Consider the following 72,089-nt stretch of genomic DNA (forward strand, 5'->3'; position numbering starts at 1 on the left):
TAAAGAAGACAGAGTTCTGAAACATGTTCTTCTTTCCACAACATTCTTTTGGCTTGCATGGCTTGCTGGGAAAGGTGCTAACATTCTTCAGCTTGGACTGAATGTGAACTCTTTGCCCAGTGGTTGGAGCAGTGACTGAAGGTACTGTTCCAGCCTGCCAGGCTGTCCTGTCTCACAAAGGGGCCATTTTGGTGGCACACGTCCGCTGCCGGGAGGGGGTGGGGGAACGGGGCTGTAATCACAAACCTGGGCCTAGGAACGTCTGTGTGCGTGAATGATTCTTTCTGTGGGTTGATTTGCACCCAAGAACAAAGTCAGACCTAAGCCTCAGAATACAGCCTCTGTGCTCTCCCTTAAATGGTTTTATTCATCTCTAGGTGTGGGGAATTGAAAGTAGGGGAAGCTAGAATTTGCAGGCAAAAATCTCTGGGGGTACGTGGTAGAGTTTCTATGTCATGACAAAATGTACAAAGGTGAAGTTTGTATCAAGCATGTTGTGCCCTGGATAGACAGCATTTGGGAACCATATGGTTTTACATATATATATATATATATTTGTTTTTCCAGCTATAAACTATCCCCCCATTCCAATGTCACATATCTAAAAGTATTAATGTGTAAATTCACATCAAACATAGCTAACTTGGTAAAAAGGCCAACAGAATTCCCTCTCTTGCCCCAATGTTCAAATCTGTTTGAACTGACATTTTAAAAGTAAATGTGACAAAAATGCCATTTCTTTACAGGGCTCTGAAGTTACTACTCTATAGGGAAAGCTGGTATTGGTGAATGTCACTCTCTTTTGATTCATGATACAGTATCCACATTAGACTCTTGTATTCAATTTTTTGACCTATTCAATCTACATGTAGGTTGAAAAAATATAGTTTCAGAAAGTCAAATCCACTACAAGATGCATTCAATCAGGGTTAAAATATTTGGTTCTGCTTGAGCATGGAAAGAGCAACAAGAAAAGGAAAAGTTGAACACAGTATTCTAAAAAAGTGGTTACAAAATATTAAATATTTGCTATATTTCTGTTATTTTCCTATTGTATTCTTTGTTGTAGCTATTTTCTTTCTTTATCTTGCCAGATTCTATCCATCTAACCAATTATGCATTTCAAGTCCAATCTTCTCTATGAATCTTTTCCTTTCTAAATAACTACAATTTCCATTCATTTCCCCCTTTTTATGAATTTCTTTGAGTCTTATGTTCTGTGCTTTATCATTTAAAACTGATTATCTTCTCTTTATTGCTAATAGTTTCATGTGTGTCATTCATGCATTCATTCAACAAATATTGGGGTATGTCTGTAGTAGATGCTATTATGGGTAAAATGCTATGCAGATAGGGCCAGTATCACCTTTTGAACTATATGATTTGAGAACTCAAATCTAAAGAACATGCCCTTAAAACTAGCCATGTATTTTTCTTTTCATATTTCCTTAGTGTCTTAGATACTTTTTTTTTTTTTTTTGGCACATCTAGCCCTACTTAACCAGTGGGGGTGAGACAGTAGGGTTTATTGATTAGGTCCTGTGACAATGGGGTCTCATGAATTGCTTGTACTAAGAGTTCTTTAATGCCAGGAAAGGCTAGCATCAATAGTAGGCTCAGATGCTCCTATGCCAAAGGGTCCTACAGTGAAAATTGCACCAATCCAATATCTCCAGCTATTAGCTTCTTTCCTTATAAAATTACTTTTTTTCCCCTACGTAAATAAATCTAGAGGATGACCTATCTATTTATCTATCTACACACATGCATAATACGTATCAGTCATATTCAGATCAATTCCTCATTTCATGAGGAATTTCACAATATGTTTATATATTTATAGATATTTATATTATGTTTCATATAAACATGAAATGAGGGATTAATTTTTATATTTCCATATATGTATATATTCCATATACATTGACACACCTATATAGCTGATAGGGCACATATTCATTTAAATATGGTATGTATATATATACATATATATGCATAAACATGCACATGCATATATATTTTATACTTATGTACACACATCATGCATAAACACATGGAATGGGGGACTGAGCTGAATAAAAAGTATGTGTGTGTGCGTGTGTGTGTGTGTGTGTGTGTGTGTGTGTGAATGTGTATGTAATGGAGAAGGATTGACTAATATGGGTCCAGAATTAGTAGTATAGGAAGTTCTGCCTACTGCCAGCTAGTGTGAGAAATTTGTTGGACCATTTCTGAAAGAGGATGATGACATGTAATGGAGGAAGAGTTGGCTTGATTCATAGCTAATCACTGTCTGCTTACTTTGTGGTAAAGAGAAGGCTTCCAATGGGCTGTTGAGCTAGCACTGAGCATGAAAATAAAATATATAAGCAGACCATATTGGTAAACAACATAAGACCTTCTGAAGCCTCTAAGTGATGAGAGAAATCTTTGTGGTCTATTCTCCCTATTCTGACCATGTTTAGTGCTGCTCTGTGTTTCTGTTCCTATTGTGTTTATTCTTTTCTGATCTTAAGTAAAAGAGTGTTGGAAACTGAATAATCTTTTCAATTTGAAAAGCCACTAGAGGTCCAACAGCTGAGAATAGAAGGAGCCAACTCTAGAATTAGAATGCTTGTCCCATCCCAGAAAAGGATCAATCTGACTTCTGATTTCCAAGACCTAGTGTCGTAGTGGCAAAGGAGAATGTCATTTAGTGCTAAATCAAACACAGAAATGAACTTGGTGGGTCAAATGTTTAGTAGTAACTGATTTTTAAGCCCTTTCTCCAAAATATAGAAGGAAGAAAACTTCCCTGGGTTTGAAGGTTTTTGTATTTTGATTCCTATTATGCCCTTCAATGAATATCCATTTATAAAAACTAATTGATTTAAATTTGTTATTGATACTATTAATTAAATATTAATGGATTATATATTGGTGTACTTATTACTGATGATTTATATTAGGGAGAATACACCATATAAAGAGTTGATCTGATAGCATTAGATAAACTCTATTGCCCCTGGAATCCTGAGGAGGGAGTCAGATGTTTGCTGGAGATCAGATTTGCTTAGTGTTTTTGCATGAGATTAAGTCTGGCTATATATACAGAGAAGGGAGGTAGTTATAGGAAGGCAACATATTTTACTAGATAGAAATCTGGGCTCAAAGCCATTTAACTTTCCATTGCTTTTGGAAAGTGGCAATCTGTACCTCTTGTCTTTTGTCATGCCCTCAATACTGCCCCCCCTTTTGTTCTTTCCAATTGAAAAGTAAAAAATTTTAACAACATCTATGTAGAGTCAAGTAAAACAATTTTTATGACATTTGTTCTTTATCACCTCTGTATCAGAAGTATGCTTCATCATTGGTTTGCTGGGATTTATGGTTGGCTATTGTCTTCAGTCTGTAAAAAACAATTATTTTAGACCTGGTTGTTATTATTATATAAAGTGCTCTATTGATTCCATTCATTTCACATTTCACAAATTTATACAAGTCTAATCTTTTTCAGAAACTATTCTTTTCATCCTTTTTGTGGTACAATAGTATTCCATTATATTCATGTTCTGTAATCTGTTTCTTCATTATAGCTTTTTGTTATGAATATTTTTGTACATTTTTTTACATATTGATGTAATTTTTTGGATTATAGGACTAGTAATGGTTTTATAGGGTCAGAGCTTAATAATCTTTGAGGCATAATTTCAAATTACTTTCCTGTATAGGTGGGCCAATTAATTTACAACTCCATTAGCATTAGTATGCCTGTTTTCCTATAGCCTCTTCAACAGTTATCATTATACTTTTTATCATCTTTTTCAATTTGTCAATTTCAAAATGTATAGTAGAGTTCCTTCAATCTATATTAGTTATTTGGAGTACCTTTTTTCTTTTTATTCATTCATTCATTCATTTTGGAGTATCTTTTTCATATTCTTTGATATTTTGAAATTCTTCCTTTGAAAGCTGCCTGTTCAAATCCTTTGACTATCTATCTATTGAGAAATGGCTTTTATTCTTATAAATATGATTTGCTCTTTATATATTTTGGGTAACAGACCTTTGTCAAAGAAACTTTCTGCAAAGATTTTCCTCTCCACCAAGTTAATTTGTTCCCTGTTAATTTTAACTGGATTGTTTTTGTTCTTGCAAAAGATATTTTTTTTTGAATTTATATAATTAACATTTTCCATTGCATCTTTTTAACCCATATCCTCTAATTCACATCTGGGTACAAAATTTTCATTATGATTTCCCCTTCTGGATCTAATAGAGCTGAGCAGTTTCATTTTTATTTTAATTTGTGATTTCTTAAAATATTGCATCTAGACATTTTTGAGGGGGAGATCATGAGTTTCTAGAAATCTGAGAAGTATGAGATGAAATTCTCTCTCCTTGATCTGTTTTCCAGGCAAATTGTTTTTGTTAGTAATTATACCTTATATTTTCTCTCTGTCTCTCTCTGTCTCTCTGTCTCTGTCTCTGTCTCTTTTCCTGTCTCTCTGTCTCTGTCTCTGCCTTTGTCTTTGTCTCTGTTTCTGTCTCTCTGATCTTCTGATTTTATTTAGTATTTCTTATTGTTTCATGGAGTTGTTGTTTTCTTTCTTTCTTTCTTTCTTTCTTTCTTTCTTTCTTTCTTTCATTCTATATTAATTTTATTTTTAAGATAGTCTACCAATATCTGTTTTAAACTGTGAAATCTCCATGCCTTTTTTTCTTCTATCACTTTTGTTATTTTTATACTGCACTATATATAATTTATTTCATTTCATCCAGATAGTCTTGTAATCATTGTGGCCAGGATGCTCTTTTTCACTGTGGTTCTATGTGAACCGGTTGTGGAATTACCTTCTTATTAGTTCAATAGTTTTCTTAGTTTCTATTTTATTAATCTCCCCTTTGAGTTTCAAAATTTCTAATATGGTATTTAATTGGGGAATTTTTAATTTGTTCTTTTTCTAGGTTTTTTAGTTATATGTTTAAATCATTGATCTCCTCTTTTTCTGTTTTATTTATGTAGCTATTTAGAGATTAAATTTCCCCTAAGAACTGCTTTGGCTGCATCCCATAGGTTTTGATATGTTGGTTGTCTCATTATTGTCATTTTCTTGTATGAAATTATGGATTGTTTTTGTGATTTGTTGTTTGGTTCTTTAGAATTAGATTATTTAATTTTCAATTGGTTTTTAGTCTATCTTGCCCCTTTTTTGAATATAATTTTATTCCACTATGGTCTAAAAAGGAAGCATTTGCTATTTCTGTCTTTTTGTATTTGATTATGATGTTATTATGCCCTAATATACAGACTTTTTTTTTGTTTAGGTACCATGTACTGCCAAAAAAAGGTTCAATCTCGTTGGGTAGTTAATTCTTGGTTGGAATCCCAGGTCCTTTGCCTTCCTGAATATGGCATTCCAGGCCCAAGATCCTTTATTGTAGAAGCTGCCAGATTCTGGGTAATCCTGATTGTTGCTCCTTGATATTTGAATTGTTTTTATCTGCCAGTTTGCAGTATTTTTCTTTGAGATTATAGTTTTGGAGTTTCCCAACAATGTTCCTTGGGGTTTTCCTCCTGGGATCTCTTTGCAGAGGTGATCAATAGATTCTTTCAATGCGTATTCTGCCCCCTGCCCCTTCCTGCTCCTCCCTGTTTGTAGAATATTGGGGCAGTTTTCCTTAATGACCTCTTGTATAATGCTATTCAGACTCTTCTTTTTGGTCATGACCTTTAGGTAGCCCAATAATTTGTAAATTGTCTCTTCTGGATCTACTTTCTAGGTCAGCTGTTTTGCCAATGAGGTATTTCACATTTTTTTTTTTTCATTCTTTTTAATCTGAGTGATTCTTGCTGTTTTCACAAAGTCATTAGCTTCCATTTGCCCTGTTCTAGTTTTTAATGTGATTTTCTTCAGTTATCCTTTGTATCTCTTTCCATTTGTTTTATTATACTGTTTAAAGAGTTGTTTTCTTCAATTTTTTTTTCTTTTCCAAACTGTTCAATCTCTCATGAATTCTCTTTTATCATTTTTTCTTCTATCTCTCTTGCCTTTTGAAGTCTTTTACCAGCATTTCCAAGAAGCCTCTTTGAGCTTGAGACCAATTTATGTCACTTTGAGATTTCTTCTGTAGACAGTCTGTGCTATGTCACTTTGAGATTTCTTCTGTAGATAGTCTGTGCTCTTCTGAGTTTGTGTTTTGGTCTTTCTTGTCACCATATGCTCAAGGTTCTTTTCTGTTTCTTGCTCCTTTCCTTTCCTTTTCTTTTGATATTTATTTATTTGTTTGTTTATTTATTTATTTACTTTTAAGGTGGGGCTCTGTTCCTGGAGTAAAGAGGACACTGTTCTAAGTTTTCTATGCAACTCTGAGCCTTGGGTTTGAGCACAAAAGCTCCTTGTGTTTGTAGGGGGTAGCTTTGCCTGCTCTTTTCAGGAAGCAGCCTGGTTTCCCAGAGTTTGCCTTCTGAGCTGGGAGTGGGAATTGTCCCACTGACCTGCTTCTTTACTGAGCCAGAATGAGAGACTTATTTGCTGACTTGCTGGTTTGCTGTGATTAAGACTCTCTCTCACTGGCTTTCCCAGAGTCTATCTGAGCTGGGCTGAATACCCTTTTCTCCCCAGTGGGACTGGCCTTTCTTGAAATTTTTCCAATCTATCTTGAGTTGGAGAGGGATTCCATTCCATCATACTCTGTTCAGAGGCATGGTTTCAGGTGGTTTTCAAAGAAAACTAGGAGAGTTTGGGCAGCTTCCTGATTTTACTCTTCTGTCTTGGCTCCATTCCCTCTGATTGGGGTTACCATCTTCCTTTGTGCTTACCTTCTTGGGTCTTTTCAGTATTCCTTAATTTTGTTCAGCATTTTCTTCTACTTTTATGAGGGAGGTTATTTACTGAATTGGTTTCTGGACTGGGCTTTTGTACTTGGGTTAGATTATTCTCACTCCTGTACTTAAGGATTCTGTAGGCTGATCCCCAATTTCTTTTACAGAAATTCTTGGATTTTCCACTCCACTAGTTGTTACGCTTTGTTTTTTTTTTTTTTTTTGTTTGTTTGTTTGTTTATTTCTCCTTATATGGTCTGAATCCAGAATTCATTCTATTCTTTTCTGTGAACTTGACAGTCATCAAAAAAAGTGTGCTAATAGCAGGCTATTTGTAAGACTGAGAGTTCTTTGCTTCTCTGGTATATCTTTGGCTCTTTCTTCTGCTGGGATCCCTGTTAGGTCTCAAGAAGATCAGAGAGATCTGACTGGACTGCCTGGGATTTTGCTGTGGGAGCCCTACTTTGATTCTAGGGCTTTGGACAAGATTACCTGGGACTTAGAACTGTTCTCCTTCATGGAGAACATGGGGCTCCTTCATGGGGCTAGGTATTCTTGGGTCCATAAGACTGCTTTTTGGGTCATGTAATTTTAATGACAGCTTTATGTAACATTATAACCTGAATAAATAATTAAAGGAATAATGCCTCTAAATGGTAGCAGCTTTGGTCAAGAGGCAATTATCTTTTCCTAGCCAAATGTTTTTTCTCTTCTTTGATTGATCAGACAGGTAAGTGAAGGGTGCAGTCCCTGTTCCAGGGATGAAGTAATGAAGAAAGATGCTTTGGATTGGTTTTGGACATTTTGCCAGTCATAAAACCACATGCCTGTTTTTTTGGGTTCAATTTATTTTCAGTTTCTTGGCTCTATCCCCAAACTTTTCATGCCGCTCACTCTAATGATCTCTTCTACTACAATATCCATCTCAAGCTCAAAATCTCAAATATCTTCTACTTTTGCCAGTCAGATAAGTAATAGCAGAAAGCTATTTCCCTGTTACACATTTCAGTGATTCAGAATAGAGACTTGGAGGGGCCTCCATGTTGAATCTCTGTGACATCAGTTCTGTGTTATAACCATTTTGGGTCCCTTCTTCAAAAATAGTTTCTATGTTATTCTTTTGTAGATCTTGCCCCTCATTCTACTAAAAAAAATTTTTTTATTGTGTTTCACTTTCAAAAATATCCACATCTTCAAGGGGCTACTATATTCCATGATGACTTTTTCCTTTATCCTTTATTGTGCAGTTCATTTTTGACCTTTTCCCTCATCATGGCCATTTTTCACCAATTTGTCTTGAATTATCCTCCTGGGGACCATGGGTCAATGCATTCTCCCTCTTTTAAGTGTCAGTTGCTCCCAGGGATTGTTACCCCCTTTTTTTTTGAGGCAGAATAATTGGTCTCTCTAAGCACAAAATCCTTATAGAGCACATTCATTGCAAGTTCTGATCTCCCTTTATAGAATAATTTTCTTCTCTTATAGGCTGGTTATTAGTTGGACCCTCTCCTATGTTGAAATAAAATTATCCACTTCTCCATCTCCTATCCCTTTTAAGATTTTCTCACTTTGTCCACTTATTATTCTATTGTAGACTTCCTGAGAGTTTACAGGAGTTATTTTCCCTTCATTTTTTCCCCTTTAATTTGTCTAGAGTACATCACATTCACCTCTAATTTCTTCCTCTTTTACTTAATGTGTCCTCCTATTTTGTAATTTATATCACAAAAACATTGATTCACTTTTAGGCATCTATAATTGTTATGAGGTTTAGTCCATGATATTTCATCCTATTTCTCCATTATCAGTTCCCTTTTATCTCTGTTTTTAAGCTTATCTCCTTTTCTCCTTGAAAGAAATTGCCTAATTATCTGTGGCTATTTTGTTATTTTTGTTGTCCTTGGTTTCTGTATTAGTTTAATTTTCTTATATTGCTTTCCTCTCTGAAATTTGAGAAGCAAATAATTCCTTCAGTTCTAGCTTTCTTTCTAGGAATGTTTTAAATATTTTTTATTGAACATATGCCTTTTAAAATTAATAGTTGGGCTTGGATTTGTAAGGTAAGTGACCTTGGGTTTCATATTGAGCTCCTTTGATTTTCAGAATTTATCATTATAATTCCCTTCTAAAGTTTATGATATGTATAGAATGGTTTTGTGTAATTCCAATTTCTTTTCCTTTCTCCTGTATGCTTGTAGGAATTGTTGTGTCATCAGATTTGTTAAATTTAATTACTATAACATGATATTAACTATATAATGAGTTTTGCAGCATAGATTTTTTTTTCTGGATCCCTGGAAGTGATCTGTGGATTCTTTCCATTGACATTTGTTTTCTGTGTTTAGAAGTTCTGGGTAGTTATCTTGTATTCTTAGTTGCGTTATTATGCAGCTTTTAAATAAAAACCTTTGTCACAAAATATCATGTTAAATATTTGTATTCCAGGTCTTCATGTATTAAAATGTTTTGTGTATGGAGATCATGTTTGCTTTTACTGGAATGGTTTTTTTTTTTCTTTTTTCCCCAAGATTGTTCTTCACCTCCATGTATTTGCATTCCAGATTTTTCTCTCATGTCTTTGATAAGACTTGGCACTGTGGCTTCAAATTTTTTTATTCTGTCAAATATTTCTACTATGTTTCCCTTAAATTTTGCTTTCACAGTTTTCTCTTCTCTTTTTAAACCATTCCGGAATATCCTGCTGAGGTCCCATGCTGTCTTTCAAATCCACAGGGTTCTCTGCCTCATCAGGTGTTGTTTCATTTTTCTTTTGTCTTGCAGTATTTATTCATACATGTCTGGACTCTGATTTGGAGGCCATATTCCTTTCTGTTAACAAAAGCTTCCCTGTTGGCTCATTTGTTTATGCTCATGATCTTAAAATGAATTTTCTCCCTACTGAATTTTTTGGTAATTTCAATCCTTTCTTTTATTACATTCTATTGCTCACTTTCTGACTTTCTTCTTTTTGATGACCTTTTCCTTAGGGGTTGGATTTCAAAGCTATCTCAGCTTCCTTTCATGCTGAGCAATTCATGGTTCATCAGCTTTGGTCTCCACTTTAAGTGATTTCTGGAGGGACAAAAATGGCCCCAACTGAATTGTAGATTTTTTTCTCTCAGGCTTAGTGGATTGACACACAACCACACATGTGTCCTGTCCCAGTTCCCTTTGATTCCCAGTTTTCTGGCTGAGCTTAGTTGTGACACAGAGTTCTAGCTTTTGCCCTTTGGATTTCCAGGGCACTGGAAGAAGTGGGGGTGAAGTAGGCTTCTGTTGCAAGATCATGAATTGGCTCCTGTAGGTCCCTAACAGGTGATTCTGAGTGATACGGCTAGAGATGAATGATTTTCAACATACTTTGTTGTTTTTTCATCAGGTTTCCCCCCTATTTGAGTGCTTGGTTCTGCACCACAAAAATAGCTGAAATTGCTTTATCCCTTCTCCATAATTCTATTTTGGAGACCATCTTGATTATTATGTGACCTGGAAGTCTCAGGGATGGTTCAGTAATTTATGCCAACCATTGGTCAAACATTTCAGCTCTATCAATGACTATATTAGAAGGGAGATCTGTTCTGTATCCTGGACTAGACATACAGTAGACAATTAAATAATATCCATTAATTGAACTCTTCACAATATTTAATTTGTAGCAAGTATTCAATAATTGATTGCTTATTGATTGAAATGTTTCTAAAAAAATAAATTGGACCAACTCCTCCTCAGTAATGATGCTAAAATATTGGTTATTTCAAAGTTTATAAAACTTTGTAAGCTTCTTAATGGATTGAACTTTTTCTGTATTCATGTCACTATCACTAATACAGGATCTTGAACATAGTAGGTGCTTCATAAGTATTTGCTGAATTTAATTTAGATACACTGAAAATAATGTGTGCGAGAGAGAGAGAGAAAGAGAGAGAGGAAAAAGAAAACTTTGAACAGTTGAGGTCCTTTCCTAAAGCATTCCTCTAATGGTTCATCATGGTATAATGTTGAATCCAGGTACATGAAAGATATCATAGGAAAATGTACAAATGTGGGTAGGTCCTACCAAGATGGAACAACTTAAAAAAAGAACCCAGTCATGGACTGAGGCCCAAACCTAGCTCAGTTTAGAGAGACTAATCACCACCTTGACCACAGGATGAGGTGATGAATTTTGTGGCCTGAGTAACTAGTAAAAATTGTCTACTTAGTTAGAGAAAGGGTGTGATCTATGTCATTGGAGGGAGTGCCCACATCAAAGTAATCATAAATCCTTGAAAAATTAAAAGAATATTTGTTATTATATTTTTCTATGAATAGTTCTTAGTAAAAAAAAATCTATATTGAACCTCCTCCCATAATTAAATATATTACTAAATATAAAGTGATAAATCACTGCAGCCAGTGATATGTTATCAAAATGAAATAAAGGTTTAAGACAATTATTCAAATAAATTAGTTAATCAACAAAAATGTCTTGAGGGTTGACTATGTCCAAGGATGATTCTAAGTGCTGTGGGAGACACAAAACAATTGAAAATGAGTCTCCTATTCCTAAGGAGTCTATAATTGAGTTGATACTTCATTTTTTCCAAGATGCCTCATTTCATGACTGAGACTATTTGCTGTAGTGATGCAGACCACCAACAATTTACACCAAATGTGTCAAATACAGAGCCACTTCCCCAAACCACATGAAAATTAATAGGGCAATAGTTAGCAAAATAAAAATACAATAGTGCATAATGTTAATATATGGTTTTTAAATCAATATGTGGTCTAGAGATCTTCATGTATGATAGTGATCCCTGTTTATATTTGAATTTGATACCATTGCCCTACATTTTTTTAGCTGATAAGATGTTTGGTGTCATATGCCTACAAGGGCCAATGATTAGGAAAATCATTAGAATTAAGTGGAGGATAAGAAAATGTCAAGTTGAGGTAAAAAGCTCAGGAACTAAATAAGAATCCAAGCCCTGGACTTCCGGTTAAGATGGCGGAGAGGAGGCTCACAGTTGCATAAGCTCCACGCTTTCTCTCACTATCCACTTCATTACAAGCCTCTGAATCAATGCTTGACTGAAAAAAACCCACAAATAGTTACCAAGAGAAGCCATCCTTGAGATCCGCCAAGAAAGGTCTGTCTTTACTGGAGGGCTGGGGCGGTTTTAGATCGGGCACAGGCTGAGGGCAGCGGCAGTGAGAGCACGGGAGCAGAGCTGAGAGGGGGTGGGGAGTGACCGTAGCCGTCTCTGCGGGAAGAGCTTCGCTACAGGTTTGGAACCTGCAGCAAGTCAACAGCCCAACAGAGAAGCTAAAAACACCGGGGCTGAAGAATACAACCGCAAACAGTTGGAGTCTCTCAGGACCTGCCCCCCCCCCCCCCTTTCCCCCCCCTCAGTGACTCAGCACGCTTTGGGATCTCAGAGCGCAGGCGCAGCACAGTCCTGCTAGTGCCTCACTGCTGCCCCCTGCAGTCTGTAGAGGAAGCTCGATAACACACCCAGCCCCCCCCCCCCCCAAAGAAAGACTCCAGTTTTTTCTGTTTTTCTTTGGTAGTTTATCTCTGATTAATAGACAGAATGAGCAAGAAGCTGAAGAGGACTTTAACCCTTGACAGCTTCTATACAGATAGAGAGCAGACTCTAAATCCTGGGGAGACTAAAAACAGGCAGTCCCCAGGTGATTCCCCAAAGGAGGAAATCATCTGTTCCTCAGCACAGATGAACCTCATAGAAGTGATTAAAAAGGCTCTCACAAGGGAGCTAGAAGAAAAATGGGGAAAGCAGAGTGAGGCTTGGCAAAAGGAGAGGGAGGCTTGGGAAAAGGAGAGGGAGGCTTGGCAAAAGAGCCTGGAGAAAGTTAAAGAGAGAGTGGATAAAGAAGTAAAATCCTTGAAAAATAGGATTAGTGAACTGGAAACAGAAAACAGCTCTCTAAAAAACAAAATTGGCGAAATGGAAAAAAATTCCACAGAACAAAAGAACTCAATTGGACAATTAGAGAAAGATTTTAAAAAAGTGAGTGAAGAGAATACTTCACTGAAAATCAGAATTGAACAAGTGGAATTGAATGACTCGAGGAGACAAGAAGAATCAGTCAAGCAAATCCAAAAAAATCAAACAATGGAGAAAAATGTGAAATACCTTCTGGGAAAGACAACAGACCTGGAAAACAGATCCAGGAGAGACAATCTGAGAATCATTGGACTCCCAGAAAAACATGATGAAAAAAAGAGCCTGGACACTGTCTTCCAGGAAATTATCAAAGAGAACTGCCCAGAAGTCATAGGAACAGAGGAAAAAATAAACATTGAAAGGATCCATCGATCACCCACTGAAAGGGATCCTAAAATCAAAACACCAAGGAATATAGTAGCCAAATGCCAGAACCCTCAGGTGAAAGAAAAAATATTGCAAGCGGCTAGAAAAACCCAATTCAAGTATCAAGGAGCCACAATAAGGATCACCCAGGATCTGGCAGCATCCACATTAAAAGATCGAAGGGCCTGGAATATGATATTCCGAAAGGCTAAGGAACTTGGTATGCAACCAAAAATAACTTACCCAGCGAGAATGAGCATCTTTTTCCAGGGAAGAAGATGGACATTCAACGAAGTAAGCGAATTTCATCTATTTCTGATGAAAAAACCAGAACTTAACAAAAAGTTTGATCTACAAATATAGAACTCAAGAGAAATCTAAAAAGGTAAAGATTAATCTTGGGAACTATATTTTGACTATATAGATGTATAAAGAATACATGTATACCTTGTTCTAGAAATTGATGTGGAAAGGACATTGTACCAGAAAAAGGGTAAAGTGGGGGTAGTACATCTCATGAAGAGGCATAGGAAACCTATTATATCTGAGAGAAAGAATGGAGGGGGATGAATATAGTGGGTATCTTACTGCCTTCAGAATTGGCTGTAAGTGAAAAATCTTAAGACATATTCAATCTATGGTGAAACTTCTCCCATCTGATTGAAAAGTGAGAAGGGAAAAGTGGAAAGGGAAGGAATAAGCTAAGCGGAAGGGAATACGGGAACTGGGAGGGAAAGGGGTAAGATAGGGGGAGGAACTCTAAGGCGGGGGGAGGGACACTAAAAAGGGAGGGCTGTGAGAAGCAAGGGGTGCTCACAAGCTTAATACTTGGAAGGGGGGAAAGGGGAAAGAAGGGAGGAAAGCATAAACCGGGTTAACAAGATGGCAAGTAATACAGAATTGGTCATTCTAACCATAAACGTGAACGGGGTAAACTCCCCCATAAAGAGGAAGCGGTTAGCAGAATGGATTAAAAGCCAGAATCCTACAATATGTTGTTTACAGGAAACACACCTGAAGCGGGGAGATACATGCAGGTTAAAGGTAAAAGGTTGGAGCAAAATCTACTATGCTTCAGGTGAAGTCAAAAAAGCAGGGGTAGCCATCCTGATCTCAGATCAAGCTAAAGCAAAAATTGACCTAATTAAAAGAGATAAGGAAGGACACTATATCTTGCTAAAGGGTAGCATGGATAATGAAGCACTATCTATATTAAACATATATGCACCAAGTGGGGTAGCATCTAAATTCTTAAAAGAGAAACTAAGAGAGCTGCAAGAAGAAATAGACAGTAAAACTATAATAGTGGGAGATCTTAACCTTGCACTCTCAGAATTAGATAAATCAAACCAGAAAATAAATAAGAAAGAAGTCAAAGAGGTAAACAGAATACTAGAAAAGCTAGATCTTTTAAGTGTCAGTTGCTCCCAGGGATTGTTACCCCCTTTTTTTTGAGCAGAATAATTGGTCTCTCTAAGCACCAAAATCCTTATAGAGCACATTCATTGCAAGTTCTGATCTCCCTTTATAGAATAATTTTCTTCTCTTAAAGGCTGGTTATTAGTTGGACCCTGTCCTATGTTGAAATAAAATTATCCACTTCTCCATCTCCTATCCCTTTTAAGATTTTCTCACTTTGTCCACTTATTATTCTATTGTAGACTTCCTGAGAGTTTACAGGAGTTATTTTCCCTTCATTTTTTCCCCTTTAATTTGTCTAGAGTACATCACATTCACCTCTAATTTCTTCCTCTTTTACTTAATGTGTCCTCCTATTTTGTAATTTATATCACAAAAACATTGATTCACTTTTAGGCATCTATAATTGTTATGAGGTTTAGTCCATGATATTTCATCCTATTTCTCCATTATCAGTTCCCTTTTATCTCTGTTTTTAAGCTTATCTCCTTTTCTCCTTGAAAGAAATTGCCTAATTATCTGTGGCTATTTTGTTATTTTTGTTGTCCTTGGTTTCTGTATTAGTTTAATTTTCTTATATTGCTTTCCTCTCTGAAATTTGAGAAGCAAATAATTCCTTCAGTTCTAGCTTTCTTTCTAGGAATGTTTTAAATATTTTTTATTGAACATATGCCTTTTAAAATTAATAGTTGGGCTTGGATTTGTAAGGTAAGTGACCTTGGGTTTCATATTGAGCTCCTTTGATTTTCAGAATTTATCATTATAATTCCCTTCTAAAGTTTATGATATGTATAGAATGGTTTTGTGTAATTCCAATTTCTTTTCCTTTCTCCTGTATGCTTGTAGGAATTGTTGTGTCATCAGATTTGTTAAATTTAATTACTATAACATGATATTAACTATATAATGAGTTTTGCAGCATAGATTTTTTTTTCTGGATCCCTGGAAGTGATCTGTGGATTCTTTCCATTGACATTTGTTTTCTGTGTTTAGAAGTTCTGGGTAGTTATCTTGTATTCTTAGTTGCGTTATTATGCAGCTTTTAAATAAAAACCTTTGTCACAAAATATCATGTTAAATATTTGTATTCCAGGTCTTCATGTACTAAAATGTTTTGTGTATGGAGATCATGTTTGCTTTTACTGGAATGGTTTTTTTTTTTTTTTCTTTTTTCCCCAAGATTGTTCTTCACCTCCATGTATTTGCATTCCAGATTTTTCTCTCATGTCTTTGATAAGACTTGGCACTGTGGCTTCAAATTTTTTTATTCTGTCAAATATTTCTACTATGTTTCCCTTAAATTTTGCTTTCACAGTTTTCTCTTCTCTTTTTAAACCATTCCGGAATATCCTGCTGAGGTCCCATGCTGTCTTTCAAATCCACAGGGTTCTCTGCCTCATCAGGTGTTGTTTCATTTTTCTTTTGTCTTGCAGTATTTATTCATACATGTCTGGACTCTGATTTGGAGGCCATATTCCTTTCTGTTAACAAAAGCTTCCCTGTTGGCTCATTTGTTTATGCTCATGATCTTAAAATGAATTTTCTCCCTACTGAATTTTTTGGTAATTTCAATCCTTTCTTTTATTACATCCTATTGCTCACTTTCTGACTTTCTTCCTTTTGATGACCTTTTCCTTAGGGGTTGGATTTCAAAGCTATCTCAGCTTCCTTTCATGCTGAGCAATTCATGGTTCATCAGCTTTGGTCTCCACTTTAAGTGATTTCTGGAGGGACAAAAATGGCCCCAGCTGAATTGTAGATTTTTTTCTCTCAGGCTTAGTGGATTGACACACAACCACACATGTGTCCTGTCCCAGTTCCCTTTGATTCCCAGTTTTCTGGCTGAGCTTAGTTGTGACACAGAGTTCTAGCTTTTGCCCTTTGGATTTCCAGGGCACTGGAAGAAGTGGGGGTGAAGTAGGCTTCTGTTGCAAGATCATGAATTGGCTCCTGTAGGTCCCTAACAGGTGATTCTGAGTGATACGGCTAGAGATGAATGATTTTCAACATACTTTGTTGTTTTTTCATCAGGTTTCCCCCCTATTTGAGTGCTTGGTTCTGCACCACAAAAATAGCTGAAATTGCTTTATCCCTTCTCCATAATTCTATTTTGGAGACCATCTTGATTATTATGTGACCTGGAAGTCTCAGGGATGGTTCAGTAATTCATGCCAACCATTGGTCAAACATTTCAGCTCTATCAATGACTATATTAGAAGGGAGATCTGTTCTGTATCCTGGACTAGACATACAGTAGACAATTAAATAATATCCATTAATTGAACTCTTCACAATATTTAATTTGTAGCAAGTATTCAATAATTGATTGCTTATTGATTGAAATGTTTCTAAAAAAATAAATTGGACCAACTCCTCCTCAGTAATGATGCTAAAATATTGGTTATTTCAAAGCTTATAAAACTTTGTAAGCTTCTTAATGGATTGAACTTTTTCTGTATTCATGTCACTATCACTAATACAGGATCTTGAACATAGTAGGTGCTTCATAAATATTTGCTGAATTTAATTTAGATACACTGAAAATAATGTGTGCGAGAGAGAGAGAGAGAAAGAGAGAGAGAGAGGAAAAAGAAAACTTTGAACAGTTGAAGTCCTTTCCTAAAGCATTCCTCTAATGGCTCATCGTGGTATAATGTTGAATCCAGGTACATGAAAGATATCATAGGAAAATGTACAAATGTGGGTAGGTCCTACCAAGTTGGAACAACTTAAAAAAAGAACCCAGTCATGGACTGAGGCCCAAACCTAGCTCAGTTTAGAGAGACTAATCACCACCTTGACCACAGGATGAGGTGATGAATTTTGTGGCCTGAGTAACTAGTAAAAATTGTCTACTTAGTTAGAGAAAGGGTGTGATCTATGTCATTGGAGGGAGTGCCCACATCAAAGTAATCATAAATCCTTGAAGAATTAAAAGAATATTTGTTATTATATTTTTCTATGAATAGTTCTTAGTAAAAAAAAAATCTATATTGAACCTCCTCCCATAATTAAATAATTAAATATATTACTAAATATAAAGTGATAAATCACTGCAGCCAGTGATATGTTATCAAAATGAAATAAAGGTTTAAGACAATTATTCAAATAAATTAGTTAATCAACAAAAATGTCTTGAGGGTTGACTATGTCCAAGGATGATTCTAAGTGCTGTGGGAGACACAAAACAATTGAAAATGAGTCTCCTATTCCTAAGGAGCCTATAATTGAGTTGATACTTCATTTTTTCCAAGATGCCTCATTTCATGACTGAGACTATTTGCTGTAGTGATGCAGACCACCAACAATTTACACCAAACGTGTCAAATACAGAGCCACTTCCCCAAACCACATGAAAATTAATAGGGCAATAGTTAGCAAAATAAAAATACAATAGTGCATAACGTTAATATATGGTTTTTAAATCAATATGTGGTCTAGAGATCTTCATGTATGATAGTGATCCCTGTTTATATTTGAATTTGATACTATTGCCCTACATTTTTTTAGCTGATAAGATGTTTGGTGTCATATGCCTACAAGGGCCAATGATTAGGAAAATCATTAGAATTAAGTGGAGGATAAGAAAATGTCAAGTTGAGGTAAAAAGCTCGGGAACTAAATAAGAATCCAAGCCCTCACAGAGCACATTCCTGGGTATCACAGTCAAGAAAAGATATTAACAAACTAGTTTTTTAATTATACAAGATTATGCAGGAATGGCTAATTGTGATGGAGAAGGGCCAGGAGTCTATGTCATATAAGAATTTGACTTGTTTATCCTCAAAAAAAAAAAAAAAAAGCTTCAGGAGGGACATGATAGTTTTCTTCAAGTTTTTGAAGGACTATAAAGTAGAAGGGATATTAAATTTGTTCTATTTAGTTTCAAAAGGTCCAGAAACAATAGGTGAGAGATGGAAAAAAAACCATATAATAACTGTTCAGAAAATTATTAACAAAAATCTTCTAAACATTATATAACAAGACAAAACTGGAATGGATCATCTTGAGAGGTGATGGGTTCCCATTCTTTGGAAGTTAGAAGTAGAGATCAGATATCACAATGAGGATTTCTTTTATGGGTTGGACATCTATGATGTTTTTCTCTTTTGATTCCCTAGCTTTCCTATCATATTGCCTGTTATTCCTTGAAGCCTACATTTTCATTGCTCCCATCCCTTCTCATCTTTATGCTTATACATGAGCTGCTGAATGAAAGTAAAGTAAATCACACAACTATTCTGACTGGGTCACTTATAAATTTATGTTACATATCTTCAACTTTGCCCTCACAGCTACTAATCAATCCTATTATACACCCACCTCCACCCCCCAACTCTATCCCACTCTCCACAGTGCCTATTAAGACACCTGCATCTCAAACAACAATTTATTATCTTGCCAACTCACCTTGCCACTCCTCTAAAATTTTCACTTCTGTTGAATTTAATGTCAGCTTTCTAATCACTCAAATTCACAAACTCCGAATCACATTTTATTCTTCCCTCCTCTTCACCTCCATTATCCAAATAATTGTCATATTTGTTGATTTTAATTCTATAATAGCTGTCACATTCTCCTTTTTTTCTTTTCTTTTCTTTTTTCTTTTGCATGACTACCATCACTTCTTCAGACCTTTATTAGTTCTTGTCAGGACTGCTGCAAAGACCTTTTTTTTTTTTTTTCCTTCCGATCTCCCTATTTCAAGGCTTTCCTTTCTTGAAATCATTGTTTACTTACTTCTCAAATATTGTTCCTAAAGAACCTGTCTGGATGTGCTAATTTCTTCATCAAAAAAGTTCTGGGATTCCCTGCTACCCTTAAGATTGACTCCAAATTTATTAGCCTGTTACTTTAGGCTTCTGACAATGTCTTCAGTTTACCTACTCAGATTTATTTCACATTATTTCTCTTCTTCATCTACTCCATATTCCAACCAATCTAGTCCATTAGGTATTCCCCAAACTCAACATCCTCTTCTGTTTATCTCTTCATCCAAATGGTCCCTCATGACTGAAAGTGCCACTGCCTTTTAGAAGCTTTAGTTTCTTCCAAAGCTCAACTTAGGTGTCACATGTTTTTTGAAGCCTTTCCTTATCCCTTTGTTGTTCTCTTTAGTTATGTCATCTGTAAACTTGTGTTTTCCTGGTGAAAAACGTAAGCTTCTTAATGGATTGAACTTTTTCTGTATTCATGTCACTATCACCTAATACAGGGTCTTGAACATAGAAGGTGCTTCATAAATATCTGATGATTTTAATTTAGATACACTGAAAATAATGAGAGAGAGAGAGAGAGAGAGAGAGAGAGAGAGAGAGAGAGAGAAAGAGAGAGAGAGAGAGGAAAGAGAGAGAGAGAGAGAAAGAGAGAGAGAGGAGGAGAGAGAGAGAGAGAGAGAGAGAGAGAGAAAGAGAGAAAGAGAGAGAGAGAGAGAAGAGAGAGAGAGAGAGAAAGAGAGAGAGAGGGAAAGAGAGAGAGAGAGAGAGAGGGAAAGAGAGAGAGAGAGAGAAAGAGAGAGAGAGAGAGAGGAAAGAGAGAGAGAGAGAGAGAGGAGAGAGAGAGAGAGAGAGAGAGAGAGAGAGAGAGGAAAGAGAGAGAGAGAGAGAGAGAGAGAGAGAGAGAGAGAGAGAGAGGAAAGAGAGAGAGAGAGAGAGGAAAGAGAGAGAGAGAGAGGAAAGAGAGAGAGAAGCAGTTATACAAAATGGGAAGGACAGTTGCTGAATTTAATTTAGAAGAGCCTCAGTTTGCATGCTGGTTCAAAACTATATTAGTTTGCTTACTGTGGATAAGTCACTTGACATCTCTGAGCCTCAGTTTCCCCTACTATAAAAGAAAGATAACATTATTCTGTCTCCCAGCTTCTTAGGGCTGTTGTAAGGGAAAAGCTTTGTTACATTGTGGAGCATTATGTAAAGATAAGTGGTTGTTCTTTTTCTTGGGTGCTATTTCTAGGCAGAGTGGGTGGAAACTAGGTTAATTCTCCTTGCAGGAACACTCCTATCAATGTTAATGTTCACAAGCTTATGCTGGAAAACTGCTGACCTAGTATAGATGCTGGTGCCTTGGGCGCTGCCATTGGGCACATGCCCAGCTCAGCAGACTTGTGCCTATGCTCCTGGCACTGTTGAAGCTAGCTGTAGGAAATCTCAAGCTATAAGAAGATCAATCAGTGGCTGCTACTTCTATATGGTGAAAGAGAAGGGATTTTTGGCTGGAAGACAATAAGAAAAGATCAAAGAAGTACCTAATTTTCTCCCCATATTGACATTTATTCAATCATCAACAAATGTTTGAATTAAGTGGAGGAGCCTTAATCCTCAGGCCCATCCAGAGGTATGTAGGGAATGCTGACTCATTTTTGCCCTTGTAACACGAATAGTTAGCATAGTGCTTGGTGCATAGTGGTTGCTCCTTGTTGCACTGAATTGAACTCAGTTGTAGAAGTGTATTTTGGTACTATGCCAGTACTCAATGTACCTTTCCTTGCCTAACTCTCCTGGGATGTTTAGAGCATACGACTCTCAATAGACAAACACATAGCTGTGGAACTTTCAAAAGGAGCATGAGCAAGAAGGAAAAAAAAAAAATAAGGGATGAGCTGTCAATTAAATTGTAGAATTAGTAACTGATACATTGTGGCCTAGAAAAGGAGAGGTGAAAATCTCCTCAAAAAAGATAAGAATCTCAACTACTCACTTTTGCTTTCCGCTGGTGAATTTCTTATACCTTATTTGTTCACAAGTAGGGGCAGCTATATGTAGTTTAGTCTCAGTCCTGGTGCTCCAAGTTTTTAACAAAGAGAACTACGGGGGGACCCTTTGGGTTAAGGGGAAGGAAGACATATCCATGTTTCTTTTTGCATACTTGTTGGGAAATGATGGCAGTGAGTAGGGAGTAAAACTTCAGTCATATTTTAATAAGAATGGAGGCAAATGTTGTGGAGGGGTGGGGAGGTAAATGGGAGAGGATGAGAGGCAGTTTAGGGATGAGGAATGGTGTGAAGAAGAGAGTGGAGGCGGAAGGGGCACAGAAAGTCACTTACCTAACTACAGATTGGAGTTGGGAGCACAGGGAATAGCAGCAAGTAGAGAAGTGCTCTGGGTGGGTCAGAAAGTTGGGGTTTCATTTTTAGACATTTTTGGTGTTAGGGGATAGGCTACATGTGGCACTTTAGGATTAGTTCATTAATGTAATACTTTACTGGTGTTTCATTGGTCTCATTTCACATGTCTCCATCTATTTGAGGTTTACAGATAAAGGGACCTAGGGGCCATTATATTAAGATTTAGCCGGCTTCTCCTAATTTAGTATATAGTTTCAGATTGTAATGTTAGTTGATTTATGGCATAGTTTGCAAGGACATATTCTGCTCTTCTAATTTATTGGACAATCTATAAATGACTTCTAGGTTCCCTTTTGCAACCTTATTTTCCTACTATTGTTACCTTATATTAGTTACTTATAAAATTATTTACTATTTTAGCTATAAGGATAGTGGTACTAGTTAAGGTAACCTGAACAAGTCACATTTTGACAGACGGGAATAACATGAATGAGAGTGCATAGATCACATCCTGCTGAGAGTGCTGGAGTGGTGAAGACGTTGAGATGTCTCCTTCCCTCTATTTAATTGCTGAGGGCAGAGATGAAGAGGGAAGAAAAACTCAAAATAAAAACAAGTATGCAATCAAACAACGGAACAAACAAAAAAACCCTAAGAAGTCTCATTCATAATAATGCCTGTCGTGAAAACCTGAAACCTATATTTTTCCTCATTTAGGATTTCCCTTGAAATTGAAATTCTGGGGTAGAACCAGATTCCTGTTAAGCATATATAGACTTTGAGACTTGATAACAAAATGGTCTTTTAGTAATGGACAAATTGTTTTCTATTTTTTCTTCCACCTTTTTTAGATTGATCTTGGAGGTGGGTCTAGACTGAGGGGCAAAGTTGTGGCAGATTGTGTTCATAATCTTTATGCTGTTAGGAGTTGGGAGATAAGGAACTAGTTGCTTAGGTCTTGGGTGATGTGTGTGCTACTGAGATATTTTCTTAATTTGATAATGCTTGCTATTTTAAGTTGATTGTTTTTCTTTTTAATGGATATGAACTTCCACCAAAGTGCTAATTTGAGCTCCAGCAGACTATATCAATAGAATACAATTTCCTCAATTGTCCTAGGAGCAGACCAAGTCTGTTTACAAAGACCAGCCTATCTAATAACACAGAAATAAATACAGTATCAGTAGGCTGGAATGAAATGATTTTGGGCTATGACAACCCAAGGAACAGAAAAAAAAATCCCTCAGTTCTATAGAGTTCTTAATATTTCTGCAATCTTTACTGCAAAGGAAAATGCATGGAAAATGCAGAGAGGAAAATAAAAATTATTAAATAAAGCCAATAAGCATTTATTTAGTACCTACTATGTGCCCTGCACTATATTAATCATAGTTTTTAGATCACCAATGCAGTTTTATTTGGGATTCTAAATGTGAGATCATAGACTAAGAAGTAAGTCATAAGACTAAGAATTTTGCATATTGTTTGAATAGTCAAATCATATGAATCTTGACATTCTTGCTATAAACAAATCCAGAAAAAAAGAAGGAAGTTAAAACTAAGTGGAAAGATAGGTCATGGTTCTATTAAGCAAGGAAAGTAGTTGAAATGTAGTGAATTTCATATGTCAAAAAGCTTTATCCATGGAATGTTTATCATCAAGTATTACAGTACCAATGGTGAACATCTACCAAAAAGACTAAAATGAAAATAATTTCAGCTTACTCGCCAACATTAACTATTGAGGATAAATAAGTGGGGTTCTCTGAAGAACATGATAATTCCCTCTGTTGTAGAAATGGCTCTAATATTAAAACTCTCTTAGTGTGGATCTCAGTGTCATTGTACCTTTAACAAAAGAGGCTTATTTTGCCCTAATGTAGTAAGAGTATGCAACATGGATACAGTGACATTTAGTTTGTCTGGACAAAGACTCCTTCAACTTCATTTGGAAACTTATCAGGGTACATGGCAACTCAGGCTACCAATAAATCTGATGGGTCCAGACTATGTATGGCTAGGACTTTTTTTCTTCTTGACAATGAACTTGAAACAGGAAAGTTGGGGTCAATCAGGTTGCATGAGGGAAGTTAAATAATGAAGCTGGGGATAACAGGAGTTGTATCAGGAAAACACTGATTTTCATACTCTCCTAAACCAAATAAAAATACTCCATTTTGAACATTAACTTCAATGCAAGATAGGGAAAGGTGATTTAATTCTAAATTATGTTAAAAATTAAAAAAAAGTAAATGGGCATCAGAAATAGTATCAAAACAGACTATTATTATTTCATCCAGAAGTTAAACCAGAGTTAAGTTAATTGCTACAACACAGTGATTAAAAATGTAAAGAAAGTGTCTTATTCAGTAAACATTTGGCTTACTTGTCAAATATAGAGATATGGCTGCTGAAGGCAACACTGTACACTCTTTGCATATAAATTCATCTGTAGAATCTTATGAAGGAATATAATGGAATATTATAGGCATCATTATTTCATAAAGCAGAGAGAAGCATTAGAGGATAAAGCCACTATTAAAAAAAAAAAAGGCTGGACAAGATAACTAACTGAACAAAGTCATCCCAAGGGCATTCAAGGCCAATCACAGAAAGGATTAAAAGCAAAATGAAAATGGAAAACATTTGCAAAAGACTATTATAGTAAAAGGTTTTTTTTTTTTTTTCTGTCAAGCATTTTGAAACTATCTTACTTGGATCCTAACATTATGGTCCCTGAGGTGCATCAAAGAAGTAGAAGTGCATTACAGAGAACAAAGATATGATGGCTCAGAATCACATATATATACATATGTATATATATATATATATATATATATATATATATATATATATATATACATATACATATACATACACACACACATATATATATTTGCACACACATACATATATATACACATATATACATGTCTTGTTGGGGATGATATATTATGAAAGAACTCATTTAGAAAGTTTCTAAAGAATGGGAAGATACAAAAGGTATGAAGAAAATAATTGGACCTTTTCTGACTAATGAAAACTGATAAAGAAAATGTCAATAATTATTAAAACATATGTCTACTCATCTACCTTTAAAAAATCTTTATAAGGCTCATGGATAAACAGATTAGTATTATCTTCAAAGAGTGCATTAGTAGAGAACGCTTAGGTTCTCACTAAAAGATAATGCACCACATCTTCACAAAATGCAAAATGCATAGATAAGGTTCCCTTTGTGCTTTCATTGATTTTTGATTACCAAAAAATCAAATTCATATAACAAAACTCCATTTTACAGATAAAAAAACCCAATATCTTCCATCTATATATCAAGATCATTCAAATTTTCTCCTCCTCAACATCTTCTTCCTCCTTTTCTTTCTTTCTTTCTTTTTTTTTTTTTTTTACTACTTCTACTAATACTGTTATGAACATTACACTTAACCAGATAAATCAACAAGAGAAGTGTTCAAATTTCTAAAATGGAACAAGAGATCAGGAAAACCTTACTAGAAGAGGTAGCTTTTAAGCAATTAAAGGATGGGGGAGATTTCAATAAACAAAGACTGACAGATCACATATAGCATAGAGAATGACATGAAGAAAGAGGTGGGAAAATGAGTTATGTTCTAGAAGAGTGAGGAGTCTAGTTTAGTAGCAGCATAGGATACATAGAAAAAAGGATACAAGCTCAGTTAGATATATATTGGAGGTCCTATAATTTAATTCTATCTAATAAACATTAAGCTTCTACTGTAAGAATTCCTGTGTTAATTTCCAAGCTTTGGATTTCTATTTTGTCAGTAGGAAATAGAGAGGTTTTTCAGTAGTAAAATCATAATAGTGGAACTGTGTAATAAGAAGATTAATCTGGCATTTGTGTGTAGGACCAATTAAGAGTCCATTATCCATTCAATAAATAAAAGAGTTGAACTTTAGTGTTGGCAGTGGGTATAAAAAAGGAAGGGCTGGAGGAGAGAAATGTCTTGTAGGTGAAATGGAAAAGATTTGGTGACTCTGGGAAAGCAAAAAAAAATATAGTAAAAGGTAACACTGTTGTTTTGAGCATGAGTAACTGAATAAAAAAAAAAAAAGATGGTGCCATAAACAGAAGCAAGAAATCAGAGTGATTAAGTTTGGAAAGAAATTAATGAGTTTTGTTTTATGCAAATTTAATCAATAAATGAATCAACAAACTTTTATTAAGGGCTTATTATTATTATACTAAGCACTGGGGACACAAAGGAAGATAAAAGTTCCTTGCTCTTGAGTAACTCACACAAATAGAGAAGACAGTGTGCAAATAACTATTGACTATATGCAGAATCATTAGAAATAATCAATGAGGGAAGGCACTAGAATTAAAAGGGATTAAGAAAGACTTCTCTTACAAAGTGGGATTTTAGATTGGTCTTGAAGGAGTTCAGGGAAGCCAAAAGCAGAGATGAAGATCATTCTATGCAAGAGGAGAGGTAGACAGTGAATATGCTCAACTGGAATAATTTTGTGAGCCATTCCGAATACAGCAATCCTTAGGAAAAAAGTCAGGTTTGGAGATAAAGATTTGGGAAAAGTTGAGGAGAGACATAGACAAAATAAGAAATAGTTGAGAACTGAGAGAGGACTGAGTCTAGAGGAATAACCACAACTGGAAATGGAGTTGTGGAGGATAGAAGAAGGAGAAAATAAAAAAGGAAGAATAACAAAGGAGACAGAGAAGGAATAATCATAGAGGTAGAAGAAATACCATAATGTAGTGTGATGGAAATAAAAAGACTTAAAATTCATGAAAAAGGAGAAGTGGAGGAGGAGGAACAGACACAGGGAAAAAGGCAAGGGGTTCATTTTTGAGTTACTGACTTGTTTTAAAAAGTCAAATGTTGTAGTCAGCTAGCTGGTATATTAGGTGATCCATAGGACTTGATGCCAAGAAAGAATTGAGTTTAAAACCTTCCATTGTCACTAACTCTCTGTGTGATTATGAGAAAGTCATTTTACTTCTTTCAGGCTCAGAGTTCTAATCTATAAAATGGGGACAATAGTTTCTTTCTCACAGGTTTATTGTAAGGTTGAGCTTTGCAACTTTAAAGAGCTATATAAATGATAACTGTATGTAGGACCAATTAAGAATCCATTATCCATTCAATAAACACATATTTTGAAAATATTTTGCCTGCATAGACTTCTTTCTCATTAATTAATAGAGCTAATTGTATATACATGAACTGAATGTCAGAAGGCAGGATTTTGAGGGAATGGGGCACAGGCTAGGAAAAACTAGATGGTTTGAGGTTGATATGGGAAAGATTCTAGAACTGACTTTCGAAGACCAACCCATCTTGGAAGTATGGCTTGGAGAGAAGGTCCTTGGGCATTTAGAAAGTAATCCCTAAACCTTGGTTTGCGAAGAGCAAAAGAGATTGATTGTGCTGTTGGGGACAAACTTTGACAACTTAAAACTTTGCCTATATATTATATAAATGGCTAGAGAAGATTTACCTATTACATGTCTTAGCATATCTTAGCATATCTTCGACCTTTTTACATATTCTTTCCATGAATTTTATCTTTATGTATGTAGTTGTCAAAATGGATTATTCAAAATACCCCATTTGAATAGCAATCAAAAGAGCAATTTTTCTTCCTACTGATCGTGAGACACCTAGATAGACATAGAAGGAAAGAAGGAAAAAAAAGGAAGGGAAAAAAGAAAAGAAAGGAGGAAAGAAGAAAACATTCATTTATTAAGTGCATATTATGGTTTGTGTACTGTGCTAAGTAATTTATGTATATTATCTTATTTGGTTCTCACAACAATCCTATGAAGAATGTGCTATTACCACCTTTATAAGAAAATTAGGCAAATAGATGTTCACTAACTTGTCAAGATCAAATAGCTAGTAAATGTCCAACTAGATTTGACCTCAGGTCTTCTTCACTGCAGGCTCAAATTTCAGCAAACATTATTAAGTACCCATCATATACCAACAGATGATACAACAAACAAAATTAGATATATACAGCCCTCAGGGAGTTTCTGAGTGCACAGATTAAGTGAGTACAAAATAAATACTAAGTAAATTATATAGACTCCTACTTTCCTGGTCCTACTAGTTTCTTTCATAAGACTCATCTATAAAATATATATAAAATATTTTGAAGAAGTTCTTGCATGTTTTATATTCAAAGTTTGATTTCATTTTTATCTAATGCATTAAAAATGTGATTCCAGGAAGATAAACCTATAATACAATGTGGGCAAAATAGATTCTTCATTTATATGAAAAAATGTTTATTTTTTTTTTCCTAGAGCCTTTCTAAAATCCTTGTTCTTTTTGGGGTTGTGATTTTATCCAGTGATGACTCTTGAAACATTGTACTTCATCACTTCTAGCCATTTCCAGGTCTTTCCTAAAACAAAAGCTTTGCTTACCTCAGATGAATTTTGGAATGCTGGTCTTTAATTTTACTATGATATCAGAAAGTCACTTAGCTGAAATGTTCAAAAATGTTACTGATTTTCAAAATTCATTCCAACCTCCAGAAATTCAAATTATCTAAACCTCTGAGCAGTTATCTTACTTGGTTCTTGTGAGTGATAGGTAAATGATAGGATTTATTGCAATGATGTCTTAATGAATCATTTATTTTTGGCTTAGGAATGCCATTTCCAGAAATAACATATAAAGGCTAAGGGCATACTAAATCTGAAAAATGATATGAAGATAGAAAACTTGATTCTTGTAAAAAAAATTTTAAAAGCTCAAACTGAGAAATTAGATGAAGAATTCAAGTAATTGACAGATTTGAAGTTTTAAAACCATTAGAGTAATTTTACTTTTTTGTATTGTGATCAGTATTTACTGTTGAATTTTTAAAATATGAATTTCATTAAATAGAATTGCCTTTGGTAATAATTTGTTGGGATCAAGGAAAGAGCTATAACTCATGCTTCTAGGGATGTTACATAAATTATATTATTGATGATAAAACAGATTTTGCCAGAACAGGAATATTATCCAATACAAATGATATTAATGGTGAGATATTTCATTGTAAAATGAAGTAGGTTAATTTTATTTTGTTTTTACTTTGTGTGTGTGTGTGCAGAGGGCATAGCTATTTCTTTGACTATGCTATCATTACAAAATCTCTCTTTCTCTTACATCTAGATTGATCTATTTATTGGTCAGTCATTCTATCTATCTATCTATCTATCCATCCATCCATCATGTGTCTCCTGATAGAATACAAATTTCTTGAGAGCAGGGGCTGTTTTCATTTTTGTTTGTATACCTAATACCTAGCATGGTACCTATTACACAGCAGGCACTTAATAGATGTTTCTTGTTTGATGTTTGATAGTAATTGCATTTGATTAACAATAGAAGAGTTGGCTTTGAAGTGAGATTCTCCTCATTTCAAATTCACTCTTATAGCTTCCAATAGGAGGATGTATCACCTTTGGGAGGAGATATATAGTTCAACATTGGGCCCTACCAGAAAGGCTCTAGAAGACAAATATTGTGAATCCTACCTTACTTTAACAGTCAAATGAGGCCTTTCTTTTCCTTCCTGGGGTGTCATTTTACTTGGGAAAGTGAGAGCCACTTCTTGGTGTGTTTTTACCTTTATCTTACTTTTGTTTGTTCTGGCAATAAAAATAAATCACCTTGAGATTTTTACAGTGTTCAAGATCTACTGAAACTGGACTAATATTGTACCATGTATCATGAATTTAGCAGTTCCTGCTAAATCTTTCTTTCTGATGCAAAATTTTGTCTGTGTTTTGTGGGGTTCAACTTTGTAGGTCTCTATAAATAAGACCTAAAAAATTCTTGGAACCCTTGCCTTTGACATATTTTGGGATACAACTGACCTCAAACCTGGTGGGATTTAGAGTTCCCTCTCTTCTAGCAGGATGGTTAACAGTACTGAAGATAAGAACAACTTTAGCTTCATGTCCTGTAATGCCAGAAAAACTGAGGCAAGATAGAGATTAGAGAGTATTTGATAATTTATTTGAAAGGGAGAGATTTACTGGAACCAAATGGATCCATGGTTTGGTCCCAGGGCTGAATAAGACTATTGTCTCCAAGAATCCAGCAAACAATCTGAATTCTCAATGACATATATACACATGGGTCAGACTCAGGGGGGTAGACTGAGGCAGGGGTGGAGTGAGGGAACTGAGAGCGGGAACAGGGCTCTGATAGGGTGGGGTGAACCACTGGAGATAGGGATGATATAATGGGGAGAGGCAACCTAGAGATGGGGAAAGGCATTTTGATAAGTTGATTCTGATAGCTTGGGATGGAGAGAGGCATTCTGATATTCTAAAATATAAGATCTTTTATCCTTATCAAATATTCTGATTAAGAGGGAAGGGTGGTTTTGCAGGATTGAGCAGAACAATTATAAACTGAAGCAGAACAATTAGGAAAACCAAGGCAGGACAATTGAGAGAAACTGAGTCAGGGTAATTAGGGAAACTGAGTCAGGATAATAAAAGAGAACTGTGGCATAACAGTCCTATGTCTTTACATATCTGATCTTGTCCCTATAATTTAAAGTTTTATGAATGAAAGGTAATGATAAATAACTATAAAGCTATCTACCATTTAATGTGCAGTTGTTTCAATTATATTTGACTCTTGATAATTCCAGTTGGTGCTTTCATGGCAAAGATACTGGAGTAGTTTCTACTTCCTTCTCCAGTTCATTTTACAGATGAGGAAATTGCATTAAATAATGCTATGTGACTTGTCCAGGGTCTCAAAAAAGTTTGTCAGTCTTCCTGATTCCAGGCCCAGCATTCTATCTATTGTGCCACCTAGCTACCCTTAATCTTGCATCTGGTATTATTGATTTAAAATTTTACAAAACCATTAGTCATGTGAAAGACAGAATAAGGTGCAAGATGGAGAGCTGTGCAAACATCAGGAAGAAGAAAGAAAGAATTGCCATCATTTTGCATGTACTCAATGCACTAATTGGTTCTTTGCCAAGAGAGGGTGATGCACTTGCTGACTGATGCATACATTATGTTTGTTATTCTAGCAAATATTTTCTTAATGAGCCAGATTCTCTCATTGTCTAAATTATGCTCTGAATTCTTTCAGGCCACTGGAGTGCCATGCACTTATTGGTGCAGCAGATGGTACCCTAGTGGCCTAAATGTTGTATTTCTCATGGTGCCTAACTCAACAAAGAATACTATTTAGACATCTAGAGGGTCTCATTCAACATTCAGGTCAATTTTTCATTTCAGGGGATTTGCATAATACTTTATTTCTCCCTGGTGAGTTGTATTAATTGTAATAGAAACATTCTTAGAGTTATTTATCTCTTCACTGAGTACACTAAGGACTTATATAGCTGATGGGAGCAGTCTGACATATCATATTTGATTCCAAAGAAATCAAGTCTCATGGCTCACCTTTCACATTTCTTACCAAGACATTGTGTAGTCTTAATGAGCTATTAACCTTCTCAAAGGAATACTCAATATTAACAACAAAAATATTCATCTTGCCTAAAGGGACCCTTAGTTTGTTTATCTCCATTATTATTTTTCAGATTCGCTGACTGTAGCAGAACAGTTGGATACTGATTTCTTTATAATTTGTTCCTATTTTTTGTTTTTGTAACCTTGATTTAACATTCTTCTGAGGACTAGTTTTAGTTTGTATATCTGTTGCTATGATAATCTTAGTTTTAAGGAAAATCATCATCCTATGTATTTATGGGAGTACCACTGCAATATTGTAAAAGAGGTTGCCTTTACCTTGTTTTGCTTCCATTTCTTTTTTAATAATTTTTTTTGGGGGGAAGATGCTGTTAGGTTATGCTACGAATGATCACAGGCTTTCTGGTCATTTATAATTGCCTGAATTCTAAATATTTTACTTCTCTGAAATCAGGAAAACAAGCCATTAGATCATCATTTGCTGAAAAGCAGGCAATAGCCTAGCATCATTGGGAGTAGGCAGCTGAATACATTACAACCTCAGGGATCTTGCAGCTAACCAGCTTTTCTAATACCATGCACATTACAGTGGAGTAGGGCAGGCTTTACAAGCAGGTCAAAAAAAGGAGGAAAGAACCTACTTGAAAGACAATGAAGGTTAATGAAGTAGCATTTCACTGACTTAAAAAGCAAGGAAAGGTTTGTATAACTGACCAGGATGGACAAATATTCATTTGAAATGGACAGAGATAATGAAAATTATTGTACAATACATCTGTATGCACAGGACTTTCAATAGTTTTCATCACATACATGAGAAAAGTCTCTGATTATGTGATTTCTTTCTTATATTTTGCTGATAGTTTGTGGAACAAAAGATTTGTCTTAATACATTGGTATATAATATGCATTCTCTATCCTTCTCTAGTAAGATGGCTATGACATGTAGTAATAACCAGCATATTCTAATTATATAGTAGTTGCAAGTAGAGTGTAATAGGATAGCTAAGTGGTACAGTGGATGGAGTGCCAAGACTGAAGTTAAGAAGACTTAATTTCCTAAATTCAAATCTAGTCTCAAATATATACTAATTGTGTGATTCTTGGCAAATCATTTAAACCTGTTTGCCTCAGTTTCTTACCTGTATAATGTTCTGAAGAAGGAAATGGTGAATAATTCCAATATCTTTGCCAAGAAAATTCCAAAGGGAAGAATCAGACATGACAGGAAAATGATTCAACAACAACCATAAAAATATTAAATATAATATGCTATGAGCAGGGAGGTGTAGAAAATGGTTTGCACAGTCTCAATAAGGAAAAATCATTACTTCCTGAGGAAAACAGGGAAGACTCAATAGGAAGAGAAATATATGTGCTTTATTTTTCTTTAGCATTTGACATGTGATTTTGCAAGGAGGGAAATGATGAAAACACAGATGAAGGTTTCTTATAATAATTTTTCAAATTCTGGATGGGAGAACAGAGTTGGGAACATGCCTAAAGCATTCCTGGATCTGTCAAATTGTGTAAAAGTTGCTGACATAAGGCATAATTTTTATTGATATCATTTTTTATAATATCTAAACCAGGACTTCTTAAACTTTTCCCACTTGCGACCCCTTTTCTCCTAACAAATTTTTATGTAACCCCAGGCATATATGTATATGACATAGATGTACAAGTCAAATATTTACTGATAATAGATGCTAATTTTGCTACCCATTCAGTTATGCAACTCCATATGGTGCTGTGACCCATAGTTTTTAAGAAGCTTTGATCTATACTTCCTCCTATATTTTCCTCACTCCAAAAGAGCCAAAATAAAAAAAAAATAAAGGAAAAAGATGAGAACAGACAAAAATCAGCAAAAACTATCAATATATAGGGGCAAATCTGATATTAACTCAATGTTTTGCATATGAAATTGGTATACAAATCAAACATTTATGATAATAGATCAGAATTTTGCTACCAGTTCACATTCAACTATGTGACTGCATATGGGGTTGTGATCCATAGTTTTTAAGAATTTTTGACTTATACTTCCGTCTGTATTTTCCCTATTCCTAAAGATCCAAACAAAAGAAAATTAAAAGAAAAAGATAAGAACAGACAAAAATCAGCAAAACTATCAATATATGGGGAAAAATTAATATTAACTTAATATTCTGCAGTCTTAGACAGCTTTGCATGAAGAAATTGGATGAGGCAAAAAGGAAAAGATTTCTCATCTCTCTTCAGAGTCTTACTTGTTCTTTGCAATTTTATAACACCCACTTTCTCTCTTTTTTATTGAAGATTTTTATTTTCAAAACATATGCAAGGATAATTTTTCACCACTGACTCTTGCAAAACATTGTGTTCCAACCTTCTCCCTCCCCTTCCTCCCCTCCCCCCCCATTCCCATACTTGTTCTTCTGGATGACAAATAATCCAATATATGTTAATCATGGTTAAAATATGTGTAAATCCTATATAGGCTTACATATTTATACAATTATCTTGCTGCACAAGAAGAATAAGATCAAAAAGGGAAAAAAGTGAAAGAAAATAAAATTCAAGCAAGCAACAACAAAAGAAGTAAAAATGCTATGTTATGATCAACACTCAGTTCCCACAGTCCTCTCTCTGTGTATAGATGGTTTTCATCATCGTAAGATTATTGGAACTGGCCTGAATCATCTCATTGTAGAGAGGAGCCATATCCATCAGAATTGATCATTTTGTTGTTGCCATGTACAATGAAATCCAGGTTCTGATCATTTCATTTAGCATCGGTTCATGTAAGTCTCTCCAAGCTTCTCTAAAATCATCCTGCTGATTGTTTCTTATAGAACAATAATATTACATAACATTCATGTATCATTACTTATTCATCCATTCTCTAATTGATGGCCATCCACTCAGTTTTCAGTTTTTTGACACTACAAAAAGGGCTGATACAAACAATTGTGCACATGTGGGTCCCTTTCCCTCCTTTAAGATCTCTTTGGGATATAAGCTCAGTAGAAACATTACTGGGTCAAAGGTATGCACAGTTTGATAATCTTTTAAGCATAATTCCAAATTATTCTCCAGAATGGTTGGATCGGTTCACAATTCGAGCAATAATGTATTGGTGTCCCAGTTTTCCCATATTCCCTTCCACATTTGTAATTATCTTTTTATAAAGCATGGAAAGACTTATATGAATTGATATAAAATAAAGTAAGCAGCATCAAGAAAGCATTTTGTAATTATTGCTTTCTTGACTCTGCTTACTTTACATCAATTCATATGTCTTTCCATGCTTTTCATTACTCATCATATATATTGTCTCTTATAGCACAGTATTCTTCTATTAAGTTTATGCACCATAATTTGTTTAGTTATCCGCAATTGATGACTGTCCTATTGTTTTTTGTTCTTTTCTACTATGAAATGTGATTCTATACATATTTTGGGGTGTATGGAGTCTTTCTTTTGTCAATGACTTCTTGGTGTATATCCCTAGCAGTAAGGTTTCTGGATCTATGGGACATTTTACTCAATTATTAATAAATCCAAATTGCTTTTCAGAATGGTTGCATCAAACTACAACTCCATCAACAATGCATTAGTATGTGTCTCTTAACACACATTCCCTTCAACACCAATTATTCCCAGTTTCTAGAAATCTTTGCCAATTTGCTAGATATGAAGTAAAATCATATTATGGATTATTTACATTTCTATTATGGCCAATATTTACTTAATGCCATCTTTGAGACGAAGTCATTGTTGGTAATTGCAGCAGTTAAAAATGTTTGTTTCAATTGTCTTTTGGGTAATTTATAATTTCAACTTTCTCAAGATTGAATTATTCACTTATTTTTAGCCATATAACATCACTGGGGAAATCTTGATGTTGAAAGAGAGGCTTTTAAGGCAGCCAGCAATCTAGGATTATTGAAAATTCAGTATATATTTTTTGAAGTTTATTTTAAACTTAAATAAAAAATGACAAAAGAAAAATAATTGCCTTGTTTATAGCAGAACATAATATAAAGCAATACATTTTAATTTCAAGAATACCTATATAATAAATACTATACACCATATTCAAAGTTGCCCATTTTCTTTGCTTCCTTATAGATTTACTTTTTCCCCGCTTTCTCTCCCCCCTCCTCCAGAAGATTACAATTAAGTGCAAATATAATTGTTGAAATGCACACACATATATGTATACATATACACACACATTTACACACATATGTGTATGCATAGATATTTATAATCACAGACATATATACACATTTATATACATGTCTGTAGAATTGTACTATGCTTATTTCTACTTGTCTTCTTTCTCTGAAGGTGAGAATATCATCCTTCCTAAGTCTGTCTTTCCTTCCATATTTCTCTATATCCACATCATTTACTAGATCACAGCAATATTACAACCTTATACTATCTAGTTATTTTAGATAATTTGAAACAATATTGATAAATATGGCTGACATATAGTTTCATATATTGTGTATAGTTTCAATATTGTGTATTTTTCAAAAAATGATATAAATCAGGAGTCATCAAACTGGCCCATAAGTTAAAAAATATATATTTTTTAACATTTTAAAAACATAAAACATAAAAAAGAGAAAAATAATATTTCTAGCTGGGAAATATACAAAAAGAAAAAAAATCCTACCTGGAATATGGGAGACCCTTGATCCAAATCAGTTTTCTCTTGTCACTAAATTATGAGCTCAGATCATCTATTGTTATTGTTCTTCAGTTATTTTCAGTAATGTCTAACTCTTTATGATCTCTTTTGGGGTTTTCTTAGCAAAGATACTGGAGTGGTTTGTCATTTCCTTCTCTAGCACATTTTACTTATGAAGAACTTAGGCAAACAGGATTAAGTGATTTGCACAGAGTCATGCAGTCAAGAAGTATCTGAGGCTACATTTGAACTCAGGAAGATGAGTCTCCTTGACTTTAGGACCAGTACTCTTTCTGCTGTGCCACAAAGTTGACCTCATATTTTCTATATCAGATATATTCATACACACATGTTTATGCACACTCAGAGTTATACATATAGATGCATGTATCTTGTAGGGGTGGTATGGATGCCCCATATATTTATGCATATCTACATGTATCTATAGATTAATCTAATAAACTGACTATCATAGTCTGGGATCATCATTTTGTTCATTCTTTCCCCTAGAATAAATGATTAGAACAGTGTCTTTTACTTTGCTTTGGAATAAACTAAAAATATTTCATGGAGCTCAAAGCAATTAATACAATGCCATCTGCAAATAGGGGCATTTTGAGAACCCCAATTCTGTAGATATAGCTTATATTTATTGGAATCTGTATAAGACATATTCTATGACTAATACCTTAGTTGAAAATAGTTCTCTAACTTTTTTTTTCAATACTTAGTAGGGGGCAAATTATCTCCATAGTTTCATATAATTAAGAGTATAATTTAGTAATAGTGTAAGAGATAGCTTCTCTGAAGATAGTATTCAAGACTATGTTTTATTATATTGAATCAGATGCTATTTTAAAACACACAAACAATAAACAGTGTGATTATGCTGTTCAGTTTTTAATTAATTGCAGAACCATAAATAGGTAATCTGCTGTAGAAATTAGTCCTAATTGAATGAGGAAAACAGGAATCCTGACACTCTGTTTTTTCTTAATAATAAAATCTTGCTGTTTTTGAAGTCTCATATCTTGAGAAAACCAAACTTTCTATTTAATTTTAAGCAACCATTCCTTGCCTTATTGAGTTATGATGAAATGAAGAATTCTGGTTGGCCTTATCTATTATATCTACATGAAATAAATTCCCCTTGGCCTATCTTCCTTCTAAGCTGTAATATATTGGTTTAAGTATTTTGACCTGTTATCTCTCACTTTCAGTTCTGGATCTGAGTTATCTTCCCATTCACACATTTTCAAAATGTCAAGGCAAAATGGAAGATAATATTCTGTGGTGGTCTCACCAGGCAACTCAGTAACTTATTTAGACACTTTGAAATACTCAGAGAGAAAGGAGAGCAAGAGAAGCTCAATTGAAAGCCAAGAGCAAAACTGCCCTACGGTAAGAAAAAAGAAGGAAAAACTGAGTATTTATTTTCAGAATCTATGGAAAAACAAAGAAAATAAGAAATAATTTGTAAACTTGCAACATTTAATGAATGTAGTGAATTGATATGTTTGTGGTTGTTTAATTGTTTTTCAGTTGTGTCTGACTCTTCAAGATCCCTTTGGAGTTTTCTTAGCAAAGATAATAGAGTCATTTGTCATTTCCTTTTCTAGCTAATTTTACAGAAGCAGGGATTAACTGACTTGTCTAGAATTGTGTATCTAAAGCCAGATTTGAATTTAGGAAGAGGACTCTAGTCATAGTAGTCTATCTATTGGGCCCAGTTAATTAGAGAAGTGAATAAAGAGTTGGGTCTGAAGTTAGAAAGACCTGAGTTAAAATTTGAACTCAGAGGCTGGACAAGTTATTTAACCTTATTTGCATCAGTCTCCTTGCTTGTAAAATGAATTGGAGAAGAAATTGGCAAATCACTCTAGCATCTTTGCCAAAGAAACCATGGGGTTACAAAGAGTCAGACACTACTGAAATGATTCAAAAATAAAATTATTCTCTATTTAATTCATATTAAACCATGTTTTTAAAACTAAATCCTAAAAATCTGAGGGGCAGGAATATCAGAATTATAGATTCTTAAGATTTTGAAGGGACCACAGTGTTACCCAATACAAGGTAAAACTGACTAGGAATTTCCTATACCCATGAATAGCCTGCATTTAACAATCTCTGGTGATAGAGATCTTACTTTCCAGTCCAGTCCATTCCAGTTTGTATAGTTCTAATTGTTAAGAAGGGTTTTGCTTTTAACTGAATCAAAATTTTCCTCCCTACAATTTCTACTTGTTTTATACTGAAGGCCAAGTAGATCCCAAATGCTAACCTTTCAAATATTTGAAGTCAATTTTTAAACTTTCCTTTTTCCAGAATAAGAATATCCTTAATTTCTTCAAATGAGGTTCATATGGCACACGCTCCAAACCTCTCACTATTCTGGTTTTCCCAATTTAAATGTAAAATCTTAAAACTCACATCTTTTATCTTATGTAGTATGCCTTATTGTGCAAAATAAAATCTTTGGCATACAAGAAATACTTAGTAAGTACTTCAACAAATCTTGATTTGACTAGGTAGACACAAAATTATAGCTATTGAAAGAAAGATGTTAAATTTTCCTTAAATGTCTTAGCATTTAGAGTTTAAAGGGACTTTAGAAATCATCTAATTCAACCCCTAGGGTTTCAAATGAAGAAACAGGTCCAGAGAAGTTAATATAATAAGGTAAGAAAGAGAGAATGTTGTTTATTCCACAACTCAGTTTATGCAATGAAAGTATATCATATAATCATATGTAATGAGGTTTTTATATATAAAAATGAATTGATTTTCTGATCACAGAGGCAGTTGTAAAGGAAATCCTTTACTTATACCAGAAGGTTACAAGGGAAGGAGAAAATTGTCCTGAAGGGGGCAATCACTTTCAAGGAGCTCCATCTCTAGCAATTGATAGTAAAGCTGAGGAAAGAAGTAAACAAACCCAGGATGAGGACTCTAACAGAGAAAGAATTTCTAGACTTTGTTATACTAGGATTGGGTCATAAGTTGGCTTTACATGTATGCTTCATTGCCATTTTGCTTTAAGTTTGAATTCCTCTTCCCATGGACACTCTGTATATTTGTGAGAGACTGACTTCAAATATGTAGGAGAAATATTTTGTGCCTACTATTTTTATTATATGATCTTACTAAAAGCCTTTGCTAATTGAGCCTACTGGCTCATTGTTAATGGGAAGCATACCAGTAGGGACTTGTAACCTAGAAAAACTATATTGTGATGTAGAAGCTCTCCTGTTAGAGACTTGAGTAGAAATCATCCTTCTAACACATACTAGTTCAAGACCTGATTTCATATTTCTTTGACACAATGATTATGTAACCCTGGATATATTACTTACCTTCTCCATGGCTTGGGGAAACTCTCTAAGACAACAAATCACCGAGACAGTATCAACTTGTAGAAGGAATTTCCTCATTTGGAAGTTCTCTTTCCAAATGAAATTACGAATTTTGTTTCTATCCTTGGCAACCCTATGAGCTAGGGGCTATTATTATCCTCATTTTACAGATATGGAAAGTGGTTTCTGAAAGAGATTGAGTGAGTTGCTCATGATACAGCATCTGAGGCAGGTAATATCTGAACTCCAAATCTTTTTGCTTCTTAAATCCAGTCATTTATCTACTGTGCCATGTTGCCTAGTAGCAAAATATCACCTATCTCAGGATCTCATAATTTTAAGAAGGTGCTAGGTGGTGCGGTGAATACATTGCTACTTTTGAAATCAGAAATACCTGAATTCCATTCTAACTCAGACATTTATTATAGATGAATGGTCTTGGACAAATTATTTAAATTCTCTTTATTTTAGTTTCCTCAACTGTAAAATGGGATTAATAATAGTACCTATTTTACAAGATTATTACAAAGATCAAATGAGATAATATTTGTAAAGTGTTTAGCCTAGTGTCTTGCACATAATAGATGCTATATAAAAATTCATTTATTATTATTACTAATTTTCTGGCTTCAGATCCAATGTTCTTGCCACTATACTATAGCAACCTTTTTTGCAAAAACCTCTCATACTGTGTTCTGTAATGAATTTTGACTGATAAGTTATTTTACTTTGACTTAGTTGCTCTTTTATTTATTGAGTCTAAAATTTTCTTCAACTTCTTAAAAGTGAATAGACTTGTTTTGTCCAGAGTCATAATTGAAATAAAAGGAAATAGTAAATACCCAATAACAATAGATTTATTAATTCAAATTAAATTCAGATATACCCCTTTCTTTTCTTTATGGCAATGAACCACATGAGGAGAATTTTTTTTTCCTTTTTTTTTTTTTTTTTTTTTGGTCTCATGGTTCCTCTTCTCCAAGCTTTCTCTCCCTTTCTTCCCTCATCACTTTGGTCACCCATATTTCTAGAATGGATAGAAGAATTAAAAACAAAGATTGACAGAAAAATAATATTCATTTTAATCAGGATCTATAAGTCAACTAGAGCACCAGAGAATATTTATATGAAAGGAAAGGAAATGAAAAAATTCACTTTTGCTTGTCATTTACATCTTTGGCCCTGAAAAATGGATGGAAAGTAGAAACTATTACCTAGCCTAGAATTTTGGAATTATTTGTACAATTCATATATTCATGCAAGAATACTTGGGTTGCTAAGAAAAGTTTTAGAACCTTTGCAGGGGTTCCTTGGGCAGTATTTGTAAAGAAACAAAGAAGCCTTTTACTAGCACCACCTACTTTGCTTTACTCACCATTTATGTTCATTATTTTCCAGCCAAGATAGATCACTAAATTCCCCTTCTTCTCGTTCTGCCTTTTTTGACCTTTGGGAGATATACCTCTTCATTTTGAGGCACCATCTCCACTTGTTGAAATCCTTATTTTCCTTTAAGGGCCAGTTAAGCTGTTATTCCTTTTATGGTGCCTTTTCTTGACTTTCACTCATGCTCCACCTAAAAATGATCTATTTCAAAGAAAAAGATAAAGAACCCATATATATGAAAATATGTACGGCAATTCTTTTTTTTTTTTTTTGTTTTGGAAAAGAATTAGAAATTGAGGAGATAGTCATCAATTTGGGACTCTCTGAAGAAGTTATGTTACATGATTGTGGTGAAACACTACTGTACTTTAAGAAATGATGAAGGGAATAGATTAGAAAAACCTTGGAAGATAAAGTAAAATAAGCAGAATAAAGAGAACAATGTACACTGTAAAACCAACATTATGCGGATAATTGACTATGAAAAACTTGGCAACTCTGAGCAATACAATAATTCATTACAATTCCATAGGACCTATGATCCAAAATGTTACCTTATGGTCTCAGAGGGCAGAAGCATAATTTCCTCCATTATTTATTTTCCTTGCTTTTTGTGGAACATGCCTAATGCAGAAATGGTTTGTAGTGTTTCATATATATATATGTTAGCATCATATTTCTTTCTTTCAGCATGCACAAGAGAGGACTGGAAGGAGAAAGAAAAGTTGGAACTGACAATTAAGATTAGATTGAATTAAAAATTAATTTATTTTCCTCAAATTCTCCTAGGCTTTTTGTAGATTTCTCCTTTCCCCTTCTCACATCTGCCTTATATCATAATTGTTTTCTTTCCTGTCCTCTATTTGTTATTAGATTTTAAGCTCCTTGAGGGCTAAGACTGTCTTTGTAGCCTACTGGATTACTATGGTGCTTTCTACATAGGAGGTACTTGATAGAAGGTTTCCAATCCATTTTCATTTATCTTTTCATGTCAATAACAAAGATCTGAACCACACCAGATTGTTAATTTCCCTCTAATTAATAGCTCCTTTCTGCCTATTTAAAAGGTTTAGCTAAAGCTATGATATATAAAAGTAGTATTGTATTTAAACAGGAAACAGGATCAGTAGAATCTTTGGTGAAATAGACTTTAGATAAGTAGAGATCATTACTTCATACTTATTATTACTATGACATCAGGTTTGGTTATCCCTGAAGTCTCTGAACTAATAATCTCTAGCAACTGGGGTACTCCTGTGTCTCTCTCCAACTATCATAGATAATTTCAATTTCATTGTTTTGGTTGTTAAGAGCTCACGGAAATCTGCTGCAAGGAAAACTACTGCAGAATGCGTCTTCCTTGATTGTGCTGGATACTAACAAAGATGCCTTGTGCAAGCATCCTCGCATGCAAACTTAATTAGAGCTGTTTGTCTTCATGGTAGTCTGCACTGCTGACAGTGAATGCAGAGCCTGGAATACAAAATCTAACACTACAGTTTCCTTCCTAAATGACATTCTTTCCTTCTTAAATTATATGACTATGGGTAGCACTCTTCTATTTATGAAATAATGTACTTACCATTTACCAACAGCAATTCAAAACACTTTTCATTCCATTTAGCTATTTTCTACTCTGTTGCATGAGAATACAAAAAGAATAGAAATTGATTAGACAGTGGTTGAAAAGTAGGTGAAAGCATTTCTTGGCATGCTATATGCCTCCTAATAAATTGATTGACTTCTAGTACTGTGTTTCTTATCTTGGAGATGTTCCTTCCTTCTGTGGCCAGTTCCAACTTAAAAACCTATTTACCACATTCCTTTTAGTTCCCAGAAAGGGGAAAATAAATTAAAAAATCAAGAAATACCTCATATTATCTACTTTGAAAAACTGAAAAGGTGTTATTAACTGGTCACAGTGGTTTTGGTTCTAATCACAAGAAGATAGTATCACTAATTCCTGAAGAACTTATAAATATCACAATTAATGGTCTCATCATTATTAATTTTAATCTTTTAATTGTATTTTATTTTCCAAAGAGATATAAAGATATTTTAAATATTAGTTTTTTTGTAAGACTTTGTGTTACAAAATTTTTTCCCTCCCTCCCTTACCTGCCCTCTCTCTAAGACAGCAAACAGTTATATAGGTTAAATATGTACAATTCTTTAAACATGCTTCCATATTTGTCATGTGATGCAAGAACAACTTGACCAAAAGGGAAAAAACATGAAGGAAAAAACCAAACAAAATGTGAAAACACTATGCTTCAATCCATATTCAGTCTCCATACATCTCTCTCTGAATGTGGATGGCATTTTTCATTCCAAGTCTATTGGAATTGCCTTGAATCACTTAATTTTTGAAAAGAGTATAATGTTCTCTTGGTCTTGCTCACTTTACTCAGCATCAGTTCATGTAAGTCTTTCCAGGCTTTTCTGAAATCAGCCTATTCATCATTTCTTATAGAATAATAATATTCCATTTCAATCATATGCCATAACTTATTCAGCCATTCTCCAATTTATTGACATCCACTTAATTTTCAGTTCCTTGACACTACAAAAAAGGGCTGCTACAAATATTTTTTGCAATGTGGGTACATTTCCCCCTCTTTTATGATCTATTTGGGATATAGACCTAGAAGAGTCACTGATAGCCCTTTAGACATATTACAAATTGTTCACCAGAATGGTTAGATCATTCCACAGCTCCATCAACAATGCATTTGTGTTTCAGCATCCCCACATCTCTTCCAACATTTATCATTATCTTTTCCTGTCATTTTAGCCAATCTAAGGGGTGTGAATTGGTATGTCAGAATTGTCTTAATTTGCATTTCTCTCATCAATAGTGATTTGGAGCATTTTTTCATATGAGTAGAACTGGCTTAATTATGAAAATTGTCTATTCATATACTTTGACCATTTACCAACTGATGAATGACTTGTATTCTTATAAATTTAAGTCAGTTCTCTATATATTTTAGAAGTGAGGAATGGCCTCATAATTACAAAGAGGCAACATGATAAAACATCTAGAGGGCAGGAATAAAAGGGTTTAAGTCTTACCCTTGACACATTGTAGCTATGTGCCAATGGTATGCTAGTAATTGTTTAACGGCATCTCCCTCTCCATTCCACCTCTTCCCCAGGATAGGCATGACACGTTTAAATTTAATCTGCATTATTAACATATTCCCCATCACTTTCATAAGTTTAGACAATCAACAAAGCAAACTCTGAAATGTAAGATTTACTTTCCACACTGAAAATTTAATAAATCTAAAGTCAGTTAAAGCTGGCTCTAGCACATGTCTATGTGTGACCATGGACATATCACATACCTTTTCAGGAACCTAGGAAACTCTTTAACATGATTGCAGGAAAGTTGCTGATCCACATTCATAGAAGGAGTTTCTATATTCACTATATTCAGAGATTTCCCACCTGATGAAATCACAGATCCAACTATTGTCATTACTATTTTGACAAATAAACATCCTTATTAATTCTTTTTGTATGATGAAAGTAGATAGTATAGGAACCTGACTGATGGAGGATTTAGTTCTCTTTGTCCATCACTTTGTTATTTGTGGTGAGATCTCTTTCATTCTCAGGAGGCAACATGTCTTACAAATAGTAAATTTTTTGACTCATTAGATAAGTGCATATAGTAAATGAGACAATTAATGAATAAGCAAATGAATTGTTTACTTGCTTTAATATATTCATCTAGTGTTTTTTATCTTTGTGTTTATTGGTTAGGATACTTCCCTGGAGCTGTAAGAAACTGAATCCCAAATAATGATCTTATTACCTTAATCTATGTCTAGGACAAGAGTAAGCTCAATCTGCTTTCAGACAGAAGCTGGCCAGAGCAAAGTGAGCCAAATATCTGTTCTCTGGCCATTTAGCACTCAGTCCCTTATTAGTTCTTAAAAGTTGCTAAGTAGGTCAAAGTAGCCTATACATATTTCATATTTACGTGACATATATGTTATGATATGTATCTGAAACCTTTGATTTGAGCAGAAGGTTGTGAATTTCCTATAAGACTTTAGAAATTAAAAAAAATAGGGCAATGATAAACTAAAGGACAAAATCTCAGATGTGTTATGAGTTATGTGAATACATGTCTCCAATCCTCTAATAAGTGGGGCAAAGTTATATATGTAATCTATTCTTTCATTTCAGATATTAAGTGGAATTTTATAGAGCCTCATACAGATATCTTTTCACAAGGAAATCTCACTTTTATTAGAAGAAAAGGATTATTTCTCTGTCCAATGTATATATTATTGTGTTCTAGAGTCCTTATTTTCAACACATAAGCAGCTCATCTTTTCTTCCTATCTTATAGTTCCCTGATAACATTTTTACTCTGATTCTTCTTCTAAATTTCTCATTGTCAAATGTTATGTTAAATGTTTATATGTTATTTATAAGGTGCTCATGCACTTTCCATGGACCTCTCCTTAGCATTCAGAGTGATATTCATTTGGTGTTATTCAGAATATGTTATAGTTTATGTTTTGCTCTCATAACCATGAATAGATTTTCTAGTGGTACACTTAGAATATGGGGAGAAAGTAAAGAAAATCTCCAGCAAGCTGGGTAGACTTCCTGGGGCAAAAATATGAGAGATCATGAATAGGATTCACACAGAATGGGCAGATTTGGATTGGTTGCTAATTGCACTGTTGGAGGGAATTCCCAAATCATTTAGATCACAGACCCTTTGTGTATTTGCATGAATTTTTGGAGTATCTTTGTCTTGTCATTATTTCCTTTCTTATATAACATGATGACTAATTAGTGCTAGGCAGTCAATTTAGATGACAGTTGGACTTATTTCTTATTGTAACTGTTATTACAATTTCATAGAATTACTTTTTCTTACTTTGTTTTTGTTCATTTCTTTCCCCTAGACATATTGAACTGTTTGTACTATGTATCATAAATCTGACAACCTTAAAAATATAATGCTTCTTTTCGAGGTTGCAAATTTTGTTTTCCATTAAAAGAAGTTTAATGTCCAGAAATGTTTTATAGCTATGAAAGATCTATGGTTTAATCTAAGGGGGCATTCTCAAGTTCCATGCAAAACATAGTCTCTCATAAACACTCTTCTATGGTAAGCTGCATCTTTATCAATCAGGGAATTGACTAAAAGGTGTGGAGAGTATAAGATCTCACTGTATGTATTTCTACTTATGGATCAAAATGCCACATCCAAGAATATCTTCTAAACATAACTTTCATATACATATCAAATTTAAGCACTATTCCTTAAAAATATGACAACTCTTTACTGGGTCTGTATCCCAAAGAGATTATAAAAAAGGGAAAAGTGTGCAAAAATGTTTGTAACAACCCCTTTTATAGTGGTAAGAACCTGGAAACTGAGTAGATACCCATCAGTTAGAGAATGGTTGAATAAGTTATGGTATATGGATTTATGAAATATTATTGTTCTGTAAGAAACATTCAGCAGGATGATTTCAGAGAGGCCTGGAGAGACTTACATGAACTAATGCTAAGTGAAGTGAATAGAACCAGGAGAACATTGTACACAGCAAAAGCAAGATTATACGATGATCAATTTTGACAGAATGGCTCTTTTAAATAGCAAGGTGATTTAGTCCAGTTCCAGTGCTTTTGTGATGAAGAGAATTATCTGCACCCAGAAAGAGGACTGTGGGGACTGAATGTGGATCACAACATAACATTTTTGCCTTTTTTTATTGTTGTTTTGCATTTTGTTTTTGTTCTCATTTCTTTTTTCTTTTTTGATCTGATTTTTCTTGTGCAACATAATTGTGGAGATATGTATAGAAGAACTGCACATGTTTAACATATTGTATTATTTGATGTCTAGGGTAGGAGGTAGGTGGAAGGGAAGGAAAAAAAATTGGAACACAAGGTTTTGCAAAGGTGAATGTTGAAAATTATCTATGCACATGTTTTGAAAATAAAAAAGCTTTAATCAAAAATATGACAACTGTGATAATATCAATGATATCATTATTATTAATATCAGACAAGTAATAAAAATGACATGCTCATCAAAGGTGAGCCATGGAAGACAGCCAATGATGACTGAAGATTCTTCATTGAGGCTCAGGTCCTCTTGATATTCTTGTTTTCTGAATTCCTTACACACACACTGTCTATGAAGCCTGGGAAAATTACAGAGAATCCCATATGAGCTAAATAACAAATCCAAATCATCCACACAGGGGAAGGAAGAAAAAGGAATAAAAAATCCCTATTGTTTAGGCACACAGGTAGCTGGACAATCTACAAAAACTATCCAACATATATATGTATATGTGTGTAAATGCTAGATCGTGAATTACCTGCTTTTGAATACTCATTCAGAAGTCCTTGTCTTTACTTTTTTGGAAGAGATTAAAGAATCTGGATTTCAATTATTGTGTTTATCACATTAGAGTAAGATTGATTGTTTTGGGTAAAAACTGGGCATTGCAGACCAAGCCATATATCTGTTTAATACCCATTAGGTACTTAGTCCTTGAGTACTTCTCTACAGGTAACAACTAGTATATAGATTTAACTAAAGCTATATCAAGAGAAGTCTGTAAATATTTTGTAGCAACATTGCATATATAGTATGTCTGAATCCTATGACTTTAACAGAATGTTATAAACATATATTTTATAGTATATCCATATGTATATAAACACATATAGAACCATAAACACAATATATGTTATACATATATAGTCATTCATATATGTATTATATATACACATGTATGTGTATTATGTGTGTGTATGTATGTATATATATATGTATAGATATATGGATATATAAGTACATGCAATGGGCAAAGACTGAAAATGACTAATGGGTGGGACTTAGAGTTAAGAAAGTATGGATTAGATTGGTTATGGGAAATGTCAGAGCCACTTTAATTATCTCAAACTTCTCCATGAAATGAAGGCACATCCTTTTAATAATTATTTTAATCTTTTTTTCTTTTAAATTAATTTTTTTTACAAAATAAGGAAAAAATAGAAAAAAGACAGAAAATAAAACAAAACAAAACAAAACAGTGTCATGTACCCAGCAGAACATTCAAAGATTCAAAATATATAACAATAAATTTCAATTTCATGAAAACATTTAATAATAGGAAAAATTTGATTCATGAGTATCCATATTTTCTTTGATTCCTTGTAGATTATTCTTCTGTTATTTGCTGAGCACTTTATACTTAATTTTTCCCCCTTTCATCCTCTCTATCTTCCCCAAACAAATTACACTTAAACACAGATATATTTTTATATACATACATACATATGTGTGTATATACACCCCTAATAATACACCCATACCCACAAACTCAGACACATATACATCTCTCTCTCTTTATGTAAATATATATATATATATATATACACACACACACACATACATACATACATATATACCTACATACATACACATCCACACGTATGCTGACATATATACATATAAGTAAACATTCATTGAAAACAAGAATAATATGGTTGATATATAATACGAATTTTTCTTTTGATAGCATCTTTAAGTCTAACTTTTTCTAAGATCAATGATTACTAGCCCTACTTTTTTTCCTACTGAATTCTACTCTTGATCCTTGTAGTGTTTCTGCATTTCTTTCATTTCTTATCTTTGATAACTCCTCTACTTTAATTTTGCTCTTTAACTAATATTTGTTACTTGATCTCCCCTTATCTTTATTTTCTCTCCCTTCCCTCTTTCCTTCCCTCTTTATCCCATTCATATATATATATATATATATATATATATATACACACACACACACACATATATATATACATATATGTATGTATATACACATATATATACACACACACATATATATGTATACACACACACACACACACACACACACATATATTATCCCACTCCTGGTAATCTAAACACCCTTCTGAACTCATATTGTATTCTATATTACTCTTACCCCCTTTATCCATTTCCCAATGATCTAAATACCTTGTCCCACTACTATTACTCTACACATAGTTCTGTATCCCACCTTATCCTTTATCCCTTGCCCATTAATCTACATATTTTGTCCCACTGACATAAATATGTACATACTTTTATATCCCACCTTTTCCTATTCTCTTTCCCCTTCCCTCCACCCTTATTTCTTGATAGATTTTGGAGGGTGCTTGTAATGACCACGTATTTAAAATCAGCTGGAGTCAGGAATTCAGGTTAAGGGAAAAATCTTCAGTCTTTAATGAAGTGAAGAGGTGAATAAGGATTGCGATAGCAATATGGGCAAGAAAGATTGTGATAGCAATATGGGCAGCTGCGACAGGAAGCCAGCTAGCACAGGGGGATCTGAGCTGAAGGGCCGTCTCAATGGCAACGCAAGCAGTCTCTCCTTCCCCTTCCTTTTCCACTCCCCTGCCTCCACCCACCAAAATCATCATTTCTTATACAATACATCACGACTTGCACAAAGAGTGGGCGGGGGCCATTCTTTCTCCAAGCTTATATATTAATAGATTATGGTCCAATTACTATTTAGCCTCATGTACTTGGGACCTCAGTGCATCAACTTGAGCCTCAGCCCATTACAGGTGCTATACCTTACACACACACACACACATACACACACACACACACACACACACACACACACACATCCACACACATATATATGTATATATATATATATGTGTGTGTGTGTGTGTATGTGTATATATATATATATATATATATATATACATACACTATATATATGTATCTATGTATCTCTCTCTCTCTCTCTATATATATATATATATATATATATGTCTCCTCCTCCCCCCTCTAATGCTTCCGTATCTATTCTTCCTCTGCACCTCATTTGTATAACATAATTACTATTTTTACCTTTTCCAAGACAATTTTGCTTTTTAGTGTCAGATTATTTTCAATTCTGCCCTAATCTTTCTTTTGAGCTACCGATTGTTGATGTCATTCTTAAACATATGGTATACATTTCCATGTAAAAAAACAAACAAGCAATTTGTCCTTGTTAATTTCCTTGAAATTGGTCCATATATGTTAAATTTTCTGTTAAGTTCAAGTTTAAAAGTTCAGGTTCAGATTGAAAGAAAGTACTGAAAATCTATTTTAGTTTCATGTCCTTTTTTCCATTCGATATTATGTATTATTTTGTGGGGTATGATATTTTTGGTCACAGGTTTATTTCTTTTGATAGTTGGTATATATGATTCCAGGACTTGCAATCTTTTATTGTGGCTGCTGATAAGTCATGTGCAATTCTAATTGTAGCTCCAGCATATTTGAATGTTGTTTTTTTGTTCTTGTTCCTCACAAAATTTTCTCTTTGATCTGGGATTTTTGAAATTTGACAATAATATTCCTGTGTTTTCCATAAAGGATCTTTTAAAGGTGGTGATCAGTGGATATTTCCTATTTCTACTTTCCCCTCATGTTCTATCACTCCAGGACAATTTTCTTGGATTATTTCTTACATTCTCTCTTTTTGATCATAGCTTTCAGGTAATCCAATTATTCTTATATTTTCTTTTCTTGATCTGTTCTAGAGAGCTGTTATTTTTCTTATGAGATGTTTCACATCCTGTTCTATTCCTTCATTCTTTATATTTTGTTTTTTCTTCATCTCTTAAAGCTTCACTGGCTTCCTCTTGTCCAATTTTTACTTTCAAAGAATTGTTTTTTTTTTTTTTTTCTTTAAGACTCTATATCTTTTTTTTCTAATTGGTTAACTTTTTTCATAATCTTTTTGTTTTTCTTGGATGGTTTTTATTTTTTTTTTTTAAGTTTTTTTTTCAAACTTTCTCATTTGATTTTTAAGGTCTTTTTTGAGTTCTATAAATTCTTTCTGGGCAGGGAGCCATTTAATGTTATTTTTTGATGAAAAGAAGTTATTTTTTTTTTTTACTTTGTTTTTTTCTGAAGATGAATCCCAGTCTTCCCTATTTAAGTTTATGTGGTTTTCTTTCTTTCTTCTTTGTTGATTCAGTTAAAAAAAGAGAGAGAGAACTACTAGTATAAACACCTCTAATCATGAGGTGGCCAAATGGTGCCTCTAGCTTCACTTCAGCTCTCCCCTCTCTCCTGGAACCCAAAACTAAATGCTTAATCCTTCTACAAATGCTCACAGCCAGCAGTGTTCCTGTCCTACCAATTCTGCAGTCACTAGGTATGCGGGCTCCTTCTTGGTCAGGAATGTGTCTCTGCAACACAGCGAGGCCTGATGTTCCTGATTAGCTGAGGTTCCCTTACTCTTCTCAGACTCAGACCTCTGATTCCTCATGTTGTCCTGAAGGTGAAAATTCCTGTGGTTCTAGCTGAGACTCTAGCAAAACCCAGCTAGCCCCAGAGCTCACCATTTGCTTTTTTGATGAAGCTAGTCTGGAGATGTTTGAATTTTATGGTAGTTAATCCCCAGCCTGGAGCCTTTTATCTGGCCTTCTAGGGTTGTCCAAGGAGGACCCCTTTCTTTCCCAAGTTTTCTTTGGGTTTCACAAGTCTTTATTCTCCCAGAGGAGCAAATTTGTTTGTGGGAGAAATCTGGAGAACTTGAAATTTACTGACCTACTCTGCTATCTTCCCAGAATCTTCACCTTTTAATACTTTAAACCATTAGATCACGCTAGCAAACAAAGCAGGTCAGATTGTTCATTATTCCTCAGTCTATGAAATTATGTGAGAATTCTCAAGAAATACACTCTGTATCCCTTCACTTAGGCAGATCTTCTCTACTAACTTCCTCATTTTGGGAGGGATTTTTTTTTTTTTTCATTCTTGCAGGAATTTTACAGAAACTCTAGTCTCTCAGATCAAAAACATTTGTTTATTTCTAATTTATCAACCACTTTAGGTTTGTTGTGTGTGATCTTCTTTTTCAAACAAGAAAAAAGTAAAAGTAAAATTTCCAGAAATGTATTGGAGTCTCATGTTTTGTGAAAGTTTAACATTGGTAACTCATTTTATATATTATATACAACCTCCTTGATCTCCCCTCCCCCATGTCTAAAACAAATATCTTGAAGATAGCAGATTAGAAGTCATACAACTGAATTCTTTCAACATTTCTTTCCAAAGTAACTTTAAAAGAACACCTCAAAAAAAAAAAAAAGAAAGAAAGAAAGAAAGAAAATGACAGGGAAAGGCAGAGCAAAGATTGGATCTCACTCATCAGAATCAGTTCAAAGAGATAAGAATAGTGCCCTCCACTCCCCACACTCAGTTGTACATAAAATAATAATAATAATAACTTAACCAGTAGGAAATAGAGAAGAGGGAGGAGAAAGGGATAAAACAAAGCATGGGAGAAGATGATAAAAGGGAGGATAGACAAAGACCTCAAGACAAAAGAAGTGATCAGAAGCAAAATAGACATTTGAAGAGGATCAGAATATAAAGAAAGAGAAAGCTGAAGAAAATGGGATAGAGGGGGAAAAAACATTAATTCTAATGGTGAATGTAAATGTGAATGAGATTAGTTTACCAATAAAACAAAAGTAGATAATAGAACAAATTAGGGAACAGAATTTAACAAAATATATGTAAACACTCTTGAACAGAAAGACACACAGAGAATTAAAAGGAAGGGCTGAAAAAGAACCAAATATACTTCAACTAAACTAAAAAAAAGTCAGAAATCTATCATGGTCTCAGGCAAGGAAAATCAAAATTAGAGTTAATTGAAAGTGATAATCGACTAAACTACTTTTTGCTAAAAAGTACCACAGATAATGAAATACTGTCAAATTTTTTACAGCAATTATCTATGATAAAGTTCTAATTCGTCAAATATATACTGAACATAGAACTAAACCAAATTTATGAAAATAAAAGCCATTCTTTAATTGACAAATGGTCAAAGGATATAAACAAAAGTTTTCAGAACAAATCAAAACTATCTATAGTCATATAAAAAAACCAAGTGCTCTCAATCATGATTGATTAGAGAAAAGGCAAATTAAAATAGCTTTGAGATAACATTGGCAGCTCAGTGTCACAATGCATAAAATGTCAGGTCTGAAGTCAAGAAGACTCATTTTCTTGAGTTCAGATCTGTTCTCAGATAGTATTGGTTGTGTAGCCCTGGGCAAATCACTCAGTTTCCTTATCCATAAAATGACCTGGGAAAGGAAATGGCAAACCAATATATTTTTGCCAAGAAAACACCAGATGGGGTCATGAAGAGAGAGACATAATTGAAAAACAATTGAAAAGAGGTACCATCTCATACCTATTAGAAATGACAAGTGCTGGAGGGGATGTAGAAATAAGAGTTACACTTAAAAACTTTTCCAATCATTCTGAAGAACAATTTGTAATTAAAGCCAAAGAACTATAAAATTGTGTCTACCCTTTGACACTAGGTCTGTATCCCAAAAAGATCAAAGAAAAAGGAAAAGGACCTGTATGTATAAACATATTTATAGTAGCTCTTTTTGTGAAACAATTGGAATTAGAAATCAATGGGATGCACATTAATTGAGGTGTGAAACAAGTTGTGGCATATGAATATAATGGAGAACTAGTATAATATAAGAAAAAATGATTGATTGATGCAAAAAAGTGAGAAGAACTGGGAAATTATAGTGCACAGGAATAATATGGGTATAATTATGATCAACTGTAAAAATCTTGGCTACCTGATCAATATAACAAATCCAAGAAAATTCCAAGGGACTCAGGATGAAAAAAATGCTCTTCACTTCCAAAGATAGAACTGATGAACTCTAAATGCAAAATATAATTTTTCTCATTTTAATTATGGCTTTTTAAAATATGGCTAAATATGTATTTATAATTTTACTTATATAAATGATGTAATATTGCTTGCTTTCTCAGTGGATGGGGGAGGGGATAGCAAGGAGGAAGGGAATTTGGAAGTCAACTTTGAAAAGAAAAGAATCTTAAAAGTAAATAAACAACAAAGTAAAAAAAAAAAACAAAAAACAAAAAACAAAGGATTTCCTTCTGTCTCATGCAGGAACATTTAAAGAAAAATAGAGTCATTTAAGTTTATGTTCAACAGTTTTATCACATTTAATAGAATAGTGGCAAAACTGATCATTTGGAATAAAGACTAAAACTTCCTAAGACCCAGAGGAAGTAGAGAATTTTTTTTGTTTATTTATTAAAGCTTTTTATTTCCCAAACATATGCATAGATGATTGTTAACATTCACCTTTGCAAAGCCTTGTGTTCCAAATTATTTTTCTCTCTCCCTTCTCCCCCACCCACTCCCCTAGATGGCAAGTAATCCAATATATGTTAAATGTGCAATTCTTCTATACATTTTCATGCTGCACAAGAAAAATCAGATCAAAAAGGGGAAAATAAGAAAGAAAACAATAAGAAAGCAAATTACAACCCCCAAAATAAAAATACTCAGTCCCCATAGTTCTCTCTCCGGTTGTAGATGGCTCTCTTCATCATAAGACCACTGGAACTGGTCTGAATCATCTCCCTGTTGAAAAGTGCCATGCTCATTAGAAGCAATCATTGCATAATCTTACTGCTGCTGTGTACAATGTTCTCCTGTTCTTCTCACTTCATTTGCATCAATTCATATAAGTCTCTTTAGGTCTCTCTGAAATCATCCTGCTGATCATTTCTCATAGAATAATAATATTCCATAGCATTCATATATCATAACTTATTTAGCCAGCCACTCTCCAATTGACAGACATCCACTCAGTTTCCAGTTCCTTGCCACTATAAAAAGGACTACTACAAACATTTTTTGCACATGTGGGTCATTTTTCCTTTTTTATGATCTCTTTGGGATACAGGTCCAGTAGTGATACTGCTTAATCAAAGGGTATGAAGTTTGATAGTCCTTTGGCTATAGTTCCATATTGTTCTCCAGAATGGTTGGATCAGTTCATACTTCCACTAACAATGTATTAGTGTCCCAGTTTTCCCACATCCCTTCCAACATTCATCATTATTTTTTCCTGTCATTTTAGCCAATCTGAGTGGTATGTAGTGGTACTCCAAGATTGTCTTAATTTGCATTTCTCTTAATAGTGATTTAGAATTTTTTTTCACATGACTAGAAATGGTTTTAATTTCTTCATCTAAAAGTTGTTTGTTCACATCCTCTAACCATTTATTAATTAAAAAATGACTTGTATTTTTTTTAATAACTTTTTATTGATAGAACGCATGCCAGGGTAATTTTTTACAGCATTATCCCTTGCATTCACTTCTGTTCCAATTTTTCCCCTCCCTCCCTCCACCCCTTCCCCCAGATAGCAAGCAGTCCTTTACATGTTGAATGGGTTACAGTATATCCTGCATACAATATATGTGTGCAGAACCGAACAGTTTTCTTGTTGCACAGGGAGAATTGAATTCAGAAGGTATAAATAACCCGGGAAGAAAAACAAAAATGCAAGCAGTTTATATTCATTTCCCAGTGTTCTTTCTTTGGGTGTAGCTGCTTCTGTCCATCTTTGATCAATTAAAGCTCTCTTTATCGAAGAAATCCACTTCCATCAGAATACATCCTCAAACAGTATCGTTGTTGATGTATATAATGATCTCCTGGTTCTGCTCCTTTCACTTAGCATCAGTTCATGTAAGTCTCGCCAGAATGACTTGTATTCTTATAAATTTGAGCCAATTCTCTATATATTTTAGAAATGAGACCTTTGTCAGAACACTTGGATATAAAATTGTTTCCCAGATTACTGCTTCCCTTCTAATTTTATCTGCATTGCTTTTGTTTATATGAAACTTTTAAAATTAATTTAATTAAAATTATCCATTTTGCATTATATGATGTACACTAGTTCTTCTTTGTCCACAAATTCCTTCCTTCTCCACAGATCTGAGAGGTAGACTATCCTTTGATCTTTTAATTTGCTTATAATATCACTTTTTATGTCTAAATCATGAACCCATTTTAAGCTTATCTTGTATAGGTGTTAGGTGTGGATTAATGGCTACTTTCTGCCATACTAATTTCCAATTTTCCCAGAAATTTTTTTCAAATAGCAAGCTTTTATCCTAGAAGCTGGGGTATCTGAGTTTATCAAACACTAGGTTAGTATAGTCACTGACTATTGTGCCTTGTGAACCTAAACTATCCCACTGATCTACTACTCTATTTCTCATCCAGAACCAAATGGTTTTGATGACAGTTGCTTTGTAATATAGTTTTAGATCTGGTATAGCTAGGCCACCTTCATTTGAATTTTTTTGATTAATTCCCTTGAAATTCTTGACCTTTTGTTCTTCCCAGATGAACTGTGTTATTATTTTTTCTAGCTCTGTAAAATGATTTCTTGGGAGTTTGATTGGTATGACATTGAATAAGTAGATTAATTTAGCTAGAATTGTCGTGTTTATTATATTAGTGACCCATGAGCCCTTGGTGTTTTTCCAATTGATTAGATCTGGCTTTATTTGTGTGGAAAATGTTTTGGAGTTGTGTTCATATAGTTTTTGATTTCTTCTTGCCAGGTATACTCCCAAATATTTTATATTATCTACAGTAATTTTAAATGAACTTTCTCTTTGTATCTCTTGCTGCTGGACTTTGTTGGTAACATATAGAAATAGTGATGATTTCTGTGGATTTATTTTGTATCCTGCAAATTTGCTAAATTGTGAATTGTTTCTAGTAGTTTTTATTGTGAATTGTTTTTAATAGTTTTTTAATTGATTTTCTGGGTTTCTCCAAGTATACAATCATATCATTGCAAAGAGTAATAATTTAGTTTCCTCATTACCTACTCTAATTCCTTAAATCTCTTTTTCTTTTGTTATTGCCAAAGCTAACATTTCTAATACAACCTTTTTTCACTCCTGATCTTACTGGGAATGGTTCAAGTTTATCCCCATTATGTATGATGCTTGCTGATGGTTTTAAATAAATACTACTGATCATTTTAAGAAAAACTCCATTTATTCCAGTACTCTCTAGTGTTTTTAATAGGAATGGTGTTGGATTTTATCAATTTTTCCCCCACATCTCTTGAGATATATTTTTTGTTAATTTGGTTATTAATATAGTGAATTATGCTAATAGTTTTCCTAAATTTTGCATTTCAAATTTTCCCCCCCTTTCTTCCATCCCTTCTCCCAGCTGGCAAGCAATCCTATATATGTTAAATATGTTAAAATATATATTAAATCTAATATATGCATTCATATTAATGTAATTAGCTAGTTGCATAGGAAAAACCAGATCAAAAGGAAAAAATAAAAAAGAAAGCAAAATGCAAGCAAACAATGACAAAAAGAGTGAAAATGCTATTTTTGATCCACTCTGAGTTCCCACAATCCTTTCTGTTCATTTCACTTAGCATCAGTTCATGTAAGTTTTCCCAGGCCTCTCTGAAATCATCCTTCTGATTGCTTCTTATAGAACATTAATATTTAATAACATTCATATACCATAACTTATTCAGCCATTCTCCAACTGATGGGCATCTGCTCAAGTTTCCAATTTCTTGCCACTAGAAAAAGCTGATATAAACATCCTTTTCCCTCCTTTAAGATCTCTTTGGTATATAAGCCCAATAGAAATACTGCTGGATCAAAAGCTAGCCTTTTAGGCATAGTTTCTGGTCCAGTCTTAAGTCAATCCAAAAGATTCAGAGGAGACTCAAAACAATTGAAAGTGAAGCTTAAAATTCCCCTAGATCAAAAGAGATCCTAGACTTTTCTTAGAATAAACTTAAACTCAGTTCCAGAATTATCATACACAGAGATTTGCATAACCAGACCTTTTGGACATCTCCAGATAGGAACAAATAAACTAGTTTTATCTCTTTTTTCCCCTCCTCCCTCAAAAGCACCTTGGATTTAACTTATCCTGACTTGAGTAATAGAACTGGGTTTGTGGCAAAACAGTATTCCTCTCAAAAAATTCTCTTTAACATATAGCCTCAGAGCAAGGGTGGGACTGGGGTCCGAGGGGTGAAGCCAGAGGTTTTCCAGGAAAGTTTATTGCACAAAGAAGTCCCTTTTCTGAGATGGCCTACACTTTGGAACTATTGATTCATTTTTTCCTAAACACCCAGTTACATTCCTCTATATTCTGGTCAAACAAACTGAAAGTGGTATTTATTTTTTTTTAATGAGTTAATTTTATATTTGGGTGAGGATTAGAAACTGAGCTCTGCTTGTACACCACCTCTTACTGTATGGCCTTACCCTCCTAAAATATCTTGGTCATGCTATACAAGGAGGATTAAAATTGAGAGCAGAGGTCAGTTTCTAGGCTGAGGCCTCTCCATCTTCCTTCATTTCCTTAAATCTTGTTGTATCTCCATGAATGACCCTCCACCCCCACATTCTTTCTATTTGCTTTGGCGACATGGTCTTCAGCTGTCCATTAATTTATCTTATTGGCAGTAATTGAGCCTGTAAAAGAACTGGGAAAGATTTCATATATATATATATATATATATATTTTATATTTTCTTGTTGCACAGGGAGAATTGAATTCAGAAGGTATAAATAACCCGGGAAGAAAAACAAAAATGCAAGCAGTTTATATTCATTTCCCAGTGTTCTTTCTTTGGGTGTAGCTGCTTCTGTCCATCTTTGATCAATTAAAGCTCTCTTTATCGAAGAGATCCACTTCCATCAGAATACATCAGAATATATATGTAGCTCAAGACACTGAAAATATATATATATTTTCAGTGTCTTGAGCTACATAGAAGCTTCATGCTAAATTAAGTTTATTAGAGTGAAGCATTTGAGTTGCATGTGGACTAGAAAACAGCTATAATTTCTTTTTGTATGAGTTGTTAAAACAACCTCATAAAATCTGAGAGTTCCTCGATATTTATTCAACTGACAGAAAAAGATCCTGATCAATTTTCTTTAAACTTATGCCTGGAGCAGTTTTGTTATATGGCCAGGATGAATGGAAATGAGTGAGGTTGCCTTTCTTTTATATTTGATTATATTCAGTTTAATACATTATCATAAACTTTCCTATTCTGTTCTCTAATTATTTCTTTACTATATCTCCTCTCTGCCCTTCCTTCTGACAACAGAAAAATTTGCTCAATAGCATCATAGAATTTTCTATTTGGAAGGGACCTCAAAGGCCCTCTAGTCCAACTCACAAAGAAAGAATTTTTAAAACAAATCTACAAAATGATCATTCAACCTGTGCTGGAGACCTCTCCGTAAAATGAAAACCTTTGCCCCCAAAAGAATCCTTCCCACTTTGGGTAAATGTTAATTGTAGGGAAGTTCTTCTTTAATCAAATCAAAATTTGGTTGTCTCTAAGTTCCAACAATTACCCCTAGTTCTGTCCTCTAGAACATATTATTCCTATTCCTTTTAGACACTTGCAAACACTAAATCATGACCTTATTTAACTTAATTATTTTCAGAATAAATATAATTGCACAGTGTCTTCTATTATTACATATACTTACTTGAAATGGAAACTTATTGTTACATATTTTGAATCCTCCCTGATATTCTGCTGGGTATGTGGAAATGTTTTGATTTTTAATCTTTTTTCTATTTTGAATTTAGTTTTAAATAGATTTATGGAAGTGGGAAAAGGTGTGTAGATTAATGGAAAAGGAATAAAGAGGGAGAGAAAGGGTGGGATAGGGTAAGGTGTGGGTATAAAAGGGTGTTTAATTTACTAGGAATGTAATAAGGTATGTAGATTAATGGGACTGGGATAAAGAAGAAGAGAAAAGGTGGGAAGAGGAGAAGATAAGGCAGGGATCTAAGAGGGGGAGGAGGTTAAGTAATAGTAAGTCAATAGGGAGTAGAACTAAAGTAGAAAAGTTATCAGGAATAGAAATAAGAGATATACACAAACATGGTAACAAGGATCAGGAGTGGAATTTAAGGAAAAAAAAAACCCAGTTTTAGTAATCATTGATCTTAGACAAGTCAAATGTAAGGATTCAATCAAGAGAGAAATCTACATTATATGTCAGCCATATTAATATTGTTTTAGATGCATGTCTATGTATGTGTAAATGCATATATATGCATGTAGGAATTGCATGTATGTATATATAGATATATGTATCTCTATAGGTGTATGTGTGGTATGAATACATATATACATATGCACATATATGTTTATATTTGTGTATATATATCCATGCTTAATTCTAGTTTGCTTAGTGGAAGTAGGGGGTGATGAAAAGAATAAACTAAAAATTCACATTTGAGAACAAAAGAATAAACTACAAGGAAGCAAAGAAAAAATGGACAGTCATGAATGTTATGTCTTTTATTATTATATATGCTTCCTTGAAATGGAAATTTATTGTTACATATTTTGAATACTTGATGTTCTGATGGGTACATGGTAATATTTTGTTATTTTAAAAAATTTTCCTTTTTCTATCTTTTTCCATTTTTTAAATTTTGTATTTAGTTTTAAACATGTTTTTAAAAATACTTTTTATTAAAAAAGTTTTTTAACATTCAAAACCTATGCATAGACAATTTTTCAACATTAATCCTTGCAAAACCTTGTGATCCAATCTTTCCCCCCTTCTCCCTCCCCTAATGGGCAATCAATCCAATATATGTTAAACATGATAAAAAATATATATGTTAAATCCAATATATGCATATATATTTATACAATTATCCTGCTGTGCAAGAAAAATCAAATCAAAAAGAAAAAAAAATTGAGAAAGAAAATAAAATGCAAGCAAATAACAAAAAGAATGAAAATGCTATGTTGTGATCCACACTCAGTTTCCACAGTCTTCTCTCTGAGTATAGATGGCTCTCTTTACCACAAGATCATTGGAAATGGTCTGGATCATCTCATCATTGAAAAGAGGCACGTCCATTAGAATTGATCGACATATACAATATCGTTACTGTATTCAATGGTCTCCTGATTCTGCTCATTTCACTTAGCAGCAGTTCATGTAAGTCTCCCCAGACTTCTCTAAAATCATTCTGCTGATGGTTTCTTACAGAACAATAATATTCCATAACATTCATATACCATAACTTATTCAGCCATTCTCCAACAGATGGGCGTCCACTCAACTTCCAGTTTCTTGCTACTACAGAAAGGACTGCCACAAACATTTTTGCATATGTGGGTTTCTTTCCTTCCTTTAAGTTCTCTTTGAAATATAAGCCCAGTGGAAATACTGCAGGATCAAAGGGTATGCACAATTTGATAAGTCTTTGGCATAGTTCCCAATTGTTCTCCAGAATGGCTGGATCAGTTCACAACTCCAAAAATGTACCACTGTCCCAGTTTTCCCACATCCCTTCCAACATTCATCATTATCTTTTCCTGTCATTTTAACCAATTTGTGAGGTTTGTTGTGGTGCCTCAGAGTTGTCTTAATTTGCATTTCTCTTATCAATTGTGATTTAGAACACCTTTTCATATGACTAGAAATAGTTTTAATTTCTTTATCTGAACTATTCATATTCTTTGACCATTTATCAATTGGAGAATGGCTTGAATTCTTATAAATTTGAATCAATTCTTTATGTATTTTAGAAATGAGATCTTTATCAGAACTTTTGAATGTAAAATTGTTTGCCCAGTTTATTCCTTCCCTTCTAATCTTGTCTATTTTAGTTTTGTTTGTACAAAATCTTTTTAACTTAATATAATCAGAATTACCTATTTTGTGTTCAATAATGAATTCCAGTTCTTCTTTGGCCACAAATTCTTTCTTTCTCCACAGATTTGAAAGGTAGGCCATCTTTTGTCCTTTTAATTTGCTTATAATACTCTTTATGTCTAAATCATGCACCCATTTAAGCCTTATCTTGGTACACAATGTTAAGTGTGGATCAATACCTAGTTTCTACAATACTAGTTTCCAATTTTCCCAGCAGTTTTTGTCAAATACTGAGTTTTTATGCCCAAAGCTGGATTTTTGGATTTGTCAAACACTAGATACACTAAATTACTATAGTCATTGACTATTTTGTCCTGTGAACCTAATCCACTGATCAACTATTCTATTTCTTAGCCAATACCAAATGGTTTGATGACCACTGTTTTGTAATATAATTTTAGATCTGGCATAATGACAGTACCTTCATTTGCATTTTTCATTAATTCCCTTGAAATTGTTGACCATTTGTTCTCCCAGATGAATTTTCTTATTATTTTTTCTAGCTCCATAAAATAATTTTATGGGAATTTGATTTGTATGGCATTAAATAAGTAGATTAATTTAGATAGAATTGTCATTTTTATTGTATTAGCTTGGCCTACCCATGAGCATTTGATATTTTTCCAATTGATTAAATTTGACTTTATTTATGTGGAAAGTGTTTTGTAGTTTTGTTCATATAGTTCCTGACTTTGCCTTGGCGGATAAACTCCCAAATATTTGATATTATCAACAGTTATTTTAAATGGAATTTCCTTTGGTATCTCTTGCAGTTGGACTTTGTTGGTAACATATAAAAATGCTGATGATTTATGTGGATTTATTTTGTATCCTGCAATTTTTCTAAAGTTGTGAATTGTTTCTAGTAGTTTTTAGTTGATTTTCTAGGATTCTTTAAGAATACCATCATATCATCTGCAAAGAGTGATAATTTATTTTCCTCATTACCTATTCTAATTCCTTTAATCTCTTTTTCTTCTCTTATTATCAAAGCTAACATTTTAAATACAATATTTAATAGTATTGGTGATAGTGGGCAACTTTTAGATTTATGTTTTTTTTAACGAATAAATATATCCATTTGCTCTAAAGGAGTTTTGTATAGCATGATATTAAGGCACTTTGTTATCCTAATCATTTCTTTCTTGACATAGAACCATTATAACGCCAATGTAAGTTGGACTTTGTCCCATTGTGGCCAAATTTAGAGGACAGTATATTGGCCTCACAGGCTTTGAGGAAGCAGACTGTCATCTGCCAGTTCTCTAGTAGGAGGAGTAATATGAAATAGGTAAGACTGTAAACATCTTATGCCCTGTTCTTTTACAATGTCTGAACAAGTCAGATCCATATATCCATTTCTTTGGAAACCATAGCTTGCCCCATAAGGACAAGTGTGTGGTAGGGATGGGAAATGATATAGGGAGGTCCTTCAGTCATTAAGATTTCCTTGTGGGAATAAACTGGATAATGGAGAGGAAAGTTTTGTTTTCCCTCACTTCCAATTAGAAGCTTTGTCTTTCTATCACTCTACCCTGTGAAGACCAAGTTAGCACCCTGGAAACCTTAGAATCAGATGGAGTCAGGATAAACAAAAGTCCTTGGTCTTTATTCTTGATTTTAGGGGTAGAATTGAAGGGAATGGACACAGGAATCTCTACACCTTCTTTCTCTTCCTCTACCACCAAAAGTCACTCTGACTTGTCTTACTCCACCCTCTAATCCCTCTGACAATTCTTTGTATACACCAACAGATCGAGCCAGCACAGACTAGTGGGAAGGGCCATTTTCCAAGCATATGCTAATAGAGTATTGTCCAATCAGTAATTAACTTTAAGTGCTCAGTTGTCCGACCCCAGTGCATCAACTCAAGAGTTTCAGCCCTTTACATTACCCCATCCAGGGTCTCAACATAGGCCTGTCCATCAATCCAAATTCCACCCTGTCCCCCAAATCCAAAGTGTATGGGAGACTATTCTGGGAAGTTACAGGACCAGAAGACCCAAGGAGTTTCAATGGTCAGGGAAATTGTATTCCATTATCATGAAGTCACTGCTGCTGTAAATCCTTACTTCTTCATATGATGGAGGACATAGATTCTTATAGATATTGGGGAACTCTGAGAAAGGTAAACTTGAAGATACTTATGGCAGGGTATTTACTCAGTGTGATTGGTGAGATAATGGTTCTCTAGTTCACATATACTTAGCATCAGTAATATGAAGTGATGATGTAATCACTCTAGTTGGCATATACTTAGTGTGATATGGTGATGTAATGGTTCTACAGTTGGCACATGCTCAGTATGCTGAAATGATGTAATCATACTAAGGGTGAGAAGACTGGAGAGCTCAAGCTTGAGCTTGGACACAGATTCCAGACTCCATCTTTGATGATCCTTGTGGTGGCTCTCCTGCCTTCATCACTTCTCTACCTAAAGACCAAGGCCCATCCAGAGATCCTCCAGAAAGCTAATCTGGATGTTCCAAAGTCTCTCCCTGCTACTAGGCTTTCCTAAGACTAGGAGATGCAAACAAGCATCCACTTTAGCATGGACATAAGGTGCCCCACTGGTGGCCTGTTATGAGATGTCTCACTTCCTCCACACATGAGATGGAGAATGAGGTTTCTTGGGAATGTGTCTGATCAGCCTGACTCAGATGAGAGATTTAGCTTTCTCTCTGACCATTTTTACTGTTTAGTTGATATTCTGACATTGCTGTGTTCTTAGGGTAGTACATACATTTAGAAAAGAACGGTGCTATTGCTGGAGGTAAGAGGGGATGGTTGTTGAAAGAAATTAGACCTTTCTCCTCTCATCTCTTCGCATATGCTTGTATGCACTTGCACCTGGCTAGTCAGAATAAACTTTTAAAATAGGAAGTTATCTTTCCTTTCATAACCAACAACCTGGAAATATCTTTGTTTGATTTTATCACCTCTCAATCATTTCTCAGTCCTTTGCAATATGACTTTTAACCTTACCCCTCAAACTACTCTTCCCAAACTTATCAGAAATGCTAAATCTAAAAAAAAAAAACTATATTTTACCCATTCTTTTTTATCATCTCTGCAAGTTTTGACACTATGATCCAGTCAAGTATCCCCTCTGGCTGGATCTTTTCTGCTTCTTCACTGACATTTCCTGACACTACTCTTTCTTGTTTTTCTCCTACCTGTGGGTTCCCCAACTGAGGGGGCTACCTTCTTGTTTTTTTTTTTTTTTCTATGCTCTACTTTTTCATAAAACCATAAGCTCTAACTAGTTTTAATTATGTCTTGCAAATGACTTCAGGATCTATACATTTGTCCCTGATCTCTAGCCTGAGCTTTAACTTCAAACCATCAACTGTTTGTTAGACTTTTCCACTTGGATATTTTCCCACCTCCTTTTTTTTTTTTTTTTTTTTTTTTTTAATTAGTTATCTTTGACTTTTTGTGATCCCATTTGGAATTTTCTTGGCAAATATATTAGAATGATTTGTCATTTCTTTTTCCAGATTATTTTATAGATGAGGAAACTGAGCCAATTAAATGTCTTGCCTACGGTCACACAGATACTATCTGAGACCAGATTTGAACTTCAGAGGAGGAGTCTTCCCTACTCTAGGCCTGGCTCTCTCTATTATATCACCTAGCTACAGCAGTAGCAGAATTACTGAGCAAAGGCTTACTGAGTTACTTAATGTGTTTACTCTGGCAAAACTTAGTTATGTACTCATTGAGAGTAATGTAAGAAAACATTCTATATTTCAGGTTTACTCTCAATTTGATTGTAAAACTCATTGAAAAATGCTGTAATAATTGTCAAATATTCATTTCCCCCAAGTTCCTGCAAAGATATAGACTTATGATTTTACCACTGTGAGGAATAAATAGTGTATAACCTTCCACGGATTTCAATTGGGACCAAGTATGGCTTTCTTACTTTTAAAGGAGAATAGTCTCCCATTGGTTTTAGGAATCAAAAATTTTGGTGCAATTCCAAATAAAAGTAATTAACCACCTATAAATTCTTCACTCTCACTATCTATTATCATACTTACTTTTCCTCTAATCTATAACATTATTCTCCCACATAAAAGTAATAACTTCCTCACACTATGTAAAAACACAGTTAAACTCGCTTTCTTTACCAGCCTTGTCCCACTAACCTTCCTCATCTACTCAGGACAAGAAGCCCTACTTACCAACTGACAGTGATTCTCAATAAATATCTTTAATGTAACTGTAAGCTTCAAACTAGACTATTTCTTCATTGTCTTCATCCCTATCGTACTGTATGTCACATGATCTATCCTAGAATTCTCAACAAGGTACATATATACGCAGACCCTAACATCCACCACTTCTTTAAATACCTAATCACCTTCCACACCTAGCTACTAGAGACTGAAACCTGTCTTTCTGACTCCACCATATTGTCCACCATTGAGTAAAAATTATCATTGGTTGTTTTTTATATATCTTGTCTCTTTTCTACTTTTTTATTTTCAACAACTCTTTTCTTTTTACAAAGAGAAAGGAAAGTATGTATAATGTAGTATCTGATATATTTTAGGCATCTGATATATTTATTTTTTATTTTTTATATTTTTAAAATACATGCAAAGATATTTTCCAACATTCACTCCTGCAAAACCCTGTGTTTCAAATTTTTCTCCCTCCCTTCTCCTATCCCTTCCCCATATAGCAAACAATCCAATATATATTAAACATGTGAAAAATATACATTTTTCAATATTTATCATGTTGCATAAGAAAAATCAGATCAAAAAGGAAAAAAGTAAGAAAGAATAAAAAATCAAGCAAATACCAATAAAAAGGTGAAAATACTATATTGTGCTCCACATTCAATCCCCATAGTCCTTTCTGGATGCACATGACTCTCTCCATCACAGGTCTATTGCAATTGGCCTGAGTCACCTCATTTTTGAAAAGAGCCATGTCCATCAGTTGAGCATCACATAATCTTATTGTTGTTGTGTACAATGTTCTCTTTGTTCTACTTACTTCACCGACCACATTTGATATATTGCTATGAAAAAAGGCTGCTAATTTTTACCACATAACATGAAATCATTAGTACAACCACAGTATGTTTATACATCTTATTTTATTTGTTTTGAATAGATGTAATATTTAAATGGTACCTACCTGTTGTGTCTTGAAGTAGAAATACTGGCATATTTCCAGAGTTAAAGTTAGATAAGTCTTTTATTTTGTATTTCATATTATATGTCAATGCACTCCATCTTCTCCCAGGATCTTTTTAGCATACTTTCTTCCAATTGCTAATAACCTTTTTATTTTTCTGCTTTGGTGTCTTTTGATTTTTAAGTCACCTCATCACCAAACATTATTGATCCTGATCTTTAGGAAGCTAGAATGTAATCCTAACATATTGAAAAACAGCTTTTGATCAATGGTTCTTGAATTCTGAAATCTAAACTCCTGTCAACAATATTTATCCAAAACGGAGGCAGAAAGAACTCTAACTTATAGGATTTAAAGTTGAAAGGGACCTTAGAGATAGTTGAAAGAAGCCTCATTTTAGAGATAAGGAATAGAGTTAAGTAACTTGTCCAGGATGACCCAAATAGTAATTATCAGATTTGAGATCCCACCTGTTATGAATCTATGGCCTTTCCTTTCAAGTCCAGAAGTCGCTTTTAGGATTTAACCTGAATCTCAAAACTCATTTGTATGTGACTCTGTTCATTAGTGAGGTTTGCTTACTTAGTACTCAATATATGGCTTTATAAATGGACTTTGAAGCTTGGATTATAAGGACAAAAGAAATAAAATGACTAAATTTTCACCCTGGTGGGCACTGGTATCTAAGTATCTAATCCTGAGAAATGTTTTCTTTCTCAAAAAAACCTATCATCTCTCTTAGTTCTAAGCCCTATGAGCTCTCAACCAAAAATCCTACTCTTACAGTGTTAATTTGGATTTGATAGAAATATAGAAATAAATTCTAAGGCTTTAGATCTCTTCCCTACAAAGTTTTCTCTCTAAATATCTTCCTAACAGAAACTAGATATTGACCCACACTTAATACTGTACACCAAGATAAGGTCAAAATGGGTTCATGACCTAGGCATAAAGAATGAGATTATAAATAAATTGGAAGAGCATAGGATAGTTTACCTCTTAGAACTGTGGAAGAGGAAGGAATTTATGACCAAAGAAGAACTAGAGATGACTATTGACCACAAAATAGAAAATTTTGATTATATCAAATTGAAAAGTTTTTGTACAAACAAAACAAATGCAGACAAGAGTAGAAGGGAAACAATAAACTAGGAAAACATTTTTACAGTCAAAGGTTCTGATAAAGGCCTCATTTCCAAAATATATAGAGAATTGACTCTAATTTATAAGAAATCAAGCCATTCTCCAATTGATAAATGATCAAAGGATATGAACAGACAATTCTCAGATGAAAAATTGAAACTATTTCTAGCCATATGAAAAGATGCTCCAAATCATTATTAATCAGAGAAATGCAAATTAAGACAACTCTGAGATACCACTACATACCTGTCCAATTGGCTAGAATGACAGGGAAAGATAATGCAGAATGTTGGAGGGAATGTGGGAAAATAGGGACAGTGATACATTGTTGGTGGAATTGTAAATACATCTAGCCATTCTGGAGAGCGATTTGGAACTATGTTCAAAAAGTTATCAAACTGTGCATACCCTTTGATCCAGCAGTGCTACTACTGGGCTTATACCCCAAAGAGATACTAAAGAAGGGAAAGGGACCTATATGTGCCAAAATGTTTGTGGCAGCCCTGTTTGTAGTGGCTAGAAGCTGGAAACTGAGTGGATGCCCATCAATTGGAGAATGGTTGAGTAAATTGTGGTATATGAATGTTATAGAATATTATTGTTCTGTAAGAAATGACCCAGCAGGATGAATACAGAGAGGACTGATGAGACTTATATGAACTGATGCTAAGTAAAATGAGCAGAACCAGGAGATCATTATATACCTCAACACCGATACTGTATGAGGATGTATTCTGATGGAAGTGGATTTCTTCAACAAAGAGAAGATCTAATTCAGTTTCAATTGATCAAGGATGGACAGAAGCAGTTACACCCAAAGAAAGAACACTGGGAAATGAATATAAACTGCTTGCATTTTTTTTTTCTTCCCGGGTTTTTTATACCTTCTGAATCCAATTCTCCCTGTTCAACAAGAGAACTGTTTGGTTCTGCACACATATATTGTATATAGGATATACTATAACATATTTAACATGTATAAGACAGCCTGCCATCTGGGGGAAGAGGTGAAGGGAGGGAGGGGAAAAGTTGGAACAGAAGTGAGTGCAAGAGATAATGTAAAAAATTTCCCTGGCGTAGGTTCTGTCAATAAAAAGTTATATATAAAAAAAATCTTCATACATTAAAAAAAAAAAAACACTACTGATACAAATAAGACAGCTATCTTTTTTTAAAAAAATTCAATTTTCCAAAGAATAAAAAAAATCCCAAACGTAACAACAATTTTAAACTGTAGTTACCTAGGCTACAGCCAGGAAGGAGAGAGAGGTGAAGTAGAATTGGCTGCCATTTATCATGCCTTCTTTATCCTACTTGTTGAGGACAGAGAATGCCAGAAAGCAGTGGCTAAGTAACAGGAGGAATCATCTAGCCTAGAAATACAGAGTAAAATCCCCAATGTATGTCTCACCAAACAGCACCAGATACTTTCAGGTCAGATATTTCTTGGCAGCCTTGGAAATATCCTTCATGATTATGGTTTGTGTTTGCCACTCAACAGGGTTCTTAGCCTTAATCAAGGAGAGCTGAGACTCTTAGCATGAGGTCAAAGTTTGGCATCATCATTAATCTTTCAGGACCTCTCCATAGTCCTGAGTTCCTCTCTTTCTGATTCCTCTTCCCATGCGACTTTTTAGCTACAATAGGGGATAAATCATTAGGATATTAGGAGCTTTCTGGAAAATTTGTGGCCAAACTTGTATCCTAATTTGTAACTCATGAGGGTAAATGCCAAAAAAGCATTACACAAAAAAAATTTCAAAAGGGAAAATGAAATAATAATTCTTTCATAAAATCTAAAATCTAGCTTTACCAAATAGATAAAATGACTAACAGTCTCACTCTAGCCTACATAGATTTATAGACAGTGTAGGAAGGGACCTCTGGAGTCATCTAGCTCAATTTTCTCATTTTAGAGATGAGAAAACAGGCAAAACAAAGTTAAGTAGCTTGCGTAGGATCACACATTTAGTATCAAGAGATGAGAATAGCTAAGATCTTTTGTTCCTAAATCTTTTATTCTCAAATACTCTTTCTATAGCACCTCACTGCTAACCCTAAGATCTCTGTTGCCTTATAAAAGATAATAAAAGTTATTTAGTACTTAGCACTAAGCCCTCTGGAATAGGGTCTAAAAATGATGACTATCAAGTTTAGATTTATACTAATCCCAAACATACTAGGAAGATGGGGCATCTATCAATCAGTTCAGAAACATTAGTACCTAAGATGTGCCAGATATAAGCTGGCTGCTGATATATAAATAACAAAGGATGAAATGATACTTGCTTTCAAGGAATTTACATCTTATCAAGGGAGATAACACCACATATAAGTATATACAAAATAAATATAGTGATAGGATTTAGAACTGTGGTATTGAGTATAGGCATACAAAACTCTTAAATTAAGCAATTCCCTCTAACAACTCCAGATAGCATCTTCTCTGAAACCTACAGTCTTGATTGTGGCCTAAAGTGGGGTGAGATCAAGTGACTTGTTTGGAGTCACACAGACAGTATTTATCAGAAATATGATTTCAATTTAGGGTTCTTGACTGCAAGACTGGATATTTATGTTAATATACAGAATTATATGTACATGCATATATACATATGCATGTACATATAATTCTGTAAAATTCTTTACAGAAAAAATAAAGAGAATGAATACAAATCAAAAAAAAGTAATCTACTTTAAAGGCACTGAACATACATATGAATCATACAGCTGAAAACTGCCTAAAGAGGTTATCTATTTCTTATCTTTACTTAACCAGGACTCAAAGAAAGATGAGAATACCCTGTTCAAAAAAAAAAAAAAAAAGGTTTTCAAAAAAGTATAATTCAAAAATTTTACCTATGATCATTTCCCAGGAGTCAGAACTTTTGGAAAGCGTTTCTTAAAGCCACACTCAAGTTCTTCCCTTTGAAATCACTTTTTTTTTTCATACATTATTTTCTTCATAGAATCAAATCTATTCAATTCTTGTATTTCCTTTTCTTTTTCCTCCCTCCCTCCTTCCTTCCTTCCCTTCCTCCTTCCCTCCCTCCTTCTCTCCCTCCTTCCCTTCCTTCCTCTCTCTTCCTTCCTTCCTTTTTCTTCCTTCCTTCCTTGCTTCCTTCCTTCCTTCCTTCCTTCTTTCCTCCTTTCCTTCCTCTCTCCCTCCTTTCTTCCCTCCTTCCATCCTTTTCTTCCTTCTTCCCTCTTTTCCTCCCTCTTTTCTTTCCTCCCTCCCTCCCTTCCTTCCTTTTTCACTCTCTCCCTCACTTCCTTCTTCCCTCTCTCCTTCCTTTCCTCCCTCCCTCTATTTGGTACTTCACTGATGTTGCCCTAAGGTCCACAGGGGACCCTACTTTCTGGTGCTAGCTCAGGGATTCAGGGAGTAGCTGCTCATGCTGGGAGTTGTAGGGATAAGGCAGCAGAGCTGGGGTCCTACTTGTGATGTCTAGCTTGTGCTGAGACTAGGTGGGTGTTTTTGTATTTCCCTGGGGCTACACTGTGGTATGTGGTGGTCTAACTTCTGGAAGCTGCCTATTTGCTTAGGGCTGTGCTAAAGTGTGTGGAAGTCTGGCTGTTGGAGGTTGCTTATTTGGCTGGCACTACAACAAAGCTCATGGCATTTCTTGGAGCTGAAGTCTCTTGGTTCTCCTGATTTTTCCATAGCACACGGGAATTCCTGATGTTGGCATTCACCTGTTCCACCATAAGGGGACTCAGAATCTCCTGCTAGTTTGCTGAGGTGGTACTTGCTGTCTTGGGTATTCCCTCCAACCATTACCTGAGTGAGACTAATCTCTTTTCTCAATTCTTCAAGTTTGTTGGTTAAAAGATTGTATTCATCTCACTTCTTGTGGGTTCTGCTTCTTGAAAATATACTCTTTTATGGTTGCTTGGAAGTTAAGATGGGAGGGTTATAGTGATTCACTGCTTATTTCACCATCTTGGTTCCTGGAAGGAAAATCCTTAGATAAAGTTGTTTGTATTTGTGTTTATTTTGGCTACCATGTTAAAATCACTATTTGGCAACACATTTATTTTTAGATGTTTTGAATTACAGATACAAAATTGGTCTTTCAAAACTAATTTCTTTATGTGTTACATACCAGAGGCTGCCTGGTAGCACACAACAAAGCCATGTGGAAAATTTTTGGGTTTACAGCTTGTTTTGTCTTTGTTTCTCATTCAATTTTTATGACTATTCTGTGTCACAACATTGCTTCATTTTAGGGTGCCCTAAAAAAAGTAAAAAACACTGCTTATTACAATAAATGTGAATAATGTATGGAGAAGGACAGGTAGAGACAAAAGAACTGTATATTTCTCTCTGTTTGATTTAAGGATAGCTTTAAAAAAATGCAATCTTTATGACCCAAAGTACCAAGCTGCCAAAACTTTGCTGAGTCTCATGCTATTCATGTTCTTAAAGTCAAACTGGGGGCAATGAGAGTCACTAATCCCTGGCCTACAGGCTCTCTCTGGTTGGCAGTCCCCTCAACTAGCACATGTCAGAACTCTTAGACAGTAATGTCATCTTCTACTGAACTCAGCCTGAGGATGAAATCCAGGGGGATTTCCTGTGAGCTTTTCTAGCACATCATTGAGCATACTCCCCAGATAGCTTG

Source organism: Antechinus flavipes, chromosome 1 (assembly GCF_016432865.1).
Source record: "Antechinus flavipes isolate AdamAnt ecotype Samford, QLD, Australia chromosome 1, AdamAnt_v2, whole genome shotgun sequence".
NCBI lineage: Eukaryota > Metazoa > Chordata > Mammalia > Dasyuromorphia > Dasyuridae > Antechinus > Antechinus flavipes.